Genomic DNA, 72,089 nt, shown 5'->3' on the forward strand with positions numbered 1-72,089 from the left:
TATTGTGATGGGCAGAAAATTGAATCTCCAAAGATGCCAATGTAATAATCTCTGGGATCTATGAATATGTTACCTTGCATAGCAAAAGAGATATGATTAGGCTGAATTTTTTTTTTTTTTTTTTTGAGACAGAGTCTTGCTCTATCACCCAGGCTGGCGAGCAGTGGCATGATCTCAGCTCTGCTTCCTGAGTTCAAGTGATTCTCCTGCCTCAGCCTCCCGAGTAGCTGGGATTATAGGCATGTACCACCATGCCCAGCTAATTTTTTTGTATTTTTAGTACAGATAGGGTTTCACCATGCTGGCCATGCTGGTCTCAAACTCCTGACCTGGTGATCTGCCCACCGCGGCCTCCCAAAGTGCTGGGATTACAGGCGTGAGCCACCGTGCCTGGCCTAGGCTGAAGATTTTTAAATGGAGAGATTATCTTGGATTATTTGATTGAGTCTGATGTAATCAGAAGGGTTCTTAAAGGGGGGAAGAAAGAGGCAGGAAAGAAAGAGAGATGGGAGCGAGGAAGAGATCAATAGAGAGAGAGAGAGAGAGAGACAGAGCTGACTAAAGAATTGTCAGAGAGATGCAAAGTTGTTGGCTTTGAAGATGGAAAATAGAGATCATGAGCCAAGGCATGAGTGGCCTCTTAAAGTTATGAAGGGCAAGGAAATGAATTCACCCTTTAAGCCTCCAGAAAGGAACACAGCCATGCCATCACCTTGAATTTAGCCTAGTGAAGCTGATGTTGAACTCCTAACCAATCGACAAGTTTGGGTTGTTTTAAGCCATTAAATTTCTGGTAAATTTTAATAGGAACAATACAAAAAATGATACAGAGTTTTAAAAATTATGTTCCAGTCACATATGTGCCAGAAATATAATGTTGGCTCAACATTCAAAAATTAATCAATGTAGTTTATCATATTTACAGACTAAAAGCAACAACTGCAACAATACATGTAATCATCTCAATTATTATGGAGAAAGCATTTAATAAATTCTAACCCACTGGATATGAAAGTTCTGGGCAGAAATAAATCAATTAAAGGGGATTGAACATCAGCAATGTGGCAGAATAGGGCTTTCTAGAACTTGTCTTTCTGTAGAAATACCGATTTGAACAACTGTCCATGCAAGATAGTTGTTCAAATGGATATTTCTGCAGAAGGAATAAAGAAAATGCAAGAAAATACTTTCACAAGAGCTAAGGAAGCTAGATGAGAGATTATAGCACCTAGGTGTTGCACACAAATAAACACACACATTGAAAAGGGTGGGAGAGACAGTTTCACACTATCTGTGTCACCCCTCCTCCAACCCCATGCAGCACAGCATGGAGCCAGATAGCTTTCATGTGGGGGAAGGAGAGGAATGTGAGTACAGGACTTGGCCTTGAATCCCAATACTTAGCTCACCCCAGTAAAACCCAGCACCAGCCAAGCCTCTACAGTCTCGGGCTCTAGGCCAGTGTCCATGACTTGGCCCTCCATGGTGCCAAGCAGGATCCCCAAGCCTCAGTCTCCAGGCCTGCCTGGGGTATTGGGTCTCCAGGCCCCCTCCAGCATCAGAAACACAATGGAAAAAGATAAACAAAGCTAAGAGCTGTTTTTTAAAAAAATATATAAACAAAATTAACAAACATCTAGCTAAACTTAGCTTTTAAAAGGAGAATCATCAAATAAATAAAAACAGAAATAAAAGAGGAGTCATTATAACTGAAATAACAGAAATACAAAGTTCATAAGAGATTACTATGAGCAATTACATGCCAACAAATTGGATAACCTAGAAGAAATAGGTAAATTTCTAGCCACATACAACCTATGAAGACTAAATCATGAAAGAAATAGAAAACCTAAATAGGCCCTACTAAGGAGGTTTAATCAGTAATAAAATGTCTCCCATAAAAAAAAAAAAAGATCTTATGACTTCATTGCCAAATTGTACTAAACATTTACAGAAGAAGTAATAACCATGCTCAAATGCTTCCTAAAAATTGGAAAAAAAAGATCAGAATAATTTAAAGAGGTGAGCATTTCTCTGATACCAAAGCCAGACAAGGACACTGTAAGAAAAGAAAATTACAGACCAATATCCCTGATGAACATAGATGCAAAAATCCTCAACAATACACTAGTAAACTGAATTCAACAGCACATTAAGAAAGGTTGCTCACCTTGATCAAGTGGCATTCATCCCGTGAATGAGAGGATGGTTTAACATATGCAAATCTATAAATGTGATACACCACATCAGTAGAATAAAGGGCAAAACAAATATTATTCCAACAGATAAAGAAAAAGCATTTGACAAAATTCAACATCCTTTCATAATAAAAACTCTCAACAAATTTCATACAGAAGGAAAGTCCTTCAACATAATAAAGACCACAGATGACAAATTCACAGCTAACTTCATGCTCAACAGTGAAAAGTTGAAAGCATTTCCCTAAGATCAAGAAGAAGACAAGAAAGATCACTGTCACCAATTCCTTTCAACATCATAGCAGAAGTCCTAGCCAGAGCAATTACCAAGAGAAGATATAAAAGGCATTCAAATTGGAAAGAAATAAGTTCAATTGTCCTTATTTGCAGACAACGTGATCTTATATGGAGAAGATTCTAAAGACTCCATCAGAAAACTCTTAGGAATAATAAACAAATTATATAACATTGCAAAATACAGAATCAACATCATATAAAATCAGTAATGTTTCTACACACTAATGACAAATCACTTGAAAAAAATCAAGAGAACAATTCCATTCACAATAGCTATAAAAAATTACTAAGGACTAAATTTAAGCAGGGAGTTGAAAGACATGTGCATTGAAAACACCTATGAAAGGAATTGAAGAAGACATAAATAAATGAAAAAAGTCTGTGTTCATGGATCAAAATAATTAATATTGCTAAAATGTCCATACTTCCAAAGTGATTTACAGGTTCAATGCAAACTCTATCAAAATTCCAATGACATTTTTCACAGAAATAGATAAAACCATTCTAAGATTTGTATGAAAACACAAGGGACCTCTAAGGGCCAAGACAATCGAGTAAAATAAACAAAGTTGGAGCCATCACGCTACCTGACTCCAGGAAATAATACAAGCTGTAGTAATCAAACCAATATGATACTGGCATAAGAGCAAAAACAGATAAATAGAACAGACTAGAAAGCCCAGAAAGAAAAACCATACATTTATGGTCAATTGAGTTTTGATAAAGCTTCCGAGAACTCCCAATGGGCAAAGGACAGCCTCTTCAATAAATGTTGCTCTTAAAATTGGTTATCCACATGAAAAAAATAAAATAAAATTGGATCCTCATCTGAAGTAAGAACTGAAATTATAAAACTATTTAAAGAAAGCATAGAGAAAAACTCCATTGCATTGGTCTGGCCAATACTTTTTTGGATATGATCCTAGAAGTATAGACAACAAAAGCAAAAATAGACAAATGGGATTATTTCAAACTAAAATTTTTCCAGGCAGCTAAAGCAACAATCAACAGAGTAAATCACATTGCCTTAACCTACAAAATGGGAGAAAATATTTCTAAAGCAAACATCTTATAAAGAGTTAATATTCAAAATATATAAAGAGCTCAACTTAATAATAAGAAAACAAATAACCCAGTTAAAAATGGGCAAATAATCTTAATAGATATTTCTCAAAAAAAGGCATACAAATGGCAAACCGTTGCTCAGTAGCACATCAGTGAACAGGTGTTCAATATCACTTATTATCAGATAAATGCAAATTAAAACCCCAATTAGATAGCATCTCCCACCTGCTAGAATGGCTATTATTAAAATGATGAATGATAATAAGTGTTGTTGAGGATGTCGAGAAACAGGAACTTTTGTACACTGTTAGTGGGAGTGTAAATTAGTACAGTCATTATGGAAAACACTATAGAGATTTTTTAAAAATTAAAAATATAACTACCGTATGATCCAAGAATCCCACAACTGGGTATATATTCAAAAGACATGAAATCAGTATGTCAAAGAGATGTCTGCACTCCCATATTCATTGCAGCATTATTCACAGTTGCCAATATTTGAAATCAATCTGAGTGTCCATCCGTTAATAAATGAATTTTTAAAATGTGCTATATATCCATAATGGAATACTCTTCAGCCATCAAGAAAAGGAAATCTGTCATTTGCTATAATATAGGTAAACCTGAGGGACATTATATGAAGTAAAATAAGGCAGGTACACAAAGACAAATACCACAGGATCTCACTTATTATGTGGAATCCAAAAATGTTAAACTCATAGAAGTAGAGAGTAGAATGGTGGTTACCAGGCGCTGAGGTGGGGAATGTTTGGAGAGATTTGGTCAAATGATACAAGTTTTCAGTAAGATAGGAGGAATAAGATCAATATATCTATTGTATTATATGGTGACTATAATTAATAATAAAGTATTTTGTTCTTGAAAATTGCTGAGAGATTTTAAGTATTGTCATAATAAAATGATAAGTATGTGAGGTAATGCATATATTAATTAGCTTAATACAGTCACTCCACCATGTATACATATCTCAAAACATCATGTTGTACATGATAAACATATACAATTTTATCAACTTTAGAAATTAATTTTTAGAAAGAAATAGAAGGGAGTTTTGTCAATTCAATAATGCACATCTACTAAAAATCTGCTGCTACACTTGGTAAAATGTTGAATTCTTTAAGCTCAAGGTTGATACATAAGGCAAGAATGTTATCTCTCACAACTTCTAATCAGCATTGCACTGGAGGCCATAGCCAGTGCAAAAATACGAGGGATTACAACAAAACATCATATACTTTGGAAACGAAAGGATAAAATTGCCTTTATTCACAAATGACATAGTTATCTATATAGAAAATCCTGAGGAATTTCTTACAGATCTAATAAATGAGAGTGTAGCAAGGCCAGGGAATATAGGTTAAATGTAGGAAACGGAAGTGTATTACCATATATTGATGATGAATAATTGGAAATTAAAAAACAAAAAAATTAAAAATGGCTAACATATTGGGAGAGATGTAATCACTGAAAATTCTCATTTGAATAGTATGTATTTCAGAAAAAATGAACCATTTACAAATGAAGACACCATAAAAATTAAAAAGTAAGAAATAAGTTAAAACTGATTTTAATATCTGATGAGATAAATATCTAGAATATATTCAGTTACACACACACACAAATTAGAAGGACAAAAGCATCAAGAGAACCCAATACAAGGTTAGGCAGATGATGCAAACATACAACTCATAGCAAATGAATTAAACAAGACCAATAAACATAGTGTAAAATATCCCATACTACTGGTAAACAGATAAATGCAAATAAAAGCAATATAATACCATACTATGCTCATTAGATAGACAAAATTTTAGAAGAGTTGGCATGTATATGAAGCAATAGAAAGTCATGACTCAGGGTGATTATTGGTAGCTTGTAACTGTTGAAGATATTTACTGATATAATTTAGCTTTCTAATTTTACCTATAAAACCCTGACTCTAAGACTCTAGCATATGTACAAAAAAGAACAAGCCATGTGCATGATTACTCATTGAAGGATTGGTTTGGTTTTAATAATGAATGTGAAAATGTATGATATTATACTCCAGATATCCATTGACCACAGAAAGGATAACTAAAGTGTAATATATTAATGCAACACATTAATGTACAGCAATTATAATAAATGAACAAGCAATATGTATATTAATTGGGGCAAATCTTAATGGTATAATATGTAGTGCCAAAAACAAGATGAAAAATAATACATACAATATTACAACATTTAGATATGTTTAAAAGTATTCAGTATGCAACTCAATATTGTTGATAGCCACATAGATATATAGTAAAAATATAAAAAATACTCTTCAAAATGAGAATCACCAAATTAAGATTACTGAGTACCTCAGAGGAGAGATATAGGGAATTAAAATTATGGAGGAATAGACAATTAAAAGATTATTTAAAAACCCGAAACAAATAAACAACATATAAAGGTGTCCTGAACCTGGGTTGATTCGTAAAATGAAGTTTATAGTATTTTTCTCTACACTTTTCACTATATTTGAACTATTTAATGATAAAATAGACCAAAGTAAAGAGAAACTGCTGTTGTCTTTATCAACAAGTTTAAGGTTGATTTTTGGACTTTATTAATTGTGTAATTCATACCAATTACAACTAAGTGAGACAGCATCGCGTAGCAGTGAAACCTATTCCTGTTCAATCTATTATTTAACTGTTTTATGAAATTGGTCCCACTGAGAGTTGTCTAACTGTAAAATTATAACACTTGAGTGTTCACAACTAAATGTGACTATATTAAATTTAAGTCACTTTTTGCACATAAGCTGTTGCAGCTACCTAGCTCCATTTGCACTTATTTTAGAACTCTTCGGACTAAAGTTCAGAACTTTCTGTGAGCCCATCAACTTACTTTCTCCTGTCATTTAAGACAAGGGAACCTGGTTGCATATAAATAGTTTGTTGAAAATTATTTTAATATATGTTATAGGAAGCACTTTATATGTTTATGTTTTTATCTTGAGCCAAGCTTCTGTTATTTTGCTATTTCCAATGATGCAATGTATGGACATTATTAAATTGAGAAAACACTTTTATCAAAATGTAATCTTCATCATAAAATTTACTGCTGGGAAGTTCCTGTTCCAGAAACCAAAAGATAATGACTGCATGTGGAATATGCTTTTTATTTACTTTCAGAATAATTTTTAAGTAAATCAGTTAAGAAATGTAACATTGAGTTTTATCAAGATGTAAGATTGCTATACTTGTTTCATTTGATACCTAGTGACACTACCATGCTCTTTAAAACTTTGGACACTTTTGTTTTAATATTCTTTTATCTCCTTATTCTGGGACTTTTCATCTCTAAGCTGGGGATAATAATATTTACATGATTTTGGAAAGCTTTGTAGTATTCTGATCCTCATAATAGCAATCTTCTTTATTAAAAGAAGAAATAAAACAAAAGTGTGAAAGTGTTATCTAGGCATTCATTGAATAATTTGGGCCTTTTGACCTTCCATTTAATAGTAACATATACATCCATAATTAGTCTCTTAATTTGGCAAAATTTTTTTTTGTATGTGAGAAATGTGTTCTTTCATTTTATTTTTTATTTATTTTACTTTAAGTTCTGGGATACATATGGTATCCCAGGTTGGTTACATAGGTATACATGTGCCATAGGGGTTTGCTGCACCCATCAACCCGACAACTACATTAACTATTTCTCGTAATGCTATCCTTCCCCTTGCCCCCAACCCCCGACAGACCCCGGAATGTGATGTTCCCCTCCCTGTATCCATGTGTTCTCCTTGTTCAACTCCCACCTATGAGTGAGAACATGTGGTGTTTGGTTGAATGACCAAGTCTCGCTCTGTGACCCAGGCTGCAGTGGTGGCATGATCTCAACTCACTGCAACCTCAGCCTCTAGGGTTCGAGCGATTCTCCTGCCTCCACCTCCTGAGTTAATTTTTGTATAAAGCATAAGGAAGGGGCCCAGTTCCAGTTTTCTGCATATGGCTAGCCAGTTTTTCCAACGCCATTTATTAAATAGGGAATCCTTTCCCCATTGCTTGTTTTTATCAGGTTTGTCAAAGATCAGATGGCTGTAGATGTGTGGTGTTATTTCTGAGGTCTCTGTTCTGTTCCATTGGTTTATATATCTGTTTTGGTACCAGTACCATGCTGTTTTGGTTACTGTAGACTTGTAGTATAGTTTGAAGTCAGGTAGCATGATGCCTTCAGCTTTGTTCTTTTTGCTTAGGATTGTCATGGGTATACGGGCTCTTTATTGGTTCCACATGAAATTTGAAGTAGTTTTTTTTTTAATTCTGTGAAGAAAGTCAGTGGTAGCTTGATGGGAATTGAATCTATAAATTACTTTGGGCAGTATGGCCATTTTCACAATATCGATTCTTCCTATCCATGAGCATGGAATGTTTTTCCATTTGTTTGTGTCCTCTCTTGTTTCATTGAGCAGTGGTTTGTAGTTCTCCTTGAAGAAGTCCTTCACATCCCTTGTAAGTTGGATTCCTAGGTATTTTATTCTCTTTGAAGCAATTGTGAATGGGAGTTCACTCATGATTTGGCTTTCTGTTTGTCTGTTGTTGGTGTATAGAAATGCTTGTGATTTTTTGCACGTTGATTTTGTATCCTGAGACTTGCTGAAGTTGCTTATCAGCTTAAGGAGATTTTGGGTTGAGACGATGGAGTTTTCTAAATATACAATCATGTCATCTGCAAACAGTGATAATTTGACTTTCTCTCTTCCTGTTTGAATACCCTTTATTTATTTCCCTTGCCTAATTGTCCTGGCTAGAACTTCCACTACTGTGTTGAATAGGTGTGGTAAGAGATGGCATGCTTATCTTGTGCCGGTTTTCAAAGGGAATGCTTTCAGCTTTTGCCCATTCAGTATGATATTGGCTGTGGGTTTGTCATAAATAGCTCTTATTATTTTGAGATACGTTCCATCAATACCTAGCTTTTTGAGAGTTCTTATCATGAAGGGGTGTTGAATTTTATCAAAGGCTTTTCTGCATCTACTAAGATAATCCTGTGGTATCTGTCTATGTGATGGATTACATTTATTAATTTGCATATGTTGAACCAGCCTTGCATTCCAGGGATGAAACTGACTTGATCATGGTGGATAAGCTTTTCAATGTGCTGCTGGATTCAGTTTGCCAGTATTTTATTGAGGATTTTTGCATCGATGTTCATCGATTTCAGGCCAGTGGGCCTGAAATTTTGTTATTGTTATTGTGCCTCTGCCAGGTCTAGGTATCAGGATGATGCTGGCCTCATACAATGAGTTAGGGAGGAGTCCCTATTTTTCTATTGATTGTAATAGTTTTAGAAGGAATGGTACCAGCTCCACTTTGTAGCTCTGGTAGAATTTGGCTGTGAATCTGTCTGATCCTAGGCTTTTTTGTTTGGTAGGCTATTAATTACTTCCTCAATTTAAGAACTTGTTATTGGTCTATTCAGGCATTTGACACTTTCCTAGTTTAGTCTTGAGAGGGTATATGTGTCAGGAATTTATCCATTTCTTCTAGATTTTCTACTTTGTTTGTGTAGAGGTGTTTATAGTATTCTCTGACTAGGTCAGATTGATAACCCAGCCCTTTCAAAATGCTGAGGCCCTAAGCAGAAAACTAAATAAAGGGATGTACTGCACCTTTATGCACTGTATTTAATGTTTACTGGACACTGATGTTTGATATTTATTTGTCATTCTGGGTAAATCAAACTTAAAACATTTTTATTCTTGTGAACAATATGATTTTGGTTTTTTTAATACTCAGAATTGTTGATCACTTTAGTAGCTTTGTCTAGCTTAGAGCAAAATAATTTTCTTGGGATGAAGTTAGACCATTTCTGCATTCACTTATTTATGGAGTATGTAAGTATTTCCAGTACATCTGAGAAATAATAATCTATGTTATTTGTACCCTTTCTAGAGGAAATACTACCCAGAAAACCCCTTGTTATTAAGGTATATCCCTGTTAAGATGTATCCCTGTTAAGAAATAAGATTTCACATATAATCCACAATTCTCAAGCACAAATATGTGAACTATTCAAATACATTCAAAGGACAAACAGATAATTTTTGGAATAAAGGATTGCTATGAGCCTGTTTGTGTGCCCCCAGAATTCATATATTGAAGCTTAATCACCAATGTGATGGTAATAGGAGGTGGGACCCCTTGGAGGTGATTAAATCATGAAGGCAGAGCCCATGAATGGGATTAGTGCCCTTACAAAAGAGGTCCCAGAGAGCTGTGCTGCCTCTTCCAATACCTGAGGATGAAGTTAAAAGGCATTATCTATGAACCAGGAAATGGGCTCCCATCAGACATATAATCTGCCAGCCCCTTGGTCTCAGACTTCCCAGCCTTTAGAACTGTGATAAATACATTTCTGTTGTTTATAAGCTGACCAGTTTATGGAATTTTGTAATGGCAGCCCAAGCAAATGAAGATAGGGCATGAATAGACAACATAAATGTGGGGTATGAAAAGCAACCCTGTATGAAAAGACCTATTCATAAAAGATAAGTGTCTTTTCAAACAGTGTTTTTCACACTTGGCTTCTATTATGCAGTAAAGATACCTCAAGAGGTTTTTAAAAATGCTCTGAATATGCACCTTACCTCAGACATAGAAGATAAAAATCTCTGAAGTAGAGATAAAGATATTTGTATTTTAAAATACTGTGCCAGCTATTTTGGTGCATAGCCAAAGTTGGGAACCCACTAACCAAATATATAATCTGGAAGATAATCTTATTTTTGTCAAAACCATGGGATTATAAAACAATTCTCATCACAATCATAGGAACATTTCCTAGAAGTCAGTTGCAGTCAGGCCTGTGCCAAACACATTTTGCATGAAAGTGCTTGTGTCTGCTGGGTTTCTACTATATTGATTGACTCATGTTTGAATAATTAGCAAAAATAATTGCATTTCCATATATAAAATGAATTTTGATCAGCTGCAGAAAAAGAAATGTATATCAGCAATAAATATAGAATTTTGTAACAATAATAAGCACTATTACTTATGCAGTGTTTACTTTGTGCCAACAATATACTTAAAGAACCTCAAAGGTCACAGTTGGCTGTGTAGGAGATCCACAAAATAGCAAATAGGAATCTGGATTTGTCCAAATAAAATATATTATCTTGGCTATTTCTGGTTATCCACTTCATCTTTTCACCAGTCTGTTAGTGAGATGTTAGTAAACAATAGAATTATGGTGTAGAATTATCATATGTCATTTACAGTTTCAGTATATTTACATTGGTTCTGTAATGGTTTACTCCTGCTTGATTAACTTAACCTTCCTGTAAGTTATAAAGGACCCCAACAGGTCATGATTAAAAAGAGTTATCTAACCTAAGCTGACTTCTCTAGCATATTAGTCATGCACAGATCCTGATATAGAAAACCAGATAAGAATATTCCTTACAAAATAGTTTCTGAACAGTGCCCACTATCAATTGAGTGTGCTCCATTTTATATCAATAAAGAAACCTTGGGGTTTTCTAAGGAGCAATTGCCTTTCTACCTGTCCCCTTTTGTCTTTCAGAAATCCCAAGCATCCTGAAATGGTTCTTGTTTCCTCTCATGCATAATTCTGAGAGGATTACTAATTGCCATAACCTATAAATGCAATGTTTTAAAAGTTTAGGTAGATGCATCTATCATTGTCATTTATTTTTATAAAATTCCTGGAGACATAAGGAATGATAGGAGGATGATGACAATGTTGAGGATGACGATGATGATCATGATGACTACAAAAAAAGTAGAGAAAGAGGGAGGAAGAAGATAAAGTGATGATCGAGAAGAAAAGGAAGAGAGGAGCATAATCTTAGAATTTTTAATTGATTGGTTATTATGAACCAGGTGTAAATTCAAGCATTTTATGTACTCTATGAAGTAGTACTGCATTACTTCCATTGCCATATGCAGAGCCAGTTATGCAAGTGGCTCTAATCACAAAACTTTAAAAAGGGATGCTAGATCTCAAACTAATATCTGCTCAGATTTCAAAGACAACTTTACTAGAATTATATGCTTTTGGAAAAAATAGATAAACAGGAGTAGAAAGCTCAATTTGAAAAAAAAAATTATATACTAGTAATTTCAGTCTCTGTACAAAGGAATTCTAAGTATCTGCAGTTATGTTCACTTTTCAAGATGTTTAGTAGAAAAGTAAACTGATAGTGATATTTGATACTCATTTAACTGCATTTTCAGAATAGTGAATATATGCCTACTTAATTAAAACATTTATTGTGAATAAAAAGATACTAGGTTTTCATTTATTTTTATCATGCAATATTAAGTATTAACATTAAAAACAATACTCATGACACCAAACATCTCACCATGCTGTGTTAAAAGACATTATAATTTGAAGTTAAGAATTAGAACATTTATAATATTACAGCTTTTGGAGTGATAACTGTAGTTTGAAGAATAGTACTAATACTTAAAATTTTAAAAATACTATAAAACAGTCTTGATAAGGTTTTATGATTTTTTATCCTTGAGAAGTTAGATCTTATATACTTAGCATGCCTTTTTCATATTTTGAAAAATCCATTGTTCCAAAGAGCACCTCTTTAAGACAAGAGAAACTTTTCCCTCTCAAATAGTTCTAGTACTGTATCATTAAAAAGTAATTGGACCTTAAGTTAAACCTTTTAATTTCTTGACTATCATTAAAAATTTATAATTGGAATTTTTTGTATTATTCTTCCCTTAGAGTCCACAGATATACATTTTGGATATGTCACCTAGAGATGATGTAAGTGTTGTCAAGTTTCCTATCCTGGATTTTATGTTCTTCAGGATGAGAAACAAAGTACATAATTTGTTGTACATCAGTACTCTGATGAACGCTTGAAGGGTCTTTCTACAGATCTCCAGAGCTGTCTCCCTTTGCAGCTCTCATCTCCAACACTGTCTTGTGAACTCTAGAAATCGTGTTCTTCCTGATTAGCAAAGTCTCCTCAACATGGAAAAGTATGCCAAGCTCTACCTAGGTTTCCTCTACTTGCTCTGTTGCAAAAAGAAAAGTGATTCTCCTTTTGCCTAAGAGACAAATGTTTTAGTGATGTGCACAGTGAAAACACTACAAATTCCAACTGATATGTGATGCTGTTCTAAATGTGGGAGGTAGGAATGTCTGGGGAAAAGGAATTGTCTGTGGAGGATGGGTGGGTCTGAATGAGTAGGAGTTTGTTCCAGAAATCTAAGAACAGATGGAGTTTGGATTTGAAGCATGACTTAGATTCTAATGTGCATCCAGAATAATCCACTGTTCCTCTATTTTTTAATTTTCCTAGTTGAACTTCCACCTTTGATTTTTTTGTGGGCTAATGTTTTTTCTAGTGCTACTGTTGAACTTTGCCTGAGCCATTTTTAAAAAATAATTATTCCTTTAATTATTTGATTACATAATTTCTTTTTCAAAATACAAGTAGAAATGGAAATGTATCCTTTTTACATGTATAGAAGAGTTATCGGACTTTGAAAGGTCCAAGTGGCACAACATTGCAGCCTGGACTAGCAGGAGAGCCTCATTTTTCTCTGGATCTCACAGAAAGCTGGCAGACTTTTTAGGGTCAATTTGATAAATGGGCCTATTATAAACAGTGTACACCGAAGTGGTATATGTAACCTTTCAAATCCAAAGAGTGTACATATGTAAGATAAAGTTCAAATGCCACTAACTTTTTTCACCTTGAAACTAACTAACCTACAAGTCTGAACTATTGTTTGCTAACCACTGTACAGAGATATCAGGCTTCAAGATTTATCTCTTTGTTCAGAAATATAATTTATAAAACTCAATAGCCAGTTAAATTACTGATGTATCCACACATGCATAATAGATCCACACATGCATAATAGATCCTTTGCCCTGTGTTGATTTATAATAGGAGTCAACAGCTAATTAAACTTATAATAACTATCTGACATATACTGAGAATAACCATAATCTATACCAGCCAATCAGCAATTTAAATAAGAATGTAATAGGAATCCCAATCCTTGAAGATTTAAAAATTTAATGATAACATTATTGATTCCTTCAGGAATATAATAATTGCTTTTAGTTTACTATTTTAAAAAGCTGTGAATTGTCAGTGGTTCCTTGTATCTAAATTGCTTTGACTCCCCGAATGGAAAAGGCAACATGGGAATTGTGTCAGTACTTAAAATATTTTAGAGAGATTGTTTCTGTCCAATATGGCCAACACATATAGTAAATGTGTAACAAAGACTGGGTATTTTCTACATAAGAAAAATAACTGGACAAAATAAAATAAAAAGATGCTTCTTAAGATATTTGACATCAGACAATAGAGGACAATCCTTGAGAGAGAGGAAACAAATGAGGCAAGCTCTGTGATTGCCTAAGTTTACTGATTTGAGAGAATTTCCAGGCAACAGAGCAAGTAGAGGAAACCTAGGTAGAGCTTGGCATACTTTTCCATGTTGAGGAGACTTTGCTAATCAGGAAGAACACGATTTCTAGAGTTCACAAGACAGTGTTGGAGATGAAAGCTGCAAAGGGAGACAGCTCTGGAGATCTGTAGAAAGACCCTTCAAGCGTTCATCAGAGTACTGATCAATGCAAGTGTATGAAAACTAGCTGAGGCTTGGGTATGAATTACCTGAAAGGATTAGAATAAATAACTTGAGGCGGGATGCGGTGGCTCACGCCTGTAATCCCAGCACTTTTGGAGGTCAAGGCGGGCAGATCATGAGGTCAGGAGATCGAGATCATCCTGGCTAACACGGTGAAACCCCGTCTCTACTAACAACACAAAATAATTAGCCTGGCGTGGTGGCGGGCACCTGTAGTCCCAGCTACTCGGGAGGCTGAGGCAGGAGAAAGGCGTGAACCCCGGAGGCGGAGCTTGCAGTGAGCCGAGATCGCGCCACTGCACTTCAGCCTGGGCGACAGAGCAAGACTCTGTCTCAAAAAAAAAAAAAAAAAAAGTATCAAATTACTTCTCAGTAGCATATATGTGTCCCATAACAAATGTTGAGACTATAAGATTACAGAAATTCCAGCACTCAGCAAGGTAAAATTCACAGTGTCTGTTGTCCAAGGAAAAATTATCAGATAGGCAAATAGGCAAGAAAACACAATCCCTAATGGGCAGAAAATTAAATCAGTTGATGCTGATACAGATGTTAGAATTGGTATAAAAAGACACTAAAACAGTTGCTACAACTTTATTTCATATGCTCATAAAGCTAGAGAAAAAGCTGAATATGTTAAATAATGACAAAAAGGATATAAAAATATAATCAAACGTCTAGAGTTGAAAACTATGATGTCTGAGAGGAAAAAAGCACTGGATATTATAAACAGCATATTATATATTGCAGAAAAAACAGTGAACTTAAGACATAGCAACAGAAACTACTTTAAAAAACACATAGGGAAAAATACTTACTTAAAAAAATAAACACAGCATCAACAAACCTTGGGACAACTTCAGACAACCTAGTAACAATTGTAATTGGAGGCATGAAGGTTGTCAGGGAGGTGAGGGGAAGTGTTAGAAAAAATAATTGAAGATATAATATGCGAATTTCAAAATTTTCTGAAAACTATAAATCATGACTGCAAAATGTTAACAACACAAAATTTTAGACATACATTATACATATATAAAGCACAAACAAAATTTTATATATACATCAAATATTTATAAAATTTGTATATTAATTATATATATACACATATATAATGTACCTTGGTGTATGTGTGTGTATACACACACACACACAGATACAGACACACACACCAAGCTATATCATAATCAAATTGGTTCAAACCAGAGGAAAAAAGCACATTATTTCTAGAACAAAGGTAAGCATGATAGCAGGTTTTTTTGTGGAAGCAATGCAAGCAGTAAAACAACTGAGCAACACATTTAAGTAATTGAAAGAAAAAATCTTTCTACCTAGAATTATATACCCAGCCAAAATATCTTTGATAATAAAAGTTAAAAAAAGTTGAAATAATTTGTCACCAGCAAGCCTGAGTAACAAGAAATCTTGAAGTTTCTCCGTAAGATGAGAAATTCTCTTTTTATTTAAGTTAATGTAGAAAACAATTGATGACTTATTCAAACATAATAATGTATTGTGGGGATTATAAAAATATAAAAATATAGAAGTAAAATATCTGACAGTAAAAAAACCGTACAAAGACTGGGAGGGAAAAAAGGAAGTATATTGTTTTAAGTTACTTCTATGTGGAATGAAATAATAGTACATGAAGTCAGGTTATGAAATTTAAGGTATATAAAATAAACTCTAAAAGGCCCACTAGAGAAACATGACAAAGTTATAGCAAACAAAAGAAATAAAGTAAAATGAAACCACAAAAATGTTAAATTAAAAAAGGCAGAAAAAGGGTGTAAAAAGGCTGAAAAAGAGGGAGAGAGGAACAAAGGACAGAGAACAAATGGAAAATAAATAGAAAAATTTTAGATATAGAATCATCACATTAAATGTAAATGGAGCAAAAATGTCAGATAGTGCCAAAATAGATAAAATGCAAGACTCAACTGTACATGCCTATAAGAAATCTTTAAATAAGGCACACATATGTAAATCATGAAATGATAGAAAATTATATATCATGATAACATCAATTCAAAAAAATCTGGAGAAGCTACAGTAATATCTGAAAAAGAATATTTCAGAACAAAGAATATTACTAAAGATTAAAGACGGTAACTTTAAAATGATAAAGGGATCATTTAAGAGGTCATGGCAAACCTAAATGTTTATGCAACTAGTAGTAGAACCTCAAAATACATGAAACTATAATTGATAGAATTTCAAGGACAAAAACAAAAATCTACAATTATAATCAGGGATATTAACACACTTAAATTGGGATCTCAAAAAATTATCTGGAAAATCAGTAACCATATTTAGGACTTGAGCAGTAGTATTAAATAGATTAACTTACTTGACATTAATAGAATACTTTATCAAAGAACAAGATAATACACCTTCTTTTTAAGTCGTCATGGAATATAATGTATATGTTAGGCCATAAAATAAATCTAAATAAATTTAAAAAGATTCAAGTCAGATAAAGTTTTTCTTACCAAAATGAAGTTAAAAATTATTAAAAGATCTCTGGAAAAATCCTGGTACTTGAAAACTATATAACACACTTATAAGTAACCCATTTGTCAAATATATTTTAAGTGGAATAGAGTATTTTTAAAAATCCGGGCATATGAAAATTTGTGGAATGTTGCTTACTTGGTCATTAGAGGGAAATTTGTAGCACTAAGGGGCTGTTTTTATGTCTATATAAATGTCTTGAATTAATGACCACAGCTTCCACCTTAGGAATCTAGAATACAAAAATAAATGATACCTAATGTAAGAAGAAGAAAATAATGAATATTAGAGTGGAAATCAATAAAATGGAAGATAATTTAAAATACAGAAAAATTATGAAACCAAACTGAATAGCCCTATACCTATTTGAATTTGCAGTTAAAACATTTATGTAAAGAAAACTAAATGATTTTATTACAACAAAACACTTAGAAAGATATAACACCATTTCTATACAAACTTTTTCAGGAAATTGTTTAGGAAAGAATACGATTTCAGCAATGTCCTCTCTTAAAACTAAAGACATTACAAGAATAGAAACTGCAGACAAATATTCTTTTTAAACATAAAATTGTACAAATAAAATGTATAAATATATTAAAAAGGCACTGGGTGCAGTGGCTCACGCCTACAATCGAAACACTTTGGGAGGTAGAGGTGGGTGGATCACCTGAGGTCAGGAGTTTGAGACAAGCCTGGCCAACATGGCGAAACCCCATCTGTACTAAAAATACAAAACTTAGCTGGGTGTGGTGGCGGGCACTTGTAATCCCAGCTACTTGGCAGGCTGAGGCAGGAGAATCACTTGAACCCAGGAGGCAGAGGTTGCAGCAGTGAGCCAAGATCGTGCCACTGCACTCCAAGCCTGGGCAACAAGAGCAAAACTCCATCTCAAAAAAATGGAAAAAAAAAAAAAAAAAAAAAAAAAGAAAGGATAGTACATCATGACCAAATAAAGTTTATCTCAGGAATGCATGAACAATTTAGCTTTAAAATATCAAGTAATATTAACCACCATATGAACAAATGAAATAAAGTAACACCACATGATTATCTGAGAGACAGAGAAAAAGCATTTGACATTATCAAATACAAATTCCTAATGTAAAACTCACAGCAAAATGGAAATAGAAGAGAATAATTCTCAACTTGATAAAGGGGCATCTTTGAGAAACCTACCGCTAGCAAACACCATCCTTACTAGTGAATGACTGAATATTTTTCCCTTATTATCAAAGGAATGTCAGGATTTCTTATTTTACTACTTCTATTAAACACTGTACTAGCCATTCCATGCAGTAAGACAAAGAAATATCAATTTTTTAAATGGGAAAAAATGAAATATAACTATTATTTAAGATAATTTGATCATCTATATAAAAAAATTCTATGGAAGCTATGGAAAAAGCTACTAGAACTAATATGTGAATTAATATATTTGCCACATGTAAAAGCAATATAAAAATTTAGTGTTTATCTGTATACTGACAATGACCTATTCAGGAAATTAAATTTAAAAATATCATTTAGAATAGCATAAAAATACGATAAATTTGAGACAAAAATGACCAAAACTATGTGAGACCTATACCATGAAATCTATAAACACTGAAAAGAGAAATTAAAAATAACCTAAATGGAAAGATACATTGTGTTTATGAATTGAAAAACTCAGTATTGTTATAGTGTTAATTCTCCCCACATGGATTTATAGATTCAGTGTGATTTCAATCAAAATTATACTTTAAAATTAATTTGTACATTTAACATACAAAGAAGTGGAATTACCAAAATAAATGTTAAAAAGAAGAAGACAGGTGGAGAATGAATACTTCTGATTCCAAAATTTATTATAAGGCTGAATTAATCAAGAGATAGATAAATATGTCAATGGAATGGAGTGTCTAGGTCTAGACATATGCATACACAACAGCTGATTTTCAACTAAAGTCCTAAGTTCCTTTAGTGGAGAAATGACAGTATATTTAAAGAATAATATGAAATAATTGGATAAGCATATACAAAAAATAAACTTAGATCTTTACCTCACACTACATAAAAGGTATATCAAAATGGGTGATAGAATTAAATGTATCATCTAAAATTATAAAACTTCTAGAAACATAGAGATAATTTTTTGTAACTTGTTTAATGAAAGATCTCAGATGTGTCAACAAAAGGTCATCTATTAAATTTTAAAAAATGAAGATTCATAAAAATCACAAACTTCTGCTCTGAGACATATTGAGAATGAAAAGATAAGACACAGGCTCTGACAACATTTTGCAAATCACAGCAATAAAGTACTCATACTCAGAAATCTCAAAATTCAACAGTATGAAAACAAAGCCATTTTTTAAATGGGCAAAGCATCCCACCAAGGAAGACATACAGGGGACAAATAAACATGTTAAAATATACACTACATAATTAGTCATTTGGCAAATGCAAGTTAAAACCATAATATGGTATGCTTACAAACCTATTAGACGATCATTTCATACACCTGCATTGTGGGATTGCAGAGAACAACCATCAAAACTGTTTCAAAGAGACTTGCACTGCTTTGTGTAGTGTGCTTCTGCATGCTGTGATGAGGGTGTTCTGGGCTTACCAGTCTGTCAGTGTTTGGATGTATGTGAATGGGTCCCACAAGATGTATCTTCTTGCACTTTTTGTATCTTCCAAATTTGTTTTTTGTTTGTTTGTTTGTTTTGGTATTATTTATTTATTTATTTATGAATGAATGACAGGGTAGTGGTCTTGCCCAGGCTGGAACTGGAGTGGTAGTGCCACAGTCATAGTTTGTTGCAGCCTTGATCTCCTGGGCTCAAGGGATCCTGCTGCCTCAGCCTCCCATGTAGCTAGGAATACAGTTGTACACTACTCTCCTACCTTTTTTTTAAAGAAATTTCAGGCATCTCCATTGAGGTCAGGACATGCCAGTAATTTTAAGTCAGGTTTTCAGCCAATCAAACCATTGACTGTTAGGTGTTCAAGTTAGCACACTGAATTCAGAAACGCTGGTAATTTTACCTGCATTGATAAATTCAACCTAGTCTAAGATTATATTCCTTGCTTATTGGTCTAACATTCACAGATTCTTTTTTTTACATCTATTTCCATGCTTTTGCTAAAACAAATTGCCAATAATATACACACTTTTTGTGTAGATATTTTTTCCTCTAAGTTTTAATTTGAACTTTACTCCAGGAAAAGGCTGGAATTAGATTCTAGTTATACATGTGAAAATAAAGCAGGGTGGTAAACTGAGGCACAATTATCTTGCTTTCGCAGAGTAAATGCTTTAGGCTTGGTCATTACAGAAACTTAAATAAAGTAAGGACTAACTTATCAGCCAGGAGAGCAATTGTTACTTCTTTCTGCTGGCAAGAGCTCAGTAGAATTTAGTGGTTGATAGTCATTGGTTTGATATAATCTAATCTTATAAATATTCTATTTCTCAGTTTACCCTTTTTCCGAATTTCCCAAGTTCAGCTAGTATGTTTGTAAATATTATTAATAGTCAATTGTTCAACCATTTTGCCTTTTCAGTTCTGCTGCAATTGATAAAGCTTATTATTGAATGGTCTTGGACAAGGGCTTCAATCTTATTTTCATTCTTTAGGCCCCATACTCAGTTATTTAAAAAAAGGAAGCCAGTACCAGAGTCCTAGAATTTCAGGATAAAAATTTTATTCAATCATAGCAGCTATTGAATCAAGATTTATACTTCATGGGCACAGGAGTTCACAGATAATAATGCACTGTTTTGACACTGTAGGTCAGGGACTGTTGTCTTACTATTCTTCAATTGTAGCTATTCCACAGTATTCAGATCCATCCATATCAGATTAACAATCCTAAATTCCTAACACTGAATGTCTAATACCTGCAATGACTTTACAGGATCAATATCCTTTAGATAATTTTGGAAGTTGCAAAAAACTGGTAATTTGCTGGCCAGTTTTTTTTTTAAAAAAAGGGAGTTCATTAAAGAATACTGAATATCTAACATGATTAGTAGGAAGATTACAGGAAAAACAAAACAAAATTTGAGGCTAAACTTGTAGATAAACATCTAAAATTATGCTGCAAAACCAACTTCATAGGAAAATGATTTCTGGGGCTTCCTCTCAAAAGTAAATGTCAAGAAATCAACTGACCACAATGCTTCTATTATTACTACCAGTACCAATATCACCTCTGGATGGCAAATCTGATCTTAGTGCCTCTACTTTCAAGTCTGGAATTCCATATTTCAGGTTTACAGAATGGAAGAGGGTATATGATATGATTAATCAACCTTTGAAACATGAGCAAGTACTTCAAAGATGGTTAGGAAAAATAAACTTTTGCCACCCTGGTCCCCAGAGCCCACTCACAATTCTCATTTATAAAGTTAAAAACTGTTCTGAGTTCTTGCATTTCCTTCTATAATTTCATATACAATTAAACACATTTTAAAACATAGGTAGTGTCATATTGTTTAAAAAAAAAAGATAGTTTTGCCCATAGTACACCATATTTACCCTACAGATGATCCACTCTATTTTTCTACAAGTAAATAGGATTTCCTTATCATACATGTATTCTTAATTTAGTCGAAAAGTTGTAGAATTTAAGGCTATGACAGAAATAGAGAACTAGTTATCATCTAGAGATTCTGTATTTTAAACCAGTGATAATACGCGATTGGACTTGGTATTGTTTCCCTTTTGTAAGAGTAGGAACATATTTTCGATTGTCTGAAACTTGAAAATATTATGTTAGGAAGAGAGCGCATAACTATTGAGTAATCAAAAGAACAGAGTATAATGGGTACTTGTCATATTTTGGCCAGCTAAGTTCTGAACTACATTCCTGTTTAGAGAAAACCTTTGTATGTTGGTTTTAGTGACTGGAGAGCAGATAATCCTTCCTCTTGCTCCCTGGAGCTATGCTTTAGAAACAACCTAGGCTCAGCCAATCATTTGCTCCTGATATGACTTAGAAATTTGAGAGTGCTTAAAATACATAGGAAAATTTGGAATTTATTCACAATGACAGAAATGGAGTTGAGATGTTGTTGATCACAGCAGGAAATGTCATCATAAGAATTTTGTAAATGAAGATTTAATAAGTTTATGTGTATAAACCACTTAGAACACTACCTTCCACAGAGCAGATCCTAGGTTACTGTTTATTATTAATAATTGAAAGAATATTTCAGGTTTTACCAAAACTACAATTAAAAGCATTTTACTAGCCTAGGGATTCAAATTTAAAATCTCTCCTTGTTACAGTAATTTTATGCCCTTGTAGCTTAGTTTGTATTTGCTTGCATGTGAAATAAATATTTTATTAAATTGGACGTTCACATTAACCAATGAGTCAAAGTATAACTAACCTTCAGTAATTTACTCTGTGAAGGTCACCACATGATTTATCACTTTGGACGTTTTGTGAGTTTTGAAGGTAGACTTGCAATAATGAACACAGCACTAGTGCAACACACAGACAACTTTGCTCCATTAATCATCTCATTGGGAAGAAAATAAGAGCTGGTGTGTGGTTCTTAATAACCACAAAGCCAAATGCAATAAGTCTGGTTACTCAAATGTAGCTGATCTGTTCAATTTATTTCACCACATTTAGCTCCTGACCTAATTGGAGTCAGTCCTGGAATATTGTGCAATGCTTTAGGAAGTCCAGGTTGGGGAGTGCTGGTCACATAGTACACACCATCTACTGTTTTGCATTTTGTTTCTAGGATTTCTGGAATTCAGTGTACTTGAGTACTGCCAAAGTGTGTCCTCAATTAAGATAAATATATTTTATCCTTTCTCTCTCTTTCTCTTTCTTTGTCTCTCTTTTCCTCTCTCTCTATGTGAATAGTAAAAGGATTTTTTTTTTTACTTATATGTATTTTATATGTATTTTTTATTTCAACAGCTTTTGGAGTACAAGTGGTTTTTGATTACATGGATGAATTTTATAGTGGTGAAGTCGGAGACTGTAGTGCACCTGTCACCTGAGTAGTGTACATTGTACCCAATATGTAGTTTTTTAATCCATCACCCCCTCCCTCTACACTCTTGAGTCTCCAGTATCCATCATACCACTCTGTATGCCTTTGTGTATCCATGGCTTAGCTCCCCATTATAAGTGAGAATATACAATATTTGATTTTCCATTCCTGAGTTATTCCACTTAGAATGATGGATTCCAGCTCCATCCAGGTTACTGCAAAAGACAAGATTTTGTTCTTTTTTGTGACTGAGTAGTATTCCATGATGTATATATACCACATTTTCTTTATCCAATCAGTTGATGGACACTTAGGTTGGTTCCATATTTTGCATATGTGAAGTATGCTGAGATAAACATATGTGTGCAGGTGGCTTTTGATATAACAACTTCTTTTCATTTGGGTAGATACCCAATAGTGGGATTTTTGGATTGAATGGTAGATCTACTTTTAGTTCTTTGAGAAATCTGCATATTGTTTTCCATAGAGATTGTACTAATATACATTCCTACCAACAGTATATAACTGTTCCCTTTTCACCACATTCATGCCAACCTTGATTATTTTTTGAAGTTTTATGAATGGCAATTCTAGCTAGAGTAAGGTAGTATCTCATTTTAGTTTTAATTTGCATATTTCCCTGATGATTAGTGATGTTGAGTATTTTTTCATATGGTTGTTGGCCATTTGTATATTTTCTTTTGAGAAACGTCTATTCATGCCATTTGTCCACTTTTTGATGAGGTTATTTTTTTTCTTGGTGATTTGTTTGAATTCCTTGTATGTTCTGGATATTAGTTCTCTGTTGGATGTATAGTTTGAAAATATTTGCTACCATTCTGTGGGTTGTCTGTTTACTCTGATGATTATTTCTTTTGCTGTGCAGAAGTTTTTTAGTTTAATTAGGTCCCATTTATTTTCGTTTTTGTTGCATTTGGTTTTGGGATCTTAGTAACACATTCTTTGCCTACACCAGTGCCCAAAAGTGTTTTTCCTAGGCTCTCTGCTAGACTTTTTATGGGTCTGGTCTTAGAGTTAAGTATTTGATCCATACAGTGTTGACTTTTTTAGATGGTGAGATATAGGGATTCAATTTCATTCTTCTACATATGGCTATCTTGTTTTCCCAGCACTATTTATTAAATAGGATGTCCTTTCCACAAGTTACATTTTTGTATGCTTTGTCAAAGATCAGTTGGCTTTAAGTATTTGGCTTTCTTCTGGGTTCTCTATTCTGTTCTATTGGTCTATGTATACCTTTATGCCAGTGCCATGCTGTTTTGGTTACTACAGCCTTGTAGTATAATTTGAAGTCAGGTAATGTGATGCCTTCACATTTGTTCTTTTGGCTTGGGATTGATTCAGTTATTTGGGCTCTTTTTTGGGTTCCATATGAATTTTAGGACTTTTTTCTAATTCTGTGAAAAATTATGTTGATATATTGAAAGGAAATGCATTAAATATGTACATTGCTTTTGGCAGTATGGTCATTTTAATGATACCGATTCTTGTGGTCCATGAGCATGGGTTGCATTTCCATTTCTTTGTGTCATCTATGATTTCTTTCAGCAGTGTTTTGTAGCTAATCTTGCAGAGATCATTTACCTCCTTGGTTATGTGTATTTGTAGGTATCATTTCTTTTGCAGCTATTGTAAAAGGAATTGAGTCGTTGATTTGATTCTCAGGTTGGTTGTTGGTGGAATAGGAGTAATAACTGATTTGTATACATTGATTTTGTCACCTGAGACTTTGCTGAATTCATTTATCTAATCTAGTAGTCTTTTGGTGGAGTCTTTAGGATTTTCTAGGTGTATGATTGTATCATCAGCAAACTGGGATAGTTTGACTTCCTCTTTTCCAATTTGGGTTCACTTTATTTCTTTCTCTTGACTAATCTCTCTGACTAGGACGTCCAGTCATATGTTTAATAGAAGTAGTGAAAGTGGGCATGCTTGTCTTATTCCAGTTCTTAGAAGGGATGCTTTCAACTTTTCTTCGTTTCGTATGATGTTAGCTATGGGTTTGTTTTATACAACTTTATTATTTTGAGGTATGATTCTTCTATGCCTAGTTTTTTGAGGGTTTTTATCAGAAAGGGATGTTGGATTTTATTGAATGCTTTTTATGGGTCAGTTGAGATGATGATATTATTTTTGTTTTTAATTCTGTTAATGTGATGAATCACGTTTGTCAACTTTTGTGTGTTGAACCATCCCTGAGATGACAACCACTTGATTATGGTGAATTATCTTTTTGATGTCCTAGTATGTTGTTGAGGGTTTTTGTATCTAAGTTCATCAGGGACATTGGTCTGTAGTTTTGTTTTTGTTGTTGTTATGTCCTTTCCTGGCTTGGGTACCAGGGTGATATTGAGTTCATAGAATAAATTGGGGAGGAGTCCCTCTTTCTCAATATTTTGAAATAGTTTCAGTAGGTTTGACACCATTTCTTCTTTGAATGTCTGGTAGAATTTGGCTGTTGTTCCATTTGGCTCTGGCCTTTTTATTTTTGGAAATTTTTATATTACTGATTCAGTCTTATTGCTTGTTACTGGTCTGTTCAGGATTTCTATTTCTTCCTGATTCAAGCTATGAGGGTTGTATGTTTCCAAGAATGCATCCATTTCATACTTTATTTACCTTTTCGAAGAACCAAATTTTTGCTTTATTGTTCTTTTGTGCTTATTTGGTTTGGTTTCATTTAGTTCAGGTCTAATGTTGCTTTATGAGTCTGGGATCTCCAGAGTTAGGTGCATATATATTTAGGATTGTAATATCTTCTTGGTGAATTGATCCTTTTATCATTATACAATGACCTTCTTTGTCTTTTTTTTTACTGTTGTTGCTTTAAAGTCTGTCTTATCTAATATATAAATAGCTACTCCTGCTCACTTTTGCCTTCTATTTGTATGAAATATCTTTTTCTTTTTCCATGTCATTACCTTGAATCTAAAATAATTGTTATGTGTTAGGTGTGTCTCCTGAAGACAGAAAATGTTTGGTTGGTAATTTGTTATCCATCTGGAAATCTGTATCTTTTACATGGAGCATTTAGACCATTTACATTCAGTGTTAATATTGAGATGTGAGGTACTGTTCCACTCATCATGTTGGTTGTTAACAAGGTATTTTGTTCTCTTCATTGTGTTATTATTTTATAGGCTCTGTGAGTTTCATGCTTTTAAGAGGTTCTATTCTGGTGCATACTAACCTTCTGTTTCAAGCTTTAGAACTCCTTTTAACATTTCTCGCAGGGCTGATATAGTAGTGACAAATTTCCTCAGCATTTGCTTCTCTGAAGTACAATGTATTTTTTCTTCTTTTATGAAATGAGTTTTGCTGGATACAAAATTCTTGGTTGGCAGTTATGCTGTTTAAGAAGGCTAAAGATAGGACCATAATCTCTTCTGGTTTGTAAAGTTTCTGCTGAGTACTTTTTTATATATTTATGAAAGAAAAAAATATTACCATTAGATGAATTCTAAAATTTGTCTCAATTTTTATACTAAATAGTATACTCTAACTCTTCATTTTATAGATGAAGAAACTGAAATCTAAAATTGGTAGTGACTTGTCCAAGGTCAGATGCATAATAAATGGCAGAAATGTACTAAAATCTAGATTTTGATGCCATAGCTAATGTACCTTTCACAATAGTTACTCGCTTTGTTGCCTCGTAACAATGGACACTTTATAGCTCATCACAATGAAGAGTAATTTCAATATCCTTGAATTTCCAATTCTACTTTTCGACTCCAATAGCAATAAAACAGATATTATTTTATAGTAAAAAACACTATACATGAAGCTCATTGAGCCCTGATAGCTCCTATTTGTCAATGTTAATGTAGATTTATTATGAATATGATTGTCCTAATGAATATCTGTTAATTGTTGTCAAAGCCACATAATGAAGAGCCTGTAATGATTTGTATATTAAGCTGAGTCCAGGTTCAATGAACATGTCTAATTCATTTTAAAACAAACTGCATCAGTAGAGTTGGAGCCATGGATTTTCAATAAAGCATGAACTAAAGCCAGTATTAAAATTTTTAAACATAATTTGTTTATGTGATTGTATAATGTGCCTTTTTCTTAAAAATTATAACTATTAACTTGTTCATTTTTTGAGGGTATACCTAAAGCATTTGCCACATGCAAGACAGGATTTGTAAGAATAATATTATTAAGTATTATTCTAAAATTGTATTTTACTACTCTTCCCAGTTTAAGGATATATTGAGTACTAATTTTATTCCTATAAATTTCGTTTTAGCATTTGGGGGTATTTCTACTCACAAATATTTACTTCAGTAATTATGTCCTTGTGTATTTTCTGGTAGTTTTCTGTGACTCAACTCTTTGAAATTTCTAAACTTAAGAACATTTTGAGAAAAGCACCATTTTCAATTTTATAAAGATAAGCACCTGCTTGTTTGGAAACTTATGAAAATCTTACTCAAAACTTTTTGCTTGGTGGAGATGTGGAGCAAGATGGCTAATAGAATCCTGGATTGACCATCATCTCTGCAGGAATACCACATTGAAAAACCCTCCGCACACACAAAAAAAGCACTTTCATAGGAACCAGAGATCAGGTGAGTAGTCAAAGTACCTGGTTTTAACTTCATATCACTGATATAGTCACTTAAAAGAGTAAGAGAGAGAGTCTTGAATTACCAATACCACTCCTTTCCCATCCCCCTGGCAGTGGCTGGTTGTTGTGGAGACAGAATCTTTGTACTTGGGGAAGGGAGAGCACAATGATGGTGGGATTTTGTCATTGAAACTCAGAGTTGCCCCGTCAGAACAGTAGTACCAAGCAGAATTCAGTCGTCCCCCACAGAGGGAGCATTTAGACCAGCCCTAACCAAAGGGGAATCACCCAACTCAGTGGTCAGAATTGATTTTTGGAAAGCCTTGCCACAATGTACTAAAGTATGCTGAGATCCTAAATAAACTTGCCATGCAGTCTGTGCCACAAGGTCTGTAATTCCTGGGAGAGTCCAGGTGCTGAGCTGGGCTCAGAGCCTGTGTTCTTGTGGGGCACATAATCCATTGAGACACCAGCTGGGAGAGACAAGGGAGTTCTTGCACCACCTATAACCCAACCCAAGGCAGTGCTGCTTGTAGGTCCAGGAGTTACTCCTCCGTTCTGCTTGAGGAACAGAGAAAGGAGAGTAAAGAGGGCTTTGTCTTACAACTTAGAAATCAGCTCAACCACAGTAGGGTAGGACTCCAGGCAGAGTCCTGAGGCCCCAATTCTAGCCCCTAGTTTATTGGCAATATTTTTATACCCACACTGGGTCAGAGGAAATCTGCTGCCTTGAAGGGAAGTACCCAGCCCTGGCAGCATCATCACTTACTGACTAAAGAGATTTGGGGCCCTGAATAATCCGCAGCAGTACCGAGGATGTACTCATGGTAGTCCTTGAGTGAGACTAAGAAACATGCCAGATTCAGATGTAACACAGAGCATTTTTAGCTGTAATGGCTATAGGGAGAGACCTGCTTGAGAAAAGAGCAGCAAGAGTAAAGGGGAATTTGTCTTGAAGCTTAGGTGTCAGCTTGGCAACAGTAGGGTAGAGCAAAAAGAGAACTCTTGAGGTCTCTGATTCCAGGCCTTAGCTCTTGAGTGACATTTCTGGGCCGCCTTGGACCAGAAGGGAGCCCACTGCCCTAAAAGGAGAGTACAACCCTGGCAACATTCACCATAAGCTTAACGAGGAACCCTATGGCCTTCAGTGGACATTGATGTTAGCCAGGAATACTCACCATAGCTCAGGGGCACTGGTGGTCATGGAGAGAGACTCCTCTGCTTGTGAAAGTGGAGAGAAGAGTGGGAAGGAATTTGTCTTATGGCTTGGATGCCAGCTCAGCTGCAGTAGAATAGAGCACCAGGTGGAGTCCTAAGATTTCTGACTGCAGGCCTTGGCTCCCAGATGGCATCTCTGGATCTGCCCAGTGTCAGGAAGAACTTGTCACCCTGAAGGAAAGGACACAAGCCTAGCTAGCTAACTTTGCCACTTGGTGATTGTAGATCCCTCAGGCCTTGAACAAACATAAGTGGTAGCAAGGTAGTGATTACTGCAGACCTTAGGCAAGAACCTGTGCTGTGCTGGCATCAGTTCTGACCCAGCATAGTCCCAGTGGTGGTGGTCACAGGGGTGCTTATGATATACTTCCACCAGCTCCAGGCAGCTCACCATAGACAGAGAGACTCTTTTGTTTTTGTTTTGTTTTTGTTTTTGTTTTTTTTTGTGGGGAGAAAGTAAGGGAAGAGTTTCTACCTGAAGTTCAGAGAAATTGTTTGGATCATATCCAGGACCACAAAAGCAATACCTCTACGGGTCTGCAAGATCCCCAAGTGTTAGTGGGCTTGGGGTAATTCTGGGCTTTCTCTAATGCAGAGATGGTGTCACTGACCACAAACTTAGATCACAAAACTCAAGTCACTTTGAATACCTGGAAAACCTTTTCAAGAAAGGAAGGCATAAACAATCCCAGACAATGAAGACTACAGTAAATATGTAGTTCTTCAATGCACAGACACTGATGAACATCACAAGCATCAAGTGCATCCAGAAAAACATGACCTCACACAATAGACTAAATAAGTCACCAGGGACTAATCCTGGAGGGACAAAGGTATGTGACCTTTCATACAGAATTTGAAATATCTATTTTGAGGAAACTCAGTGCAATTCGCAATGACACAGAAGAAATTCAGAATCCTATGAAATAAATTTTACAAACAAATGGGAAGTAATTTCTATTTTATTTCTTTTTTTTTTTTTTTTTTTTTTTTTTTGAGATAAAGTCTCACTTTGTCACCCAGGCTGGAGTGCAGTGGCGTGATCTCAGCTCACTGCAACCTCCACCTCCTGGGTTCAAGCAATTCTCCTGTCTCAGCCTCTTGAGTAGCTGTGACTAAAGGTGTGCGACACCCTGTCCAGCTAATTTTTGTATTTTTAGTAGAAATGGGGTTTCACCATGTTGGCCAGGGTGGTCTTGAACTCCTGACCTCAAGTGGTCTGCCTGTCTTGGCCTCCCAAAGTGCTGGGATTACATGAATGAGCCACCACACCAGGCCTGAAACAGTTTTTAAAATCAAACAGAAATTCTGGAGTTGAAAAATGCAGTTGACATAATGAAAAATGCATCAGAATCTTTTAACAATATAATTGATGAAGCAGAAGAAGGAATTAGTAAGCTTAAAGACAGGCTACTTGAAGACAGGAGACAAAAGAAAAAAAACATTAAAAAGAATGAAGCACATAAGATCTAGAAAATAGTCACAAAAGGGCAAATCTAAGAGTTACTGGCCTTAAAGAGGAGGTAGAGGGAGAGATAGGTGTAGAATATTTATTAAAAGGGATAACAACAAACTACTTCCCAAACTTCGAGGAGACTTTAATATTCAAGTACAAGAACGTTACAGAACACCAATCAGGTTTAATGCAAATAAGACTACCTAGGGTTATTTAATAATCAAAGCCCAGGTCAAGAATAAAGAAAGTATCCTAAAAACAGCAAAATAAAAGAAATAAATAACATATAATAGAACTAAAATACATCTGGCAGCAGACTTTTCAGTGAAAATTTTACAGGCCAAGAGAAAGTGACATCATATTTTTAATGTGATGAAGGAAAAAAGTCTTTTATCCTTGAATAGTATAACTGATGAAAATATTCTTCAAATGTAAAGGTGAAATAAAGACTCACCTAGACAAACAAAAGCTGAAAGATTCACTCAACACAAAACCTGTCTTACAGCAAATGCTAAAGGGAGTTCTTCAATCAGAATAAATAGGATGTGAATGAGTAGTAAGAAATCACTTGAAGGTGCAGAACTCATTAGTAATAGTAACTACACAGAAAACACAAAATATTATAACATTGCAATTGTGGTATGTAAAGTATTCATGTCTTCAGTAGAAAGACTAAAAGATGAACTAATCAATGATAACTATAACTTTTGAAGCCATAGACAGTACAATAAGATAGAAACAACAAAAAGTTAAATAACAGTGGGATAAAGTTAAAGTATAGAATTTTTATTAGTTTACCTTTGCTTGTTTGTTTGGTTATGCAATCAGTGCTATCATTTGTTCAAAACAAAGGATTTAAGATATTATTTGCAAGCCTCATAGTAACCTCATATCAAAAACATACAACAGAAATGCAAAAATAAATACTAAGATATTTAAACATACCACTAGAGAAAATCACCTTTACTAAAGGGAAAACAGAAAGTAAGGAAAAAATAAAGGGAAGATTACAAAACAACCAAAAAACAAATAACAAAATGGCAGGAGTAAGTCCTTACTTATCAGTGATAACATTGAATGTAAATGGAATAAACTGTGTAATCTAGGAGTGTCCAATCTTTTGGCTTCCCTGGGCCACATTGGAAGAAGAAGAACTGTCTTGGGCCACACATAAAATACACTAAGACTAATGATAGCTGAGGAACTTGAAGTCACAAAAACTCATAATTTTAAGAAGGTTAAAGAAATTGTGTTGGGCCGTATTCAAAGCCATACTGGGCCACATTTAGCCTATAGGCCACAGGTTGGATAAGCTTGCTCTAGTCAAAAGACATAGATTGGCTGAATGGATAAAATAACAAGACCCAATTAGCTCTTCCTTATAAGAAATACAATTCACTATGAAGATACACAGAGTAAAACGAAGAGATGAGAAAGATATTCCATGTCAATGGAATTTTAAAAAGAGCAGGAGTAGCTATACTTATATCAGACAAAATAGATTTCAGGACAAAAATTTTGAAAAGAGACAAAGAAGACAATGATATAATGATAAAAGGGGTCAATTTAGCAACAGGATATAACAATTTTAAATATATATGCGCCCAATGCTAGAACACCCAGATAGATAAAGCAGAAATCAGAGCTAAAGAGACAGATAGGCCTTAATACAATAGCCAGAGACTTCAACACCCTGCTTCAGCACTGACGATTATCCAGATGGAAAATAAAGAAATACTGAACTTAATCTGCACTATTCACCAAATGGACCTAATAGATATTTACAGAACATTTCACCCAATGTCTACAGAATATGCATTCTTGTCCTCAGCAGATGGATCATTCTCAAGGATAGACTATAAGTTAGGTGAGAAAACAAATCTTAAAATATTCAAAAAAATGAAAATTATATTAAGTATCTTCTCTGACCACAATGGAGAAAAACTAGAAATCAGCCAAAAGAGGAATTTTAGAAATTATAAAAACATTTGAAAATTAAATAATATGCTCCTGAATGACCAGTAGGTCAATGAAGACATTGCAAATAAACTTTAAAAAATTTCTTGAAACAAATAATAATGGAAATAACATCCTGAAACCTGTGTGATACAGTGAAAGCACTAAGATGAAAGTTTATAGTTATAAGCACATACATCTAAAAAGAAAAATTTCAAATAACATATTAGTGCATCATAAAGAGCTACTAGAAATCAAGAGGAAACTAAACCCAAAATTAGTAGAAGCAAAGAAATAATAAAGAGCAGAGCAGAAATCAAACTGAAATGAAGAAAACAATAGTAAAGCTCAATGAAATGGAAAGTTGGATTTTCAAAAGGTAAACGAAGCTGACAAACTTTAGCCAGGCTCTATTAGTCCATTCTTGCATTGCTGTAAAATACCTGAGATTGGATAATTTATTTAAAAGAGAGGTTTAATTGGCTAACAATTTCATAGGCTGTATAGGAAGCATGATGCTGGCTATCTGTTTGGCTTCTGAGGAGACCTCAGAAAACTTACAATTATGGTGGAAGGTGAAGAGGAAGCAGGCTTGTCTTACATGGCCAGAGCAGAAGGAGACAGAGTGGGAGGTGCCACATACTTTTAAAGAAGCAGATGTCATGAGAACTCACTGAATATATAGTACCAAGGTGGGGTGGTGCTAAACCATTTATGAGAACTCCACCCTCATTACACAATCATCACCCACCAGGCCCCATCTCCAACACTGGGAATTACAATTAGACATGAGATTTGGACAGAGACACAGATCAAAACAGTATCATTCACCCTGGCCCTTTCCAAATCTCATGTCTTCATATTGCAGAATAGAATCATGCCTTCCCAACATTCCCCCAAAGTCTTAACTCATGCCAGCATTAATTAAAAGTCCAAATTACCAAATCTCATCTGAGACAAGGCAAGTCCCTTCTGCTTATGGGCCTGTAATCAGAAACAAGTTAGTTACTTCCATGATAAAATGGAGGTGCAGGCATTGGGTAAATACTTGCGTTCCAAAAGGGAGAAATTGGCCAAAAAAAGGGGGCAATAGGCCCCATATGAGTTTGAAATCCAGCAGGGTGGTCATTAAATCTTAAAGCTCCAAAATAATCTCCTTTGACTTCATGTCTCACATGCAGGGAACACTGATGCAAACAATGGTCTCCCAAGGCCCAGGGCAGCAATGCCTCTGTGGTTTTGCAGATGTCAGCCCCTGTGGCTGCTCTCATGAGCTGTCATCCAATACCTGCAGCTTTTCCAGGCTCATCGTGCAAGCTGACAGTGAATCTACCATTCTGGGGTCTGGAGGATGGTGGTCCTCTTCTCACACCTCCACTGGGCAAGTGACCCAATGGGGCCTCTGTGTGGGGTCCCCAATCCCACATTTTTCCTCCACACTGTCCTAGTAGTGCTTCTCAATGAGGATTCCACCCCTATAACAGGCTTCTGCTGGGACATACAGCCTTTTTCATACATCCTTTCAAATCTAGGCAGGCTCCAAAGCTTCAGCTCTTGCACTCTGTGCACCTGCAGGATTAACACCACATGGAATCCTCCATAGCTTTTGACTTGCACCCTTTGAAACATCACCCCAAGGTGTACCTGGGCTCCTTTTAGCCAGGGCTGGAGCTGGAGAAGCTGGGAAGCAGAGTGCAGCATCTTGAGGCTTAGGCCTAGCCCACAAAACTGTTCTTCCCTCCTAGGCTTCTGGGCCTGTAATGGGAGGAGCTGCTGCAAAGGTCTCTGAAATGCCTTTGAGGGCTTCTTCGCATTGCCTTGGCTGTCAGCCTTTGCCTTCCTTTTATTTATGCAAATTTCTTTAGCCTGCTAGAATTCCTCCCTAGTAAATAGGTTTTTATTTTCTACTACATCTCCAAGCTGCAAATTTTCCAAACTTTTATGCTCTGTTTCCCTTTTCAACATAAGTTCCAGTTTCAAGTCAATTCTTTGCTCACACATATGAAGATAGGTTGTTAGAAGCAGCCAGGCCACATTTGAACACTTTGCTGCTTAGAAATTTCTTCCACCAGATAGCGTAAATTGTTATCTAAAGTTCAAAGTTCCACAGACCCCTAGGGCAGGGGCACAATGCCTCCAGGCTCTTTGCACAACAAAAGTGACTTTTGTTCCAGTTCCCAAAATGTTTCCCATTCCTGTGTGAGACCTTCTCTGCCCAGACTTTATTGTCCACATTACTATCAGCATTTCTGTCACAACCATTTAACCAATCACTAAGGTTCCAAATTTTACCTCATCTTCCTGTCTTCTTCTGAGCCCTCCAACTCTTCCAACTTCTGCCAGTTACCCTGTTCCAAAGCTGCTTCCACATTTTCAGGTATATTTATAGCAATGTTCCACTTCTCAGGACCAATTTTCCATATTAATTAATTACCACAATGCTATAAAGAAATACCTGAGACTGGGTAACTTATAAGGAAAAGAGGTTTAATTAGTTCATGGTTTCACAGGCCTTACAGGAAGCATGATGCTGGCCATCTGTTCGGTTTTAGAGGAAGCCTCAGGAAATTTACAATCATGGCAGAAGGTGAAGGGGAGACAGGCTTGTCTTACATGGCCAGAGCAGGAAGAGGAGAGTGTGGAGGTGCTACCAACTTTTAAACAAGATCTCATGAGAACTCACTCACTATATAGTACCAAGGGGGAATGGTGCTAAACTATTTATGAGAACTCTGCCCCTGCCAGGTTCCACCTCCAACATTGGGGGTTATAATTTGACATAAAATTTGTGTGGAGATGCATATTGATACCATATCACAGGCTAACTAAGAAAAAAAGAAAATCTAAATAAACAAAATCAGAGAAGAAAAAGGAGATATTACAACTGATACCACAGAAATTCAAAGGGTCATTAGAGGCTACTATGTGCAATTATATGCCAATAAGTTAGAAAACCCAGAAGAAATGGATAAATTCCTAAACAAATGCAGCCACCAACATTGAACCATGAAGGAATTCAAAACCTGAATAAATCAATAACTAGAGTTTGAAGCCACAATACAAGGTCTTCCAACAAAGGAAAGCCTGGGGCCCAGTGAATTCACTGCTGAATTTTACTAAACATTTAAAGAAGAACTATAAAAATTCTACCCAAGCTATTCTGAAAAATAGAGGAGGGAATATTTCCAAACTCATTCTAAAAGGCCAGTATTACCCTGATACCAAAAACCAGACGAGAACATATCAAAAAAAGAAAACTATAGGACAATACCTCTGATGAACATTGATGCAAAATTTATCAACAGAATACAAGCAAAATGGATTCAACAACAAATTGAAAAGATTATTCATCATGATGAAGCAGAATTTATCCCAGGGATATATTAAATTAGCCATATGTATATATATATGTAGTATTTTGTAGTTGATTTCTTGCACACAGTTGATGTTTGTTGTAGTCTGTTCTCATAGACTGTAACTACCTGAGACTAACTGTGACTGGGAAATCTATGAAGAAAAGAGGTTTAATTGACTCACAGTGCTGCAGGCTGTACAGAAGGCATGGTTGGGATGGTCTTAGGAAACGTACAGTCATGGTGGAAGGGTGAAGGGGAAGCAAGCACTTTCTTTGCATAGCAGAGCAGGAGGAAGAGAGCAAAGGGGAAAGTGCTATGCACTTCTAAACAACCAGATCTCATGAGAATTCACTCACTATTATGAGAACATCAAGGGGAAAATTTGTCCCCATGATGCAATCACCTCCCACAAGGTTCCTCCTCCAACACATGGGAATTACAATTCAACATGAGATTTGGGTGAGGACACAGAGCCAAACCGTATCATTCCGCCCCTGACTTTTCTAAATCTCACGTCCTTCACACATTTCAGAACACAACCATGACTTCTCAACAGTCCTCCAAAGTCTTAGTTCATTCCAGGAGTAACTGAAAAATCCAAGTCCAAAGTCTCATCTGAGACAAGGCAAGTCCCTTCTGTCTGTGAGCCTGTAAAATGAAAACCAAGTTAGATACTGCTAAGATACAGTGTTGATACAGGTATGTGCTTCCATTTCAAAATGAAAAAAATTAGCCAAAACAAAGGGGCTGCAGGCCCCATGCAAGTCCAAAACCCAATAGGACAGTCATTAAATCTTAAAGCTCCAGAATAATCTTCTTTGGCTCTATGTCTCACATCCAGGCCACACTAATACAAGGTGTGGGTTCCCAAGGCCTTGGGAAGCCCCTCCCCTGTGGCTCTGCAGGGTACAGCTCCCATGGCTGCTTTCACAGGTTGTCCTTGAGTGCCTGTAGCTTTTCCAGGTGCTTGGTGCAAGCTGTCAGTGGAGCTACCATTCTGGCATATGGAGGATGGTGGTCCTCTTATGACAGCTCCACTAAGCAGTGCCCCAGTGTGGATGCTGCATGGGGTCTCCAGTCCCTCATTTCCCCTCTGCACTTGGCCTTAGTAGAGGTTCTTCATGAGTGCTCTGCCCCTGTAGCAGACTTCTGCCTGGACATTGAGGCATTTCCATGCATCCTCTGAAACCTATGTGCAGGCTCCCAGGCCTCAATTCTTGTATCTGTGCACCCACAGGCCCAAGACCATGGGCAAGCCACCAGGGCTTGGGGCTGGAACCCTCTCAAGCATTGGCCCAAGCTGTACTTTGCTGCCACTCCCCCCTCTTTTTTGTGAGATGGAGTTTCACTCTTGTTGCCCAGGCTGGAGTGCAATGGCACGATCTCAGTTCACTGCAACCTCCACCACCTGGGTTCAAGTGATTCTCCCACCTAAGCCTCCTGAGTAGCTGGGATTACAGGCACCCACCACCATGCCCAGCTAATTTTTTTTTTTATTTTTTTGTATTTTTAGTAGAGATGGGGTGTCACCATGTTGGCCAGGCTGTTCGCAACTCCTGACCTCAGGTGATCCACCTGCTTTGGCCTCCCAAAGTGCTGGGATTACAGGTGTTGAGCCACCATGCCCAGCCCTACTTTGGCCCCTTTTAGCCATGGCATCTGGAGCTGGAGCAGATAGAACACAGGGTACCATGTCCCAAGGCTTCATAGAACAACAGAACTCTGGGTCTGGCCCATGAAACCATTTTTCCCGCCTAGGCTTCCCGGGCTGTGATGAGAGGGGTTGCTGTGAAGGTCTCTGAAACACCTTGGAGGCATTTTCCCCATTGTCTTGGCTATTAACATTTGTCTCCTCTTTACTCATGAAATTTTCTGCAGCCATGAATTCCCACCAGGAAAAGGGTTTTTATTTTCTACCACATGGCCAGGCTGCAAATTTTCTAAACTTTTATGCTCTGCTTTTCTTTTAAACATATGATCCAGTTTCAGACCATCACCTTGGGAATGCATATGAGCATGCCCTGTTAGAAGCAGCCAGGCCACATCTTGAACACTTTGCTGCTTAGAAATTTCTTCCACCAGATACCCTCAATTATCTCACTCAAGTTCAAAGTCCCGCAGATCTCTAGAGCAGGGGCACAATGCCACCAGTCTCTTTGCTAAAGCACAGCAAGAGTGACCTTTATACAAGTTCCCAATAAATTCTTCATCTCCATCTGAGACTACCTTAGTCTGAACTTCACTATTCATATCACTATCAGTATTTTGGTCACAACCATCCAAAAAGTCTCTAGGAAGTTCCAAACTTTTCCTCATCTTCCTGTCTTCTTGTGATCCCTCCAAATGATTCTAGCCTCTGCTCATTACCGAGTTCTGATGTCGCTTCCACATTTTCAGTTATCTTTATAGAAATGCTTCACTTCTCATACCAATTTTCTGTATTAGTCCATTCTCACACTGTTCTAAGGAAACACCTGAGACTGAGTAATTTATAATGAAAAGAGGTTTAATTGTCTCACTGTTCAGGCTGTACAGGAAGCATGGCTGGGAGGCCTCAGAAAATTTACAATCATAGTGGAAGAGAGTGAAGGGGGAAGTGATACACATTTTTAATCAACCAGATCTCATGAGACCTTGTTCAGTATCACAAGAACAAGAAGCATGATATCCTCCCCTGTGATCCAGTCACCTCCTACCACATCCCTCCCCCAACACTGGGGATTACAATTCAACATGAGATTTGGGTGGGGACATAAAGCCAAACCATATCAGTGTTCAATAGGTGTTTATTGTTTTATTAATATACCTTTGCTCCTTTACCTACTTTGATAAATAAGCAGTGTCAGACTCTACTTTAGTTGCTCAAGAAAAAAATATGTTGCTTGATACTTATTTCTGCCATAATTTTATTGCCTCTTCATATATAATTAATCACTAAATCCCATGAATTCTAGCTCTTAAAATATTTATTGAACTTTCTTATTCTCTACACCCCCACCACTAGCACCTTCATTTAAGTCTCCCTCTTCTCTTTTGTGAACAGTGGACTCATGAGTGATCTCTCAGTACTTGAGGTCAGACTGATATTTTAAAAATAAAAACGTGGCTATCTTCCTAGTCCTTTACTTGACATCTCAAATGATTTTCTTCCCTTTTAAAAAAATTCTTCAATACTCACATGGCTTAGACATTCTTTAAGGTCCTACTTCTGCTTAATCATCTCTTAAACCACTACCCCCTAGGTACTTATTTCCCCCCTCTTATTTTCATATGAGGGTACTCACACATACTCTTCTTTCTGTCTGTATTCTTCATCTTCCTCTGATTCCCTCTCATGTATAGCTTTTCCTTTAGATAATTTTCAGTGCTACTTTTTTACTCAGTCTTTAAACTAATTCTCATTTTCATTGCATTTTGTCCCTTCTCTTTCTGATATTGATAGCACTTACATTAATTGCTTAATGTGTGCCTTCATATTAGACCATAATCTTTAAGAATTCAGGAACCACTCTGTTCTGCCCACTGCTATGCCCCTAGGTCTATCATAGAGTAGGTGGATGAGCATGAGTTAAATGGTTGTTTTCACGGAATGGTTAAAGTGAAAAGTTACATCGAGGGTTTTAAGAACTATTTGGAAAAGACGAAAGAGCAGCTAATATCAACAACTTTCTTAAGGATACTGGATAACTTTCTTAAGGATACTGGATAACTTTCTTAAGGATACTGGGCAATGAATGGGATGTTATCTTGAATCATGTATAGGGTTAAAAAAGTTGTTTTTCTTTTAAAGAAAAATGACAGCTTGATCATATATAAGGAAGAAAAAAATTATCTAATTAACTAGATTGAAATAAAGATTTAAGAAAGAAAAGTGATAATTGAAGTAGTATCTTACTAAGAAAGGCAACAAGATAATTTACTGTCATCACTTTCATCATTATTATTATCATCATTATTAGAATAAACAGGGTCAGAACAGGGTCATTATTAGAATAAACAGAATGAAGTCTTTGGGTTTCCAAATAATAATAGCAATAGTTTGTTAAATGTATATTATCTGACAAAAACCTGCTAATTATTCTTTACTACTCTATGAAGTAGCAATTTTTACCTCCATTTTAGCGATGACGGCATTGAGACTGCAAAACGAGGAAATTCGTCAAGGTCATGCTGTGTCAACACAAATTATCTAAACTTGGTTGTCCTGACTCCAAACCCAAAGCATCAGAGCAAGATGCTGTTTCTCTGGGGGAAAAAAAACAATTCTTCAAAAGCAAAGAAAGAGAAATGCACAGTTTTTTATTCTTTTGAGTCAGAGAGGAGGACAATTGTGTAAACTTAGGTTGGGATGGTTTTAATTTTCTCAGTAGGAGGTGAGGTTATGTGCTAAGAGGGAGGAAGCAGGGCTGGTATTAGGGACTTGAGCACAACGGAAACATTTGGAACAGCTGCAGGGAGGAATGCAATGGTTAGTCAACAAGTGATAAATAAAAGAATTGCTGAGATACAATGAGGGTCCAGTGAGGTCAGTTGAATCAGTCACTATTGTTTAGTAATTTGATTCAGTTTGTGAATATGGGGGGAGGAACTGGGCAACCGGAGTTATTGAAATGTGAGGATTGGTAAGGTGGAAATCACAGAGGAACAGAGAGAAGGGAGACTTCGTGGCTTGCAAGTGCATTAGTGACCTGATTAATTTTGTGAGTCTTGGCAGAGGGAAGAGGAAGGGTGTGGTTCAGAGTTGAGAAGAGCACATTAGTAAACTACTGGACATCATGATAGAATTGATAGATCACAGAGAAAGGAAGACATGGAAGAGGTAGCTAAACCTCAACCAGAGCAAGATGTTGTTTCCCTAAAAAAAACAAAAACAAACAAACAAACAAAACTCTTCAGGACAATGCAAAAGCAAAGAAGGAGAAATACACAGATTTTTTTTTCTTTTGAGTCGGAGAGGACAATTTTGCAAACTTAGATTGGGATACTATATATAATTCTCATAAGATATCATGAGTTTGGTATTTTTATTTCCATTTTATGTGTGAGGAAACGAAAAGTTAGGTAAATTTAATACCTAGCAGAGAATTTTAATCCTCCTGGTTGTGAAAGAGAAAAGATTCAGGGACAGACAGTGGGTAGCAGGACTATACTCACATCCAATGAGCCTATTGACTTTGATGAGGACCAAAGTACCCTTTTGTAACATGTGTTTAAGTGGTTTATGTGGTTAAATTACTTTATTTAAGATCCATTAGTAAAAAAAAAGATACATATTTTCTTATATGTAATTCTTATGAAATCCAAGTGTACTACTTCACACATTTCAGGTCATGCAAGCTTTCTCGGGAAGGTACACACCTGTTAATTGTTACTAACACCCTCAGACATATTTTATTGGTTAGGCTATAGTGCTGTTGATTTTTAGTTCTTGCAGCTGGATGAAGCTGCACATTTTTGAATGCCTGAAATTTGACCTAAATGGTGTTGACATTACAGTGACTGTGAGTGATGGAAAAGGAAACAAAAAATCTTGGATTTTTTTCCTCTACAGAGACCTCTTCTCCTCAAATTAATAACAACAACAGACTTAGAAAATATCTCTTGAATTGCAGACTGCAGCCAGCAGTACAGCTGCATAGTTATGAGAGGCTCATGGGGACTCCTGCCTTTCAGGCTAAATCCTTCCACTCATAAAAGTACCCCTGTTGTTTTGTTATAGTGTCCTCTATGCTTGTTATTTTATTTTTTATAAAAGTTAAGTGTTGTGTAGAATATCTCCAATGCCTAACATAGTTAACTTTAGGAATCTAAATTTATTTTGCTGTGATTTAAAAGGAACAGAAATGGGAAAATATAATTGAACTCAATAAGTATCTATTGACAAATACATTAATAAGTAAAGCATTAGGTTTCTAGAAAGATTCCATAGGGATTGAAGCATAGTCTCTCTTCTCAGAAATGGTGTGGTTTAGGGATACATACAGGCATTTAGAGCAATGAGTATAATGCGAATCATGAGGCTGCTTTTTGTGAAAAGCTTTTGAGAAAGGTTTTAGTAATATAAAGAAAGGAGAGATGGTTTGTGATTGTCATTGAACTTATTATTGATACATAAGATAGATTTTGATAGGTAGGTATAAGAATAAAAAGCAATCCAGATAGACAGCATCTCAGTATCATAGGCAGCAAAAAAGTGAAGAGAATTTTCATGAAGTAATTGAGACTGCTCTGAGTAGTAGCTCATGTCATATTCAAAGAAACGTGAATTGAGGGGAAAAAGTTGCAGGAAACCAAGGAATGGTCAATTGAGGCCACGTTAAGACATCTCTGTAATACATAGTTAAGGAGCAGGAACAGCATTCTGCAGTCAATGATGGACAGTGAAAGATTTATGAGCAAGTCATGTAACACAGTATATTTCTTTATTTTTATTTTTATTTATTTATGTATTTTGAGACGGAGTCTCGTTCGGTTGCCCAGGGTGGAGTGTAGTGGCGCGATCTCGGCTCACTGAAAGCTCCGCCTCCCGGGTTCACGCCATTCTCCTGCTTCAGCCTCCCAGGTAGCTGGGACTACAGGCGTCTGCCACCAGGCCCAGCTAATTTTTTGTATTTTTTGTAGAGATGGGGTTTCACCGTGTTAGCCAGGATGGTCTCGATCTCCTGACCTCGTGATCCGCCCACCTTGGCCTCCCAAAGTGCTGGAATTACAGGCGTCAGCCACTGCACCTGGCCATATTTCTTTATTTTTAAAGCTCTTTATTGAATCATGATTGATACATAAAATGCTGTCGATATTTCATGTATACAACTTGGTATGTTTCGAAATAAGTAAGCACCTGTGAAACACAGCCACAATCAATGTAATAAATGTACCCATTACCTCCAAAAGCTTCCTTTCTCCTGCCTCAGCCTCCCGAGTAGCTGGGACTACAGGCGCCCGCCACCACGCCTGGCTAGTTTTTTGTATTTTTTAAGTAGAGACGGGGTTTCACCGTGTTAGCCAGGATGGTCTCGATCTCCTTATCCTCTTCGTAAATGTTAAGTATAGAATACTTAAGACAGAGGTTAATCATAGGTCCTACATTGTACAGTATATCTTCCTAACTTACTCCCTTATCTGAAACGTTGTAACCTTTGATCAACACCTTCTCATTTCCACCTACCTCAGCGCCTGGCAACCACCATTCTACTCTCTGCTTCTGAGTCTGGCTATTTTAAAATTCCACATATGACTGAGATAATGCAGAATTTGTCTTTGTTTTCCTGGCATAATGTCCACTAGGTCCATCTCTGTTGAATAATTGATCCTATTTAATGAAAAAGATTCTGAGTTAAGGAAAAAGAAGAGAGGTGATCTAGTCACCTTGTCACTTCTCCTTCTGTCAATAAAGCAGACCTGGTACCTGACTTTCCCACTAGCAGCAACACAAAAGCTGGTGTGTTGGTGTGTGTGTGTGTGTTCATCGAACACTGATGGGACAAGACCGAACTAATCCCACAGAGAATAAAAATGAAATGAAGAATATCTAGAAGCTATAAAACCATCCAAGGTTGCTTTTGCCTTCATAGTTACTGAAAAACAAAAAAAAAGCCTAAATAACTTGAATTTCTGCTCTAACAGGTGTTTGGGAATGAGAGTTAAGGAGATACAGTCTATGAAGGTTGAGGAGACCAAATAAGAGACTCCTCGTATAAAGCTAGAAAAGTGATTTTTATTGGCATTATGAAGATAAAAGAGAATAAAACTAAGGAGAAAGTTACAGCAAAATCAAACAAATAATAAAATAGCTAAAACCTCTGTTAAACTTAGCATTTGGAGGAAAGAAAAACAGTCAGCCCTCACTTCATGTTGTGTTCATACAGCTATCTCCATGGTAAGAAAAACTTAGTAATTCAAGAGATTTTAGGTTGGTGGTTTCTTCTTGCAACAAGTGGTCCCAACTTTAAGAAAATAATTCTAACATCTAAAAAAATTTTAAATAATTTTACTCCCAAATCAAGCATAACTTTGATAAAAATGACTAGAGCAGATTAAGAAAAACACATCCCTTTAGGCCAAATAATATCAAAGAAAATTGGCACTGTCTAAAAAAATAATGATTCAGAATGAGCCAATTGCATTTACCCCAGAAATGAAAGCATGAATTAATGCAGGAGATACTTTGTTATTACAAAGGTTGGGTATTCACTGATTTATGTATGCATGCATTCCTTCATATCAGTGTCTGTATCCATAGAGATATTATATAGACATTGAGTACCTATTATCTTTAAGATTCTGTGTGAAATATTTTATCATATATAAAAATGGGTGATTGGACTCTATACTAAAAGATATTATATAATCTAGTAGCAGGGAAAAAATTGATTAGTGTAACTCACCATGCATGTTAGGAGTATTTATTGTTTCCTGATACTTAATTTCTCCTTATTCCATATATATACATTATATATATGTATATATATGCAATTTCTATCTAAACATAGGCATTCCAAGAAGTATATATTTTTAAATGTGGGCATGTGCTTTTCAAGAATAGTACACTACATCCTCCAGACTTGTTTGCAAATACTGCTGCCGTGGGACTAAATTCTGGCCAAAAGGCTGTGAAACAGAATGATGTATATAATATCAGTTTTCTTAAATGATAAGAAGCTTACCTGATTTCATTCTGTTTTCAATTTATGCTTACAGAAATGTTGAAATTATGTATAATACCCTTAGAAACAATATAAATATAAAGCCACAACAATGCAGAAGGAGTCTGGAGCACATTCTGTACAAAACTTGCACTCTTCATACCTGGCCTGTTAAATAAAAGTAAACTTTGATCTTGAACCTGTTCTTACTTAAGACTATTTTATGGTTACTGAATCTATATCCTAATATACCATATTAGTTTGTCTACTTTATCTACATATAATTTCAGTAGATAAAGTATTTAGAATGTTTCACTAAAAGATTATCAAATTGGGAATGGAAGAAAATTTTATATCCCAGTAAAAGGCATAAAAGCATCTGCAACATCCATGATCATATTATAATTAAAGTGAAACGATGTTAGCATCCTCATTAAGAATTTGATGGATTAAAGATCATCATAAATTGTTAGTCACCCTTTCTATTAAGAGCTGGTTCTTTCTTCTTTCCTTGAATCTCATTAGGCTCTGTGAAGAATATGCCAGAAGTGATGCTGCACTAGTTTCTGAGCCTAGGCCTTAAGAAATTAGCAGCTTCCACTTCCTATTTCTTGCAGTACTTTCTCTCGGAGCCCTGGTCATCAGATAAAAAGTTTAAGGATACTGAAGACAGCTTACTGGGTAAACCATGTGTAGGTACTCACATTGAGTCTCAGATAAGCCCAGCTGTTCATTCATTGCTGGCAAAACTCCAGGCATGTGAAGGAAGCCATTATGGACATTCCAGACTAGCCCATCTAATAGCTGAATATTAATGAGTGGCCACAAATGCAGATACATAGAGCCAAGAATCACATAGTCAAGTCCTCAATATACTCTTAAGAAGAATAGGAAAAAAGTGCCTTTACTTGCCAAATAATTCTTTTTAAAAAAAATTCACAGATTTTATTAGTTATCACAGTTTTAGATTCATGGGAAAATGGAGCAGATAGTATGAAGAGTTCCCATATATTTCCTTTTCTGTATGCTTAGTATAGCACATTTGCTGTAATTAATGAATCCATTATTAACTAAAATTCTTTGTGTTGTACAGTTAAATGGATTTTGACATGTGCCTAATGCCATGTATTCACAATGAAAGTATCATATAGAATAGTTTTACTGTCCTACAAATTCTTTCAGTTTCCACTCCCCTCCCCACAACCCTCACCACCCCCACTAATCTTTTTGCTACCTCTACAGTTTTTGCCTTTTCCAGAGTGTCATAACATTGGAGAAATGCAGTATATAGTATTTTCAGATTGGCTTCTTTTACTTAGCGATATACATTTAAGTTTTCTCCATGTGTCTTCATGGGTTGAAAGCTCATTGATATGATTTGGCTGTGTCCCTACCCAAAATCAAACTTGAATTGTATCTCCCAGAATTCCCACACGTTGTGGGAGGGGCCCAGGGGAAGGTAATTGTATCATGGTGACTGGTCTTTCCCATGCTATTCTCATGATAGTTAGTAAGTCTCATGAGATCTGATGGGTTTATCAGGGGTTTCCACTTTTGTTTCATCCTCATTTTTTCTTGCCACTGCCATGTAAGAAGTATTTTTTGCCTCCCACCATGATTCTGAGGCCTCCCCAGCCATGCAGAACTGTAAATCCAATTAAACTGCTTCTTTTTCCCACTCTCGGATATGCCTTTATCTTCAGCGTGAAAATGGACTAATACACTCATATGTTTTAATCACTGAATAATATTCCATTTTATGAATGTACCACAGTTCAGCCATTCACTTATTGAAGGACATCTTGTTTGCTTCCAGATTATGGTGCTTCAGAATAAAGCTACTACAAATTGTGTGAAGGTTTTTGTGAGAACCTAAGTTTTCAACTCAATTAGGTAAATACCTAGGGCATAATTATTTAATCCTATACTATAACTACGCTTAGTTATGGAAGAAACTGCCAAAGAGTCTTGCAAAGAAACTGAACCATTTTGAATTCTCACCAACAATGAAAAATAGTTCTGGTTGCTCTGCATCTTCACTAAAATTTGACATTGTTATTTTAATTTTTTGCCATTTTAATACAGGTGTAGTGGTATTTCATTGTTTTAATGTACGATTTCCCAATGACATGATGTTGAGCATCTTTTCATGTTTGCTACATACCTAACTTCCTTTGTGAGGTGTTTGTTCGGATCTTTTGCCCATATTTAGATTGAATTTTTTGTTTTTCTTACCATTAAGTTGTGAGAGTTATTTGTATACTTGGATGCAAGCCCTTTATTAGATTAGTGTTATAAATAATATTTCAAAATCTGCAGCTTGCTTTTTAATTCTCCTAAGAGCATTTTTTCAGACAAAAAAGCAATAAAGTTCAAATTGTCAATGTACATTTGTCTATGGTCCATTTTGAATCTTTCTTGTTGGAAAGTATAAAAACTACATCTAAATTCTTTTTTTTTCCTTTTTTATCAGTAGATGTCCAATTGTTCCAATATCATGTGTTGAACATACAATTCGTTCTTCATTGAATTTGTGTCTTGGTCAACAATCAGTTGACTATATTTGTGTGGGTCTATTTCTGGGTTCTATATTCTGTTCCACTAATCCACTTATATATTTATTAGCCAATATCATGCTATTTTGACTATTATAGCTTTATACTAAGTCTTGAAGTTGGTTAGTTCAGTCCTCTGACACTGTTCATCAGTACTATGTTGACTGTTCTACTTCTTCTGCCTTTCCATATAAATCTTAGTGCAGCTTGTCAGCACAAAGTACCTTGCTAGAAATTTGAATGGGATGGCCTTGACTCTACAGATCATTTTGTGAAAAACTGACATCTTAACAGTGTCAGGTCTTGATATCCACAACTATATACTATCTCTCTATTTATTTAGATTCTTCATTTCTTTGATCAATTTTGTAGTTTCTTCAAAAAGATCCTGAACATATTTGTAAGATTTATTCCCAAATATATCTTTTGTGTGTGTGTGTTTCTGTGCTAATGAAAATGGTGTTTTATTTTTAATTTAAATTCCAATTGTTCACTGCTTGGTATATAGACAATCGATTGACTTTTATATAATAACCATGGATCCTGTGACTGTGCTATATTTGTTTATTAATTCCAGATTGATTCTTTGGGATTTTCTGTATGGAAAATCATGTTATTTGTGAATAAAGGCAGTTTTTATCTTATTTCATAATCTGTATATCTTTATTTCTATTTTTTATATTAGTGCACTGGCTAGGACCTCTGGTACAATATTGAAAATAAATGGTGAGGAGACAGTCTTTCTTGATCTCCAATTTAGGGTAAAAGCATCTAATATCTTGCTGTTATGTGTGATGTTTGGTGTAGGATTTTTGTAGGGTTTTTTTTGTTTGTTTGTTTTACTTTAAGAAAATTCTCCTCTGTTTGTAGTTTGCTGAGAGTTTTTCCCCATCTTTTTAATTGATAAGTAATAATTGTACATATTTGTGGTGTACAAGATTTTGTCTTGATTCATGTATACATTGTGTAATGCCCAAATCAAGCTATTTAACATATATATTACTTTACATGACATTTTTTGTGTGTGTGTGGTGAGAAGACTTAAAACCTATTCTCTTAGCAATTTTCAAGTATACAATATTTGTTACTCATTATAGTCCCCATGATGTACAATAGGTCTCTTGAACTGAAATTATTTTGCCCTTTGAACAGTATCTCCCCAATCTCTCCTGTCTCTAACATTTGGTAACCACCATTTACACTCCATATGTAAATGACATCATACATTATTTATCTTTACGTGCTTGAGTTATTTCACTTAACCCAGTATCCTCCAAAGGGCACCAAGGGCAGGATTGCTTTTCATTTCTTTCTTTCTTTCTTTTTCTTTCTTTCTTTTTTCTTTTTCCTTTTTTTTTTTTTTTTTGGAGACAGAGTCTTGCTCTGCTCCCCAGGCTGGAGTACAGTAGGGTCATCATAGCTTACTGCAACCTCTAACTCCTGGGTTTAAGCAATCCCCCCACCTCAGTCTCCTAAGTAGCAGTGACCACAAGTGCACACCACCACACCCAGCTAATTTTTGTTTTATTTTATTTTTTTTGTAAGGACAGGGTTTCACTAATTTATCCAAGCTGGTCTCGAACTCCTAGACTGAAGCAATCCACCTACCTTGGCCTAGCAAAATACTGGAATTACAGGTGTGCACCACCACATCTGTCCAGGATTTCCTTCTTTTTGAAAGTTAAATATTATTTCATTGTGTATGCATACCACATTTTAAAATCCATTCATCAATTCATGAATACCCAGGTTGATTCTATTTTTTTGGCTATTATGAATGGTGCTGCAATGAACATGAGACTGTAGCTGTATCTTTGACATACTGATTTCATATCCTTTAGATACTTATTCAGTAGTGGGATTGCTCTATCATATAGTAGCTCAATTTTTAATTGTTTTGAGGAATATACTGTTCTCCATAATGGCTGTACAAACTTACATTTCCATGGTGTGCAGAGGTTTTATTTTTTTCACATCTTCACCAACACTTATTGTATTTCATCTTTTTAATAATAGCCATTCAAATAGGTGTGAAGTAATATGACATTGTGGTTTGGATTTGTATTACCCTGCTGATTAGTGATGTTACCTGTTAGCCATTTGTATGTACTCCTTTGAGAAATATCTATTCAGGTCCTTTGTCCATTTTTAAAAATTGGGAACTTATTTTCTTACTACTAAAGTGTTTGAGTTCTTTATATATTCTGGATATTAACACCCTATCAGATGTATGATTTGCAGATATATTCTTCCATTCTGTAGGTTGTCTGTTCATCCTGTTGATTGTTTCCTTTGCATTGATGAAGTGTTTTAGTTTTATGTAATCTAATTTATCTATTTTTGCCTTTGTTGCTTGCATTTTAGGGGTCATATACAAAAGAAATCATTGTCTAAACCGTGTCATGAAGCTTTCTTCTATGTTTCCCTCTGGTGGTTCTGCAATTTCAGGTTTTAAATTTAAGTTTTTAATCCAGTTTTATTTGATATTTGTATATGGTGTGAGATGAAGATCTAATTTCATTTTTCTTCATTAAATGGTTGAACGCCATTTATTGAAGAGATTATACTTTCCCCATTATTTGTTCTTGGTATCTTTGTCAAAAAATCAATTGACTGTAAATGCATGAATTTATTTCTGGACTTTCTATTCTGTTCTGTTAGTTTATGTGTCTGTATTTGTGGCAGTGTCATACTCTTTTGATTACTGTAGCTTTGTAGGAGACTTTGAAGTCAAGTAGTGTGAAGCCTGCTTTGCTTTATTGCTCAAGATTGCTCTGGCTATAAGGGTCTTTTGTGGTTTCATACAAATTTTAAGATTGTTTTACCTATTTCTGTGGAAAATGTCATTTAAATTTTGATAGGAATTGCAACGAACCTATAGATTGTCTTGGTAGTATGGACATTTTAATGATATTAATTCTTCTAATCCCTAAACAATAGGTATGTTTCCATTTATTTGTGTGTTTTTCAATTTTTCTACTCAATATTTTCTAGGTTTTTTTTTTTTTTTTTTTTTTTTTTTTTTTTTTTTTTTTTTGATGAAGCTCTTTTACCTCCTTGGCTAAATTTATTTGTAAGCTTTTTTTTGGTAGCTATTGTAAATGGGATTGTTTTCTTGATCTCTTTTTCAGAGTTTGTTGTTAGTGTATAGAAATGCTAGCTACTGATTTTTGTACATTGATATTATATACTGCAACTTTACTGATTTGACTAATTAATTTATTAATCTAACAATTTTTGATGGAGTCTTTACAGTGTTATATACACAGTCATGTATCCATATAATATTTCTGTCAGCAACAGACTGCATATATGATAATTGTCCCATAAGATTATATAGGAGCTGAAAAATTCCCCTTGACTAGTGAAATGGTAGTCTTTGTAACATTGTAGCCCAATGCATTACTCACATATTTATGATGATGCTGGTATAAACAAACCTACTGCACTGCCACTTGTAGAAAAGTATAGTAATTATGTATAGTACAGAACATTTGACAATGCTAATAAATGAATGTTACTGGTTTACGTATTTACTATACCATAGTTTTATGGTTATTTTAGTGTGTGCTTGTTCTACCTATTTTTTCAAAAGTTAACTGTAGTACAGCCTCAGGCTAGTACTTCAGGAGGTATTCCAGAAGGCATAGTTATCATATGAGCTATCATCTCCTGCTGGAAGCTCCGTGTTATTGCCCCTGAAGACCTTCCAGAAAGACAACATGTGGAGGTGGAAGACAGTGATATTGATCCTGACTCTGGGAAGTCTGGCCTAATGTGTGTGTTCATGCCTTAGTTTTTAAAACTTTTAAAAGATTTTTTTTTTTTTTTACTTTGTAAACCTTTAAAAAGTAAAAATGGTTTAAAAAGTAAAAAAAAAAAAAAAAAAAAAAGAAAGAAAAAACTTTTAAAGTAGAAAAACTTTATAGAATGAGAATATAAGAAAATAAACAATTTTTGTTAAACCAGTACAATGTGTTTGTATTTTAAACAATGTGTAATTACAAGAGTAAAAAAAAATCAAAAGTAAAAGTAAAAGCATTACAGTAATCTAAGTCTAATTTATTATTTAAGAAAGACATTTACAAAATAAGTTTAGTGTAGCCTAAGTGTACACTGTTTAGAAAGTCTACAGTACTGTTCAGTAATGTCCTAGGCCTTCACATCCACTCATCACTCATTCACAGTAATTTCAAACTCAGAGTAACTTCCAGTCCCGCAAGCTGCATCCATTGTAAGTGCCTTATATAGGTGTTTTAGTTTTTACCTTTTCGACCATAATTTTACTGTACTTTGTTTAGTTATGTTTAGATACAAAAATATTTACTATCGTGTTATTATTGCCCACACTATTTAGTACAGTCACATGTTATACTATTTTGTAGACTCGGAGCAATAGGCAATACCATATATTCTGGTTGTGTAGTAAGCTATACAATCTAGATATGTGTAGGTACACTCTATGATGTCTGCACATGACAAAATCACCTGATGATGCATTTCTCAGAATGTATCCTTGCGTTAAGGTACTGATTATGGTATAAAGGTATGCTGACCATAGAGACAATTTAACGTTTTCCTTTATAATTTGGCTTTTTTTTTCTTGCCTAATTGCTCTGGCTATGACTTCTAGTACTATGTTGAATAGAAGTGAGGAGAGGGTGCATCTTTTTCTTGTTCCCAATCTTAGAAGAAAAGTTTTCAGCCTTTCATCATTGAGTATAATTTTAGCTATGGGCTTGTTGTTTATAGCTCTTATTGTGTTGAGTTCCATTTTACTATAGCTCTTTTGTTGAGAGATTTTTTTCCCCCTAAAAGAATATTAAATTTTGTCAAATGTTTTCTCTGCATCTGTTGAAATGATCATATTTTTTTTTCCTTCATTCTGTTGATGTGGTGCATCAATCTATAGATTTATGCACGTTGAGCCATTCTTGTCTCTGTGGAATACATCTCAGTCGATCATAGTGAATGATTTTATTTTATTAATGTGCTATTGAATTTGGTTTGCTAGTATTTTATTCAGGATTTTTGCATCTATGTTACTTAGGGATATTGGCCTGTAATTTTTTTTTTTTTTTCTAGTAGTTTCTTGTCTGGCTTTGGTATCAGAGTAATACTGGCCTTGTAAAATGAGTTTGCAAGTATTCTCTCCTCTCTAATTTAATGAAAAAATGAGAGCATGATTAGTTCTTCTTTAAATGTTTGTTAGAATTCAGCTGTGAAGGCATCAGATTCTGCCCTTGTCTTTGATAGGAAATGTTTTATTACTAATTTAATCTTCTTACTCAACATTAATCAGTTTGAATTTTTTATTTCTTCATGATTTAGTCTTGATATGTCTAGAAATGTATCAGTTTCTTCCAGGTCATCCAATTTGTTGGCATATAGTTGTTCATAGTAGTTTCATGACTTTTGTATATGTGTAGTTTTCATTGTAATGGTTCCTCTTTCATTTCTGATATTTTAAACTTTATTTTTCTTTTTTTTTTTTTTTTTTTTTTTTTAGTTTAGCTAAAGGTCTGTCAATCAAGAAAATAATTGTATGTTTTTGATTTAGGCATAACCTTCCCCTTTATCAACATCCCCCACTATAATTGTACATTTATTGCATTGATGAACTTATATTGACACATCATAATGATCCCAAATTTATAGTTTATATTAGGGTTCACTCTTGATGTTGTACATTTTATGGGTTTGGACAAATGTATAATGACATGTACCCACAATTATAGCATCATACACAGTCATTTCACTACCCTAAAAACACTCTGTGCTCTGTGTATTCATTCCTTATTCTTCATTAGCTTCTGAAAACACTGATCTTTTTATTGTCTCCATAGTTTTGCATTTTCCAGAATGTCTTATAGTTGGAATCATATAATATGCAGCCATTTAATATTGACTTATTTTACTTAGTAATAGGCATTTAAGTTTCCTCCATGTCCTCTGGCTCATGTTTGTAATCCCAGCACTTTGGGAGGACAAGGAGGACAGATCGCTTGAGCCCAGGAGTTTGAGATCAGCCTGGATGACATGGTGAGATCACTGTCTCTACCAAAAAAAAAAAAAAAAAAAAAGGTTTCATCGATGTCTCTGATAGCTTACTTTTTTAGTACTGAATAGTATTCCACTGTCTTGATGTACCACAGTTCATTCATTCACCTATTGAAGAACATCTTGGTTGCTTCCAAGTTTTGGCAATTATAAATAAAGCTGCTATAAATGACCATGTTCTGATTTTTGTGTGAACATATGTTTTCAGTTTTTTGGGGGTAAATGCCAAGCAGCATGACTGCTGGATCCTATGGTAATAGTGTGTTCAGTTTTGTAAATAACTGCCAAATGATCTTCCTAAGTACCATTTTGCATTCCCACCAGCAATGAATGAGAATGCTTATTGTTTCATATTCTCTCTAAAATTTGATGTTGTTAACTTTCTTTAGTTTTAATGGAACATTTTAAGTGATTTCATTTTTGTTCATCTCTTAGTGTCAGTCATTCTTCTTTTTAAATTTTTAGGTGTTTGCTCTAGAGTTTTAATTCACATGAGCAACTAATCTAACTCCACTCAGTGTACTGCAGGTACTTTATAACAGAGTCTTTCCAATTTCTCCCTCCTCTCACTGAAAATATTTCCATCATTTATTTCATGTGTTAAAATTACCTAATACATTGTTACTATTTTTCTTTAAACAAGGGGTTATGTATTCGATTAATTTAGAAAAATAAACATCAAATATTTCAACTTTATTTCATCTCTGATGTCCTTTTTTTCTATATATGAGTACACATTTCTGACCTATATGTTTTTTCTTCCCCTGAATAACCTTTGTTTGATATTTCTTGTACGGGAGGTCTGCTAGTAGAAAATTACCTTAGTAATTCTTTTGAAAAGTCTTTATTTCTCTGTTACTTTTGTGAAATAGTTTTCCTGGATGCACAATTGTAGGTTCATTTTTTTTTCTTTCAATACTTTATATTACTTCACTCTCTTTTTGCTTGCATGGTTTCTTATGAGAAACTGATGTATATTTCTTATTCTTGTTCCTCTAACTAAAGTGCTCCTCATACCTCTGGCTCCTTTTAGGATTTTCAGTACTTTGAGGATGATATAACCAAGTGTAGATCATTTGGGCATTTATTCTTCCTGGTGTTCGCAGAGTCCTGGATCTGTTGTATGGTATCAGTAATTAAATTTAGAAAATTTTCAGCCATTATTACCTCAAATGTTTCTTGTTCTTATTTCCCTCTTTCTTTTCCTCTTATACTCCCATACACATGTATTACAACTTTTATAATCATCATACAATATATTATTTTATTTTTATTTCATTGTATTTTTTCTATTTGCATTTCAGTTTGGGAGGTTTTTATTGATGTGTCTTTCAGCAAATGGATTCTTTATTCATCTATCTCCAGCCCAATGCAGAGACCATCAAAAATATTCTTTATATTTCTCACATAATTTTTTATTTCTACCATCTCCTTTTCTTTCGTTGTTTCTATCATTCTACTTACACTGTCTACTCTTGCATACTGTCTAATATTTTATGAGATATCTTAATTTATTATACTTATTTTAAATTTTTTATCTGATAGTTCACAAATGGTATCTTTCCTGATTCTGGTTTTGATGCTTACTTTGTCTCTATAGACTGTGTTATTATTTGCATTTTAGTATGGCTTGTAAATTTTTGTTGAAAGTCAGGCATGGGAACTGAGAAAATCAGGCATTTTGTAAAGTTTCATGTTACCCTGGCTAAGAGCTGAGCTGTGTTTCATGTGTAGTGTAGCCATAGGTGCCAGAGACTCTAGCTTCATTGTTGTTGTTGCTTTTTCTTCCCTGTTGTCTTTGAATTTCTTTAAGAATTCTTTCTTAAATAGAGTCTGTGTCTTACAGTTCTCTCAATTGTTATCCACTGTTATTACACTGGTGCTCCATTATTGTCTCCAATGTCTTGATTCTGATAAGGTAATCTCAGCTCTGACTATGTGTATTCACCTCTTGCTAAATCTGGAGTCAGTGAATTTCCTGCTAGGCCTATAAAAAGTCATTGATTTTGAGCTTGTTCATGTTTGTGCTCATTGTGAGGATAGGAGTTAGGAATTTCAAGCTGATTGAATGCAGAGCTGAAATTGTAAGCCTCCCCAATGAACATATTTTAGGTCAGCATAACTTGGATACCAAAACAGACTAGCATAATAAAGGAAGGAAATTTATAGGCTTGTCTGACGTACAAAATTGTTAGATATAACAAAATAATTATTATTTTAAGCTATGAAGTTTTAGGATAGTTTCTTATGCAGCAAGAAACAGCCAAAGTATTGCTGGATGCGGTGGCTAATGCCTGTAATCCCAGCACTTTGGGAGGCTGAGGTGGGTGGATCACTTGAGGTCAGGAGTTTGAGGCCAGCCTGGCCAATATGGTGAAAGTCTGTCTCTAATCCCAGCTACTTGGAAGGCTGAGGCAGGAGAATCGATTGAACCCAGGAGGCAGAGGTTACAGTGAGCCGAGATCGTGTCATTGCACTACAGCCTGAGTGACAAGAGCAAAACTTCATCTCAAAAAAAAAAAAAAGAAAGAAAAAGAAAAAAAAGGAACAACCAAAATATCAACTACATAAAGTTAAGTTACAGTTTGTAGAAAGTCTGGCAAAATTACTGGACACAAATCAATATAGAAAATCAATTAAGTTAAAATTTTATTTAACAATGATGATGAAAGACCTAATTGATGGAGAAATGCATCATGTTATTATCTGTGAAGATGCGATGTTCTAATGATATTAATCTTCTCAACTTGACCTATAAAATTAATACAATCTCCATTAAAATACCTTCAGTTTTTGGTGGAAATTGCCTTGTCAATTAATAATGTTTATGGAAGAACAATATGAAAAATAAGACTCACACCTACAAAAACAGAATAATGTTTTGGGGCTTTTCTTACTTGACTTGGCAGAGGTGATGACTTTGTATCAGGCTTATATATAACAAGTAATTTATAGGATTGAAGAAGGGAGATCTAGGAAGGAGTTGGCAGAGTACACTTAAAAGACATTGGTATTGCGTGTTCAATTCAGCCAGCAAATTCTCCCTGCCACCCATGTGAGTGGATGAACTTCATCCCACCTTAATTGCTAGGAGAAACCTGAATTTCTACAATTTGTTTTCCAAAACTTCACAAATACAAGGATTTTTTGACCACCAACTTACTACAGTGAATACTCAAGGTCACTAAGAGGTAAACATAGCTTTTATGGACAAGGAAGGAGAAAAACCTTTTTTAAAAACTTTGGTCTTATGAGGTCACATTAATAGCCCTTCCAACCTTAAAGCAGAGATCTTAACTCCTGTCCCAATGCCACAATGTTTTAATATCTTTATAGAAACCTTCATGTAGGAAACTGAGAAGAACCACCTTTTCCCTTTCCCAATGTATTATTTACTGCCTTCTTTCCAAAATGAGGAACACAGTATATACTGCAAATAACACTGAATTAAGACAAGTTGGAATAGTGGAAGGTGGGAAGCAGATTGGTTCTTTCCTAAATGATTTCAGTATCGAGGATTTCTTTTTCCCATTAAATTGTATTAGTTCAATTTTATAGAAACAAAATATTAAGATAATTGTTATGTTGTCAGAATTAAAGAATATACTAGAAGGAAATGCATATACCATTTGTATTCAACATTTTAAAGTTGGGCCACAACAATATAGAGAATCTGAATGGCCACATCTGAAAAATGCAACATTTAGAAATCATTTCAAAGGTAGTTGGCTGTTTGTAAAAGAAAGAAAGTAAAATTCACACTCTTCCTTTTTCAGTGTCAGACAATTTTTGATGTGCTGAAAGAAACTAGATTCAGTACAATTTACATGGATTTCTCTGTATTTTACATGATTCTTGTTTATTATTTCTCTGTTGGTTTAAAACAAACTTCACCTATTTGTAGACAGAGTTTTCAACTCTCCTCCACCTGTTTTTTGGCAGATTACCATATTGACATTTATGGAAACTTGCTTTCTTCATTGATATTTGTCAATTTATCACACATCAAGGGCTTTTATTATCATACAATGGTACTGTAATTGAATTCAGTACATATTACTAAAAACACTTTTAAATAATTTTAAGGACTATTTCATAATTTGGTGCTTAGATAATTTTAAAACTGAAAAACACTTGGCAAATGCATTCACATTTGTTAAAATTGACCCCAACCCCATACATCCCTAACCAAGACTGAATAAATATTCCAAGTGTCTTCATAGCAGGTCATGGGGTCATTCCAATTGGAAAATAAGAGTTCAGATGCTATTTCCTTTACCTAAGCTAATTGCAAACAAATGTTCCTTTTGTCAGGAAAAAAAAAAAAAAAAGAAAAAAAATTAAGCCCAGTGGGAAAGGTCTTTCTATGTTTGGTGCTAGTTTTTGGTAGCCTAGGTCATCCAAAGATCTCATTTTTCCTTTTGGTTCTCCTCAGTCAGGATTGCCTGGGCAAAATTTTTTACTCGTAATCCAGCTTCTGTTGTTTAATTTATCTGAAGCATATATAAAACTAGCATTCATTTTTGGGTGCTAGGGATCATAATGCTCCTTATTATAGAATTTCCCATATCTGTTGGCCAGGAAGAAGTAAACACAGCAGGCCCAGAGCTCAAATTGCTAGCCTGATAGGCTTCTAGAAGGACCAAAATAACAATGCAGAAGTCAGAATGAGGAAAATACCGAGTTTACTAATGGAACTGCCCACACAGAAAAGAAGCCACTCTGAAAAAGTTGAGTTGAGCCCTTAAGCTGTATAAGGAAAAAGGCTCAGCCCACTAAAGAAAGAAAACCCAATAAATGCAAAGAACAAGCTGTTTTATTCTTCATTTCATACTTGCATTACCAAGTGCCTATTCTGAGCTTGCTTTCTGTTTGAAAGACCTTGAGGGTTCAAACACTGTATTATTTGGTAAAGTTAAATCACTTGCCCACTGCCTTTGCTATAACACCCACATTCTCAGCATAATCATTGGCCACCTGTACTCAGCATGTTCTCACACATGGCCATTAACTCTGAAAACTAATGCAAGCCAAACAAAGCCTGAGGAATAAATGGGTTGCCATAAGAAAACAATTAAAAAGTCACCTGTTGTGAAAAGACATATTTAATCAAACCTGAGCAAAGAGACCACCCAAGATTAAACAGAAGTTTTTCTACAAGTCTAGTATTTACAATACAGGTGCATGTTTGTGAATGAGTGATTGTGATGAAAATATATTTACTTGATTTGTTTGAATACTCAGAATAAGTGTTCCTGATGTAATAAAAATTTACCTAGTTTGTTTTTTATAATACCACGGATCTATTTTTTCTTCTTTGAAAACTAAAAGTAGATTACATTTTACACAAATCTGATAATTAATGACATTAATGAGTAAAATATCTGATTGCTAATTAGATAACCCATTGTATTCATTCAGATTTGTGGGTATAAATTATGCTAAAATTTGAAAGATGAATTCTTTATCTACTTAAAAATAAACAATCATTGAGATACCTGTATGTAATTTCCAAATCTTCTAATTGGTTATTTCTTTCTTCAAGATAGGTTTCTTTAAGCAGTCCTTTAGATTTACAACATAGACATTTTAAACATATATGTGTTAGAAAAAATAAAATTATTGCATCATGTTTTAAATTTCTGTTACTAAAATTTAAATTTCTAAAATTAATGGAGAAAAGCATCCATCATATGATTCTACAAGAAGGACTAAAATATTATTTGTGTTAAATGTTTTAGGAAGAAAATAATCACACATTTTCATTCATACATGAAAATTCACATTAAAAAACAGAAGATGCATTTGTTACTAAAAGAAGAGTAAATTTTTCATATTTAAAAGTTGTAGGAGTAAAACTGTATGATGAAAATGGTAAATCATAATTGCCTCTATCCCAATAATCTCATTGGTACCTATTTTTAAATACCTTTTCTTGGAACACATATTATGCCAAATTTGAATATTTTGCTTGAAATTTATAGAAACACAACTGAAAAAATATTTAGACCTGAATTTCTATGTCTGTAAGAAGAGATAAATAAATATTCTTTTGTTTAGAGTCAATATGGTATGCAAAGTGACTAAGGACATAGACAGCCAGGATCAAAACTTGTCTACAACTTGAACTGTGTGACTGAAGGCCAATTTCTTAAACTGTGTCACATTTTATCTGTAAAGTGGGTATATATTAGCAACTACCTGATAGACTTGTGAAACTGTATTATTTAATGTAAGTCTAGTTGCCTCCTTAGAGCAGTAGGCAGCGCGTCAGTCTCATAATGTAAGTCAAGTGCTGGCATACATCAAATACGATTTGTTTATTATCAATAATGTTGCTACTGTTTCATATTTCACAGGTTTCTGATGATTTCAGGAGATAAAATATGTAAAATCTCCTTGTTCATTTAAAAGAAGTTCCTTATATAATTCATAATTAAATATTAAAAATGTTTTTATTATTTTGAATTTGAATTGGTTTGTCAAAAGCAAAATATAGCTGTAAACATAATGCTTAATGAATTGTATTATACCAACTAATAAATTTACTACAAAAGAAATAGCAAGAGTTGGCAAATATTTGTTTGTAATTTATAGTATCACAAAAATGCAAATAAATGCAACAGAATAAATGCTTTATAGTTCTACCTCTATTATAGAGCCTTTTTTGGCTACTAGGGTCTTTCTTTTATTTTCCTCCACTTTATATATATAAGACATGTATGGGCATAGTAACATAGTATAGCTATTCCACAGAATTTAAACTCAGTAGGTCCAAAACTGCCTTCATAAATGTTCTTTCTTTCTTTTTTAAAGAGACAGAATCTTGCTCTGTTGCTCATGCTGCAGGGCAGTGGTGTGATCATAGCTACTGTAACGTTGAATCCCTGGTCTCTAGAGATCCTCTCACCTCTTCCTCCCACAGTGCTGGGATGACAAGTGTGAACCACGGAAACTTGAAGGTCTTAAAACTTTCTTCTTTCAAGTTTATCTACCCGGGCCTTGTTTAGACTAGATTTACCTATTTCTAAAAATTGATATTGTTCAAAAATTACTATTGATTATCTTGTGTATGCCAAAGATATTTCATTCTTCAATTCTTCACATCTACTCAGTTACATGTTCCTATGAATTCTACCCCCTAAATAGCTCTTGAAAATTATCTGTTATTTTCTTCTTCATGCTTTGGTTCAGGCCCTCATTATCCTTTGTACTGAACTATTATAATAATCATAGTTTTGTACTTGTTTTCTCAATCGTTGTTCTTGGCCTCTTAAATGTGCTTTCCACTTTGTCCATTCCCCTCCATTCCTTTTCCTTCCCTTTTCTTCCCTCACCTTCCCACACTCCTACAATAAGAAACTGCTTGCCCTTCTTGGGAAGTGCTAGTAGCTTCTATGACTTCATGCTTTCGGATTGTTTCCTCTGCCTAGCATATAGTTAGTTATTTTTAGAGACAGGGGTCTTCCAAGCTGGAGTGCAGTGGCACCATCATGGCTCACTGCAGCCTTGACCCCCTAGGTTCAAGCAATCCTCCCACCTTCCCTCCCAGTAGCTGGGACTACAGGCATGTGTTACCACAACTGGCTAATTTTTATTTTTGTTATGTTTCCATGTTGCCCAGACTGGTCTCAAACTCCTGGACCCAAGTGATTCTCTTCCCTCACCCTCCCAAAGTGCTGGGATTACAAGCATGAGCCACTGTGCCCAGCCCATGTTCTTCTTTCTTTAAACAATGAATTCTACTCATTATTCTTATATAAGCCAGATCAGTGTCACACCCTTTGAGACTTCTCCTTTGACACCCTGGAATAAATGATTCCTTCTTCCTCTGTCACAAGACAGTGTCATATACTCTGGCTGTAGGATTTACCACATTCAGTTGAAATTGTTTCTATTTTGTCACCGTTGAACTAAAAGCTGTATTTGGTAGATAATTAGAATTTGTGTTTGATTTTTAATATATGTTATCCCACTTCAATTTTTTCCAAACAGAAATTAGTTTTTAATCTACCATTTATTATTACGATTACTTTATTTAAAAATACTATTATTAGGCTGGGCGCAGTGACTCACGCCTGTAATCCCAGCAGTTTGGGAGGCCGAGGCGGGCAGATCACCTGAGGTCAGGAGTTCGAGACCAGTCTGGCCAACAGTGAGAAACCCCGTCTCTACTAAAAATACAAAAATTAGCCAGGTGTGGTGGTGAGCACCTGTAATCCCAGCTACTCAGGGCACTGAGGCAGGAGAATCGCTTGAACCCAGGTGGCAGAGGTTGCAGTGAGCTGAGATCGTGCCATTGCACTTCAGCCTGGGTGACAGAGTGAAAATCTGTCTCAAAAAAGAAAAAAAAAATTATTATATCAAAAGTTGGAACTATATACTCAGAGGAAAAAATAACATTTTACCTAATTTTCAGTATGTATAACATTTTGACTAAGTTATTTTGTTTGAGTATTTTTGTTATTTGTTTTCCTTTTTGGTTACTATTTATGAATAATATTATTTTGTTTATCTGCTGTCATAAAGTCATATTTTTCTCTTCTGATACTTTTATTTATATACGTGGCTCCGTTGCATTTATTATTTAATAATTACAGGAAAGGAACAGGTAGAAATGTCTAACTTCCAAAAGGGAAAGTAAGAAACACTTGAGACGTGAATGGCAGCTGTAGTTCTTACCATGCTTTGGAACACCTATATTCTTATCTTAGTTTTAATGAAGAGTACAGATACTTGTTTGATCTTTTCTTGTTGAAATACATCCATCCCTAATTGTGGAAAAATAGAGCTTCTTTTAATTTTGTCAAAGATAAGTAATATAAGCTAGTGCATTAAAAGCATTCTGGCCTTTTCAGATGAATCAATAAGAAGAAGAATGATAATCAGAACACTAATAAAAATAGTAGCATTATCATAATATATTGTAGTATTCTACAAAAACCCTGAGTTTAATCAAAATTCATATAAGTTTCAAAGAATAATTTTACACTATTAAGACGATTATCTTGTTGTTATTAGTTGTAAATACTTCAGAATAAGAGTGTAGTTGAATAGAGCATTTAATAGAGATCAGTTGTGTGTTTTCTCAAATGTGCCTTTTTGACAGAAAAGCTATATTTCAAGGTTTTGGTGTCTTTTTGGAGGATTTTCTACCACATATTTTTCTTGATTTCTAATTTTAAAATACTCAAAGTCTACCAGATAATTCAAAATAAGATAAAAGTTAAAATAAAAGCCGTTGCCTTGCTTTTCCTTTGGCTGTGAGCAGAAGGATCAGAAGTGGCTGCTGAGACCACCAGCGAAGAACAGCTGTCTTATGAAACAGCAGGAAAGAGTGTTCCAGGAAGGACAAGAGGAACCCTAAATAGAGGGTTTAACATGAAAGCGTGTGTGTCTGCAGGGCTAAAGGCAAGATGACTGTGAACTTCTGACACTGGTAAATAAGATGGCATGGCAATGTAAAAGAGAAAGCACACCAAATATAAACCAAACACAGAAATGTTCAAAGGAAATGCAACTGAAATTTAGAATATTCTTTAACTTGAGTATTCCTAACCAAACATTTAGTTAAAAAAAAAAAAAATCAATAAATATTAAAAAGTCACCCAACACTAGTATTTCCTTTAGGTAACATTTTCATTCACACTGGCAGGTAGCAAAATGAATTGAATTTATTAATTTCTTATTTCCAACAGTGGTGCCTGGTGACTTGGACCATCTACATTAAGCAAAATCTCTGCCTCTGCCCACTCTACCCTTGCCATTGAGCTTTTTTTTTTTCATCTCTTCCTAAAATGCTGCTCAAAAGCGTCATCTTGGCTGGGCGTGGTGGCTCACGCCTGTAATCCCAGCACTTTGGGAGGCCGACGCGGGCGAATCACGAGGTCAGCAGATCGAGACCACCCTGGCTAACCAAGGTGAAACCCTGTCTCTACTAAAAATACAAAAAAAATTAGCCGGGCGTGGTGTCGGGCATCTGTAGTCCCAGCTACTCAGGAGGCTGAGGCAGGAGAATGGCGTGAACTCGGGAGGCGGAGCTTGCAGTGAGCCGAGATCGTGCCACTGCGCTCCAGCCTGGGCGACAGAGTGAGACTCTGTCTCAAAAACAAAAACAAAAAAGCATCATCTTCCTAATGCTTTCCAAGATGACATTCCTTCTGTTATGGGCAATCCAAGCATTTATTTTTATGTACCTCTGTCCAGCAGCCTCTGGTTCTGATTGTATTTCTAATAAATCCCTGTCTCCCATATTTTCATGTGTGTTTGGGGCTTTTTAAAATCTCCTTTGCTGAATTTCAGTTTGTCATTGGATCAAATGGTTTTATTTGGCCATTTTCCTTGAAGAAATACTGCACCGGGTGCAGTGGCTGAGGCCTGTAATCCCAGCACTTTGGGAGGCAGAGGCAGGAGGATGGCTTGAGCCCAGTAGTTAGAGGCTGCAGTGAGCTATGATTGTGTCACTGCACTCCAGCCTGGGCAAGAGAGCAAGATCCAGTCTCAAAAAAAAAAAAAAAAAAAAGCAAGCAAGAAAGAAAGAAAAGAGAGAAACAATGCATCTTTTTGTTTGATTTGTGTGGTCCCATGATTTTCCTGAGGCTTCTGCGCCTTTTATAAAAGGTAGGTCCCACAATCCAAAGAGCTTGATGGTTTAGGTTATGGCAGAAACACCTCTTCCGTAGATATATCTTGTCATTGCTTTGTCCTTAAAAAACTGCATAGATACACGCAAATGCATTTTTATCCATTTTGTATTACTTTCACATATACTTATTAGGCAATGTTTATGAATTCTTTCAATAAATATTTATTTTGTCTCTCCCATGTGGCCTTCCTTGGTTACTGCATCCAACAGTAATAGCTCCCTTCACGAAACTACCCTGCCCTTAAGATATGTGCTATGTTATTAGGCAGTAAGATCCCTGACTTGTGTAAGGGAAGAACTCTCAATTCAGAAAGTATGAAGAGCTTTCCCAGGCTCATAGTCATTGAATGAGATGATGTGTATAAAGCCCTTAGTATAAAGCAATGGCTCTGAATGTTAGCTGTTATTATAGGTAATAGTGGTAATTAGTTCTGCTTAATCTATTCATTTGTGATGTTTTTATCTCCCTAATTAGACTCTATTACCCTTTATAGCACTTATTGAATTTTTACTATCTAGTGTTCTGTTTGCAGCTTTGCAAAGTGGACAAAGTATTTGCTAATAGTTTGATTGATGACAGGAAGGCAGAAGTCAGGGGTAAGAGAGGAAATATAAAGAACCAAAAAACCCTAACAAGGCAGAAAGTCTGTGGGATTCAGATGGTCAAAGGCGGGAATTGGGTGGAAGATGGAAGCTGCTGGAGAAGTTTTCCAGAAATAATATCCTAGAAGAAAGCTGAAAAGTCTATTCTTCTGACAGTTTCTGGCTCAAAGCACAGTTCTGCAAAACAAAACAAAAAAAACCCTAAACATTGTTTAGTCCTAAGACTGAAGTTTTGATCTTTTATTTTCTTATATTTCTATGTTTATCTACTACATACAGAAGGATCCATAATTATAATACAAAAGATTAAGTATTATTGTTCTTTTGAAGGCGCAGGGTCCATTACCAGAAAACAATATTAATGGAAACTGCAATGCACAGTTATAGTCCCCAAAAAATCTACAAAATAGATTCCAGGAACATTACAATAAAATGTTAGACAAAGTGGGAACCAGGAAGGGAAATGAGTTTTAACAGAAAGAAAAGAAGTTTACAACCTCTTGTGGCTCAAGGGAGAAAAAGCTCACCCACATTGCTCTCTTTAAGTGTTTTTCCATGTTTAACTAGCTTCATGGAGATTCCCATATGGCTATTAAAGAATTATATTATCAAATAGAAAAATAATAAGTATATTAAAAACAGTATATAATCATGCTATTAGAAAGGAAGGACCAGGCTGTGAGCACATTATATTTAAGAGTTCAGAAGAGTAGGTACTCAATAAACGCCATGCACAGCATAGGCTTTGAGAGCCTACTTTCTAAATCTAATATATAACTAAATAAATAATGCAGCTTTGATAACCTTCAAAACAGAAAGTAAATGGTCCATTAAGAGAACACATTAAGAAATCTTATTGACTCAAGCACAGATCCTTCAAGTGCCCATTATTAGCCAAATGCATGCATCAATAGTTACCCACACAGAAAACAGTCTTGTTAAATACACCTCGGGCCATAAATTGCCATTCTTAGTCAGCTATTGACCAATGTTTCCAATGAGAAACTTTTAAATTCCAATTTTTGCTTTAAACTTGCCTTTTTTACATGGCATAGCTCATTTTTAGAAAGTAAAAAAAATCAGCAATTTTTAAAAAAGCAAAAGCTAGTATCCAGGGGAAACATTCTTGCCTGGGCCACTGCTCACATCCATACTGCCCCATGAAAGAGAGAAGTAGGAGGCTTCTTTTCAATTACATTGCAACTCTCAATAAAACAGCATTCTAAAAGGAATCATTCCAGTCATTTTCTATCAAACTCCAAGGAAACAAAATAGATTTTCTTGTTCCCTTGATGTATCCTGTACAAAGATGTTATCTCTGCTTCCTGAATGGACTGTATTTCATACAGACCTGGAAAACACATGATTAATCCAAATGTATTGGTTTTTAACTAGATTCACAAGTGGGCTGCCTAAATTTCATTGTTTTCAGCTTCTGATCATGTAAGTAAGCAAAATTTTTCAGTCTGGGTTTCAGGCACAGCTCCAAAATAAAAGTTAAAACTCTGCACTTGATTGCCCCCAGCCTTGGAAAACAAGGCTGCTCTAACTACTCTGGCTCATAGACTCTGGCAAGAGTTTCCTTAGTCAAACATAGATCACTAGCCACAATCTGTTCTTCTTTCTTTAATTTTACTGATTAAATTTTAGCTCTACCTTTTTGATCTGTGTTTCCTTGAGTTTGTTACAATCTGGACTTCCTTTTCCACCTTCCTTTTCTCGTATTGTTTTTTTCTCCCTACTCCCCTCAAGCCAGCCTTTTTTTCCATCTCTATTCTTTCTCTTGTCGTAGTTTTTCTGCATTCATACCTATCACCACTTCAGGAGGCTTCTGTAGTGTGGATTAACTAGCAATTATTAATACAACTCTAAAAGACAACTTCCAGCTTGTTTCAACTTCAGCATTCCACAACCTCATTTTGAATCAGCAAATAAAGGATGGGTTTTTCTGTGTCTGCCAAAAGAAGGTACATGTAATGCACATTTAATTTGAGAACGATTTAGGCCTCATGTAAGTCTTTATTCAGATGTAGTTGTTCAGCCATTTATACATCTGGGAATGAATTCAGTATGTGTCTTGTGGAACCTGTTTGAAACAAATTTTAATCTCTGAAACTTAATTTTTAAGGAGGAAGTTGAAAATTATCTTTTCTTTTAGCTGAAGGGGCAAGGTTAGGTGAATATTGTGTGAAGAGCATGAAGATAATGTATCTGAAACAATATCCAGAGAACGAAAAGAGGAAAAGGAGAAAATAGAATGGAGGAAAATAAAGGAGAGAAGACAGGAAAAGAGAAAAGAGGAGAGGAAAGGAGGGGACAGGAGGAGAGAAGGGGAATCTAGGAGTAACATTAGTTTTTTCAGGAGCATTGTTTATCATATTTGCTGTACAGGTTATATGTCAAACTTTTTGAAATCCTTATTCTATAGCTAGAGAACTAGAGAAGAGCGTCCTCTCTATCCGCAGAGGAAGGAATCTCTATTTTTATAAGTTAAGGGAGAAAAAAACCTTAGCCAGTGATATATAATAAAGTAATTATAATTTGTTATGATTAAACCAAACATCTAATTTAATGTAGCTGATTTAATTAAGATATTAATATTTGTAATAAAAGGTTATTGTTTTATGAAGTCTCATAGAAACAAAACAGCAAATAAATGGTCATCAATAGAAAATGGCTGTGTAAAAATAGTCCTTTTGTATAATGAATTATTATGCAGTCACCATATTAGGGTATTTCCATGAGTTTATAATAAGTGAGAAAATAGAGAAAAATTATATAGTAATTATTGTTTTTGTAAATCAATAAAACTACCCCATATATGTGTATGTATATATATGGATAAGAAGATGTGTGCATATATGTGTATATATATACACACACATTATATATATACATTATATATGTAGTGTGTGTGTATGTATATATGCTTATCTATTATTATATATGCCTAGAGGAAAACAGAGAATAATATCTACTAAATAGATTTCCTGTTTTGGTGCTGGGTGATGGATATGATTGCAAGAGGATGGGAGAGAGAACAAGAACCAAACAGGAGGTAAGCAGAGAAGAGTTGTGTAGTCATCGGATAAAAACAAGTATGTAGATAGAGTGTAATTAAGCATTTGTTTCCTAAGTACAGTTTATTATTTTTATAAAAAACATATTATATGTAAATGAATTCATGAATGTCTCCGTATAGAAAATTTAGTCTTTTTAAAAAAGAAAGAAGAGAACGTTATTCACTGATTCAGTTCTCTTGCCATTCCATCCAACCACTAAAATCAAAATTATGCATTTAGAGCTGTACAAACAAGACATGCACATATGCCTTCATATAAATCATCTCATCTCCTTTCTTTACAACTACACCACGAGATGTAAACTTACATTTTAGTTTGCAAATCTCCAAAGGGCACAAGTAAAGCTAGATGTCAAAACTCTACAATGGCTATTCAAACATATGGGAAATGCCATAGTAACTAGATCATGGGTTTGATGAAGAGGCAGCTCCTTGATTGCAAAAATTAGACTAGCAGTAGGAACATGGGTAAATAATTTTAAAACTTGAAGAAAGAAATTTGTATCAGGTCAACAAACAAAAACTATTTTTGTTGTATTAATAAGCATATATTAATCATTAACAGTTTATAATTTTTCAAATGCTTATTAGCCTTTTGCCCTTTTGTACCTAAACAATTTTCTTTATGTTCATCTTCTGTGAAATTATGTGTATTTTCCTTTTGTATGATATTTTTAAATTGAAATTTTATTCTTATTGAATGTGCCCAATTTTAATGCATAATAATTGATGAATCTTAAATCTTAAATAATTTGATGAATCTTAAATCTTAAATAATTTGATGAATCTTAAACTCTAGCAGTCCTTTGTCTAGCTCCTGCATGCCCTGATTTGGGCCACTCTAAAATCTGTTATCTGTGAATTTAGCTGTTAAGTTTAGGATTCACCTCTATATATCTAAATGGTATGTTAAAATGACTATATTTTGAGTTTTCATTTTACACAATATCTAATGAATTCCTATTATACAAGATACATATTTAGTTCACTTTTACCTTATTTCTACCCGGTAAATAACCTAATACTAATTCTCCCAATATTCTTTTTCTTTTTTTCTCTGAAAGCCAATTTATTAAGAAACTAAAGGAATAAAAGAATGGCTGCTCCATAGACAAAGCAGCCTCAATATTCTTATGTAACAACTTTAGTTTGATCAATATTTTATCTTTATATTTTAAAAACTGTATTTTAAAAACTCAAATTTAAACTATTTAAATTTGAGTCTTTCAACATGATTCTCTGGCTTTTACATCAGTCTTTTGTTTCCTCTAAAGTTAACAATTGTTTTTATTCTGCTTGATTTTGCCCGTTCCTGGTGCTAATTTATCAACAAACTCCTCACTGCTGATGTAAAACTTAATTCTATAACGGTCAATTTATTTAGTGCATTTTTTTTTTTGAGAAATCTTTCATGGGTTCTCCTGTCTGATCTCACCTAAACTGATTGCTGTCTGAGCATTGATGCATAGCTTCATCTTGAAGCTTTCCTTTACCATAAATCATTGTCACTCTGTAATAGTGGATCTTCTATTTCCTGAAAACTGTGGCTTCTTCCTTGGTATGCTTCTCTTGGGAGCACATCTTCCTTTAGCCTCCTTTAAAAGAGCACAAGTGAGATGATCTTTGTTATGCTGACATGTCTGAACTTGATCTATACTTATGATGAATAGCTTGATGGAGTGCTGAAGCTGAGATTGGGGATAGCTTTTCCTCAGAATGTTGATGATGTTTCCTTTTTGCTTGCCATCTAGTGTTGTTATTGAGAACTCTAGCATCGTAATCAATCTCCTCATTTGTATGTAAACGTTTTTCTCCTGCTGGGAAGCCTTTGGGATCTGTTCTTTCTACTTGTGGTTCTATAATTTGCCTTGATGTAGCTTTGTCTTCTATTACTATTCTGAGCATTTAGTGAGCCCTTTCTATTTGAAAGCTTATGCTCTCAGTTTGGAAGTTTTCCTCGATTACTTCTTTAATAATTTTCTATTTTTTTCTTTCTCTATTTCTGAATCTTCTTGTAGTTAGATTTTGCATGCTCCATATTGAGGATTTGGGATGCCCTTTATTGGTAATTTTTAAACATTTTTATTTCCTCTTTTTATTTATCACAATACCTAGTTTCTACTATAATTCTTTGACAACTTCTAACCATTTTAGTTATTTTCCAGTAGAAAATCATAAGGCTTTTGTTTTTCTCTGATTTTTAAAATTACATCCTAGTTTTTCAATGCAACTTAAATTTTCCTTATTTCCCCAATAATTTTAATAGTAGCTGGTATTGTGTACAATTTTCTTTTATTTCCAGAATTTCTTCTGTTTTCTCCAATTTTTACTTTTTTTTTCATTGGTATTGGTATGTCTTTCATGCGCATGCATGTCTATCGACCCTTGTGCATCCATTCACTTTTAAGAATGAGGTGCTAAAATGTTACATTGGGGCATTTGTTTGGAGTAGGGCAAAACATTTCAACAGGTGGTTTTCATGTCTACATAGTAAAATAATCAAATGTGGATGTAAATATTTTATTGCAAACCCCACACATATTGGTATTTGTGAGTCACATTTCCTAGGCCAGATTTGCCAAAGAAAACTCCAATTTCCTGCTTGGCGCTTAGAGGAGGGGAAGATATAAACTTGGCTTATAGCATTCAGAGATATCAGAAGGGACAAGTGGCTGGAAACCACTTAATACAGAGCTTTTCCATTGTAATCACTATCCACCTCCACACCCTCACCTAAAACTGGTGACTAATTATTTAAGAATGTTAAATGACTCTGATTATTTAAGAATGTTAGACAATAGCATAGTGAGAACCTGCTGTAAGCTAAATATTTTTAACTACTTTCACACAAATTATCTCAAGTTTCATATTTAAAGTAGATAGGGCCAGGTGCAGTGGCTCATGCCTGTAGTCCCAGCACTTTGGGAGGCTGAGGTGGGTGGGTCACTTGAAGCCAGGAGTTCAAGACCAGCCTGGCCAACATGGCGAAGTCCCATCTCTACTAAAAATACAAAAAAAAAAAAAAAAATTAGCCAGGCATGGTGACACATGCCTGGAATCCCACCTACTTGGGAGGCTGGGACATGAGAATCACTTGAACTGGGATATGGAGGTTGCAGTGAGCCGAGATCCCACTGCATTCTAACCTGGGCGACAGAGTACAATTAGGTCTCTAAGTAAATAAATAAAGTAGATAGGTAGTTTTTCCATTTTATACATGATGAAAATGATGTTTCATGAAGTTAGTAAATCCCACTATCAGTGTGTTCAATGTGACCCATGAAGCGAATGAAGAAAGTCATTACATGTTTGGTTGTAGTCTTTGCTTATACTTTTGTTACTATGTCCAATGTTATAAATTAAAGCAGAAATCCAAGAGTTTTTACCTATAATCTGTTCAGAAGATATGATCCTAACTTTGTATGCAAATATTAAAAGTTCTTGGATAGAAAAGGAAAAGCTCTTCTCACCTTTTTCAGTCTCATCTAGTCAGATCATGTTTTTGAGTGTAAAGCGGTTAATATAAATATAGGATGATCAACCAAGGAGATATGAGCTGCCACAATATTGATAATCTACATCATTAAGAAATCCTTAATTCAAACAAATACTTAATGCTTTTTTCAATATTTTAGCCAGATAAGCTTGAGATTTTCCTGTCTTCCTGGAATACTGCTGATTCTGGTCAGGTTTCTATAAGATTCTTCTTGGCCCAATTTCACTACTGGGACTTAGGTCAACCTAATTGTTGTAATTTTAATGATTCTAGTTTACTTGTCTCTGGCTAGTTCAATGTGCTGTAAATTCTCCCAGAGATGTCAAAATGAATAAAAACTTCTCCAATTATTTTTGTAGACCAAATATATCATTGGCACCCAAATCTGACAAAAATATTACAAGAAAGAAATATTGATGATCAATATATGTTACTAATATTGGTGCAAAATACTAAATATTGTATTAGCAAACAGAATTCAAAGTCACATTAAGAGAATCATACATTATTACCAAGTTGAATATATTATAGGAATTCAAGGTTGGTTCAATATTAGGAAGTCTATTATATCTCACATAATAATAACATACGAAAAAACTTCATAGATGCCAAAAAAAGTTTCCCCAAATTACACTCATTCCTGATTTTTTAAAAAGACTCAAGATAATGGAAAACTTTTCTTGGTGTGATATAATGCCTATATTTAGTTCTAAAGTTTATTACTTAGTGGGGAAACAAGAGCTATTTCCACTAAGATAAGAAACAAGGCAATGATGCTCATAGTCTCCAATAAAATAGTTGAATATAAAATTCGCTTGTTAAATTAAATTTTTGGAATCATATAGTTCCAAAAAATAAGAAAGTACTTAAAAATGATGATGCCATGTCAAAGAAACTCAGGAGCCAATTAATAGCTTTCATACACACAAAAATAACCAATTTGGTGTTATAATGGTAAGAAAAACTTCATTTATATTGGCAAGAAAGGAGAGTAAAAATTTAGGATAAACTAAATGAGAAATAGGCAAACCTATATAAGATTAACTTTATTCCTGAAAGGGTGGACTGCCATTCCCATCTGGCAATAATAAGCTGCCCTGTCCTCTACTTGCTGGAGTGCTAGAGTAAGTCTTGTGGTGAATCAAGACTTTTGCCACCACCCAGCAGGAATGAGGCCACCCCCTTTGTGGTGTCATTGGAAGCCACACAGGAAGAAGTAACAAAGAGTTTCTGTTCCAGCAAGCCTGAGAGGTATCAGTGATTGCCTGGTTGAGAGCCAGAATTGTCACCACACCCATGAGTAACAAGGAGCTCCCCACAAACTTGTGTATCAGCAAAATCAGACTGGGGAACCTAAACTTTTAACTTAGTAAAGAAGCAGCATTCCTTTTTCTATTGCTGGAGTGGTATCAAAAGAAGACAGCTAAAACAGGTTAAATAAGATCCAGAAATCCATAAAATATTAATCAAAATATATGATTCAATACAAATTACCCATCTTATGAAGAAACAGGAAGATCTCAAATAGAATAATAAAAGACAAGCAATAGATGCCAACACCAAGATAACAGAGGGTTTGGAATTATTTGAAAAAGATATTAAAGCAACCATCAAAAAATTTTTAATGAGCAATTACAAACACACATGAAATAATACTGTAAGCAAAAAATGA

The sequence above is a fragment of the Macaca mulatta genome, chromosome 17 (genome assembly GCF_049350105.2).
Source record: "Macaca mulatta isolate MMU2019108-1 chromosome 17, T2T-MMU8v2.0, whole genome shotgun sequence".
Classification (NCBI taxonomy): Eukaryota; Metazoa; Chordata; class Mammalia; order Primates; family Cercopithecidae; genus Macaca; species Macaca mulatta.